The sequence below is a fragment of the Zingiber officinale genome, chromosome 7B, assembly GCF_018446385.1.
Source record: "Zingiber officinale cultivar Zhangliang chromosome 7B, Zo_v1.1, whole genome shotgun sequence".
NCBI lineage: Eukaryota > Viridiplantae > Streptophyta > Magnoliopsida > Zingiberales > Zingiberaceae > Zingiber > Zingiber officinale.
Genome location: NC_055999.1, coordinates 72,977,337 through 73,048,627, shown reverse-complemented (window position 1 = coordinate 73,048,627; position 71,291 = coordinate 72,977,337). Strand labels below are relative to the sequence as shown.

The window sequence follows — 71,291 nt, the reverse complement described above, 5'->3', positions numbered from 1 at the left end:
ATCGGAATCTTCTTCAGATTCGGGTTTGTTCTTCTTTTCTTTAGAGGAACCTGCGAATAAAGCTACACCTTTCTCGACCCCGGCGTTAGTTTGCTCATGAAGTTCTAATTCACAGAAGAGTTCATCCAATTTTAATTTAGATAAATTTTTTGAAATTTTGTAGGCATCTACAATTGATGCCCACAAATTATTTCGCGGAAAAGCATTTAACGCGTACCTTATTAAGTCTCGGTTCTCCATTTGGTGGCCTATCGCGTGGAGACCGTTGAGAAAATCTTTGACCCTCGCGTGGAGCTGACTTGTCGTTTCTCCTTCCTGCATTTTTATATTAAAAATTTTGTTTAACAGCAAATCTCTTTTTGTTACCTTCGCGTCGCTTGTTCCTTCGTGCAGCTCAATCAGTTTATCCCAAAGCTCCTTAGCGTTTTCATGCGGTCCGACCCGGTTCAGTTCTTCTCGTGTTAGTCCGCAGTGTAGAGTATTGATGGCTTTGTTTTCAATTGATGCCTTTTTCTTTAAATCATTTGTCCATTCTTCAGGGTCTACTATTTTCCCGGAGTTGTCTACTGGAATTTTGTAAGCCTTTGTGACGCTCATCCATTGGTCGTAGTCTGTCTTCATGTAGACCTCCATTCTCCTCTTCCAGTACGAAAAATCATCCCCGTTGAATAGGGGAGGACGTACTGTGCTGAAGCCTTCTTGTTGAGACATCTTATCCTGCATACACTAAATTAACTGGAAAAAAAAATCCCAAGACTTCGTCTTGGATTAGCAGTGCGGAAAAAATAGAAACTCTAAGTGTAACGAAAAAAATCTTCCAAAAAGATAATAATATCAGTTTGGAATTGAAAAATATTTCACCCCCTGTCTGATTGGTGGTTGCACCAAATCAGAGCGGTACCTGCTCTGATACCACTTGTAAGACCGTTGGATTCGATAGAGGGGGGGTGAATATCGATTCGATAAAGATGAGTATAAACGCAGCGGAAAACTAAAATAGACACAGGTGTTTTTTACTTCGTTCGGAGCCTGTGACGACTCCTACTCGAAGGCCCGTACTCCGTGAGTACTTTCGTTGGGCAATCACTATCAATTCGAATGAAGATTACAAATAAGTACAAGAATTGACAGAAATAAAATACCGACAAGAGAAGAAGAGTTAGACTTTAAGAAAGCGCTTTGTCGGAATAGCCTCGTGGCGTCGCAGGAGCGTAGAGCAGCAGAGCAAGCAGTAAGTTCTCAGTGAAGACTTGATATATTTGAAGCTCCTACCTGGGGCTTCTTTTATATGCTGTCCCGGGCGCCTGGATCCCTTCCGGGCGCCTGGAACGTGACGTAGCTGCACGAACCATGATGCTCCACGTGGCGACGACTCGGCTGGATGAAATTTGCCTTCCGGGCCGGATCCCCTCCGGGCGCCCGGACCACCTTGTTTCAGAAAGCTCCTTTTTCCTGCAAAACAGGGTTAGTCCGAGGCAAATATGTATCCTGTAAAACAGATTGTTAGCACAGTTAAAGTTCAATAGATGGATAAGAAAGAGTATGACTTAGATTCCGTCTTTCCGAGACCGGAATCTAGTCACGATCTCGACTTAGACATCCGAAATGGATCTAAGCCGGATCGACGCCTAATGTCCCCTTCCCGGGAACGCGTCCTCACAGTCACTCCCTTCCAGTGACTTACCTCACTTACCTGCCAGACGTCCGGTCAGCCCGTCGACCCGTCTGGACTTCTCGCCAAGCGTCCGGTCAGCCCGTCGACCCGCTTGGACTTCTCGCCAGCTATCCGGTCAGCCCGTCGACCTAACTGGACTTCTTGCCAAGCGTCCGGTCAGCCCGTCGACCCGCTTGGACTTCTCGCCAGCTATCCGGTCAGCCCGTCGACCTAGCTGGACTTTTCCTGCACACTTGATAAAAGTGTCAGACAGCAACAAACCTAACTTAACCTGATTTGTCATTCATCAAAACCTGAGTTAGACCGTTAGTGCTAACCGCACCAACAAAAGCAACTTCTCCAAGCGCTTTCTTGGTCATCATGTGTTGTTGTCCTTCCTTCCTTTTCACCTGTCATCCAGTAGACTAAGTCCTTTCTATTTTGTACATTACAAAATCTAAAGAAACTCGAGTTACATTCAAGTGTAGTCTAAAATTACAATAAGAATAAAAGGATGAAGGCACGACATGCATGTCGTATTATGAATTATAACATCACACACAATCACATAGGGGTTCAAGGGTCATAACCATGCACCATGTCATATATATTCACAATATCCTTATAACATAAATTTACTATGATTTCAACAATAAATTATGAGCCGCAACGCAACGGCTGAGACCTAGTTGGTTATATATTAACTATGTTTCGTTCTCAACAAAACACTAATTTCGATCAAAACTCAGAATTTGGCCGAGACTCACAATCTGGCTGAGACTCATAGTCTAGCCGAGACTCACAATCTAGCCAAGACTTATAGTCTGACCGAGACTCATAATTTTGTAAATCACAGTAAACCTATCATACAATTTCTATATCACATATAAAATTCTAAAACTTAGTATATCCCTTCGCAAGTGGCTCTGATACCACTGTAAGGAATTAGGGCGCTAAACACATGAAAGCGCAGTGGAAAACTTCTAGTTCCTCAAGGAGATCCATGCGAAATGGAAAGAAAATAACTTATACTAAGTTACATGATAGTGGTTATACCTTTGATGCATGCTCACGGACTCCAGACAGCTTGGATCTCAGCACGATCACACATTTGTGCCTCTACAGTATCCACACAAACAAGCCTTGCCTTCGTTTATCTCACAAACTCATAAGATAGAGATGGAAACCACCTAAGGTTGTGTTAGAAACCGCAAGGAGTTTCGGCCAAGAGAGGGAAGGAGGAAGAAAAAGAAGACTAAAGGTTTTTCACCTTATGAAAATATCATCCAAAATGATATATATATCCATCTCATGAATACCAAAGGGTTTTACCCTTTCATCTTCCAATCCAATGGCTCAAAATTGACCATTCAATCCAATGGTTCAATTTTGACCATTCAACTTCCTTGGTGAACTCAAGTTCACCCAATGAGTCTAACTCATTGATTCTCATGCAATTTCGAATTCAATGAATCATCATTCCAATCATTCGAATTGATTCAATGAGTCTAATTTGAATTGGACTTAATCCAATAATTAAATCCAATTGAGTCTTACTCAATAAGTCCAATTCAGATTAGACTTAATTCAATGATTCATTATATGAACTCATCTTCATATCTACTTGTTCTTTATGTGTGACCCAATAGGTTCTCGTAACGTTGGTAATGTACCCAAATCAACATTTAGATACATAATCAATGAGTGGCATCTAGCAAGGCATCATTGCTACCCAAGTGATGAGAAAGTCGAGTTCCAACCTAACCTGTCCATGGCTATTATCTTGTATGACTTAGTCCCTCGATCCTTGATATCTAGATTGATCAATGAGGCATAGACTGTGTCATCCTTTTATCAACCTTTGTATTTCTTGATCTCTAAGTAGACACACTCAATCAAATAAACTCAATATCTCATATTGACTTATTTACGCATGGCCATGCTTTCTTGTGTTCTATTAATCAAGGGGCCCATAGATATCGCTTTCGTCAAATGGAAGGGATAGATTCCATCTACATCTCTCACATTCTTCCACATAATTCATTACATACTCAATGATTGATTCTATTGTTCACCTTGTTACATGTGGCGTTTGTCGATACCAAAGTACACAACTCGTTATGTAGGGAACCGTAGTGACTTCAGGTCTAAGGATTGTTGGAACCCCAAGGTTGTTTTGGTATGATCAACAAGTTAAGTTAGCTCTTGTGTGTTTTTAACCTTGTGTCTAAGTGTGCAGGAGCTTAGGAGCACAGGTAGTCGAGCGAAAGAGGCATCTAGCGAGAAGAAAGACACGCGGTGCGTCCGAGGGATGAGGCGCTGCGGAAGAGTACACCGGAGGACGAGAAGGAAGTGTACGATGGTTCAGAGGGACGTTAAGCCGGAGCGGAAGACTGCTCGAGGAGCAAGAGACGTAGCTAGAGAAAAGGCGGCACGGGGTGCGACCAAGGGACGAAGACTGCGAATGAGTATGCTAGCGGACGAGAAGGAAGTACGCGGTGATTCCGAGGGATGAGAAGCCAGAGCGGAAGCCTGCTCGAGAAGACCGAAAGTTGGGTTCGGGTGAGCCCTATTCCGGATGGCAGAGATCACCCAAGCGAGCAGAAGACTCAGTCTGAGGCGAACAGAGCCGGAGGAGAAGACCCGGGCTGGAAAAAGTCAACGGGGTTGACTTTTCCCTCCGGGGTGCCCGGAACCCTTCCGGGCGCCCAGAGTTGACTTTTGACCAGAACGCGTCAGTCACAATCTGAACGTTGGGGGATAAAGTTTTATCCTCCCCCCCTCCCCGCAAGGGCACCCAGAACCCCTTCGGGGCGCCCCGACCAAGGCTATAAATACAGCCTTGGTCCAGAAGTTTTTAAACAACTCAAGCAATTCATTCTTTTTACACTTGTATGCTTTCTCTGTAGTTAAGCTTCTATTTTTTGCGCTTCATCATTGTAAGAAGCTTCTCCTCCTGAAGGAGTTTTTAGTATGATCATCTTCCTTGGATTAACAACCACCCCGGTTGTAACCAAGTCAAATCCGGTGCCTTGTCCTTGTTGGGATTTTCGAGCCGCAAAAACCGCTTTTGCGTTGCGGAAACCTCGAAATCCCATGCCACCGGATCCGTGTGAATATTAAAATTTTACATGTATAAGTTTTCTAATCCTAGATCTACATGTTTAGGAGTTTATACCTTTGATGCGAAGCCCTTCGCTTATCCCGCTCGTCCAAGGTTCTCAGGATCTCAAGGGTGTCAAGTGAACACCCCTCTATGTGTATCCACACGAACAAAAGGTGGAGAAGAAACCTTAGAGTGTGCTAGCACCCTTGAAGGTTTCGGCCAAGGTGGAGGAGAGGGAGAGAAGAAGAAACAAGGAGGAAGAAGATGGAGTTACAAAACAAAAATGAAACTCACAACCATTGAATAGTGGTCGGCCACTTCATGAGGAGTTTTAAACTCCATGGAATTCCAAGAGTCACAACTCTTGATTTCCCTCATGAGGTGGCACACACATAAATCAACCTTGATGATGTGGAACATCATTATTGGCCCACCTAATGCCAACTCACAAATGAGGTGGCAATGGTCAAGTCAAATTTGACTCTTCATCTTCCCTCTCAAGTCAAGTCAAACTTGACTTAAATTCTCCCATGGTTGATCAAATCCAACCTTTAATTTAAGTCAATTTAATTTATTGAATCTCTATCCATTAAATTAAATTAATTCAATGAGTCATAATCTAAATTAGACTCATTGGACACATGAATCAAATTGAGTCCAACTCAATTAGTCTAGTTTGGATTACTCTTAATCCAATTTGGTTCATCACATGAACCTAATCCTCTTGGTTCATCATATGAACCTATTGTCCATCTAATTACCCTTTGTGTGTGACCCTATAGGTTCTTGTAACATTGGTAATGCTCCAAAACTCATTTAGAAGCATAAGTAAAGAGCGGTATCTAGCAACACATTATTACAGCCCAAGTTACAAGAATGTTGAGATCCAACATCACCTTGTGACTACTAATTGTGACTCTTCACAATATATGACAATGTCCTTCTATCCTTGACATCTAGGTTGATCAATTTGAGGTATAGACAGTGTCATCCTCTGATCAATCTAAATCTTGAACTCCAAGTAGACTCACTATAATCAAATGAGCTCAATATCTCATATTGACTCATTTGGGCATGGCCATGCACTTCGTGGTCTCACTCTATCAAGAATATCGATGTCGCTCCCGTTATATAGGAGGGATAGATCCCATCTAAATCACTCACATCCCTCTGTATAATTCATTATATACCCAGTAATCGGCTTTGTAGTCCACCCAGTTACGGGTGACATTTGACTAAGCCAAAGTATGCAACTCCTTGTGTAGGGAACCATGGCGACTTCAGGTCCAAGGACTAATAGTCATACTAATAGTCACATGAGAAAGTATATGACACTCATATAACGATCCATGATACTTTCTCATGGCGGGTCATTCAGTATACATTCTCCAATGCATACCCATGTGTCAACTTGATATCTCTATATCCATGACTTGTGAGATCAAGTCATCGAGTTGACCTACATGCTAGTCTCATCACATTAACATTATCCCTGAATGTTAATACTTGACTAGGAATAATTAAGAGTAGTGTTCTCTATATCATCTCACTATCGATTCAACCAATCGATTGATATAGATAAGAACCTTCTACTCAAGGACGTTATTATACTTAATTATTTGGCACCAATACAAGTAAGTATAATAACCAAAACAAATATCTTTATATACATAGGAATATGATACAATGAGTCCATACAACAATCATCATATGATTGGCTCTAGGGCTATAACTAACAATCTCCCACTAGCACTAGTGTCAATCAGTGTAGGCTCTAAGGCCCAATGACCTAATGTGACCATCATGCTTTCTCTGTGCCAAAGCCTTGGTCAAGGGATCTGCGATGTTAGCCTCTGTGGGTACTCTGCAAATCTTTCACATCTCCTCTATCGATGATCTCTTGAATGAGATGGAAGCGTCGTAGTATGTGTTTGGTCCGCTGGTGTGAGCGAGGTTCCTTAGCCTGCGCAATTGCTCCATTGTTGTCACAATAGAGCTCTATCGGATCAGCTATGCTAGGAACCACCCCAATCTCAGTAATGAACTTGTGGATCCAAATTGCCTCCTTTGCTACTTCTGATGCAGCAATATACTCGGCCTCTGTTGTAGAATTAGCAACTGTGTCCTGCTTCGAACTCTTCCAGCTCACAGCACCACCATTCAAGCAAAACATGAACCCAGACTGTGATCTATAATCATCCTGGTCAGTTTGGAAGCTGACATCACTGTAACTCTTTATAGCTAGCTCATTATCACCTCCATATATTAAGAAATATTCTTTAGTCCTTCTCAAGTACTTAAGAATATTGTTGACTGCTATCGAGTGACTTTCACCTGGATCTGACTGGTATCTGCTCGTCATGCTCAAAGCATACGAAACATCAGGATGAGTACATAACATGGCGTACATGATAGATCCTATAGCTGAGGCATAAGGGATCGTATCCATGCGGTCAATCTCCTCTCTAGAAGAGGGACTTCAAGTCTTCGAAAGATTCACACCATGTGACATCGGCAGAAATTCCTTCTTAGAGTTCTGCATGGCAAACCGTAGTAATACCTTGTCAATATATGTACTCTAACTTAGGCCAAGCAATCTCTTAGATCTATCTCTATAGATCTGTATTCCTATAATACGGGTTGCTTCACCTAAGTCCTTCATTGAGAAACAATTCCCTAGCCAAGTCTTTACAGACTGCAGCAAAGGGATGTCGTTTCCAATGAGTAGTATGTCATCCACATACAATACAAGGAAAATAACTGTGTTCCCTACAACCTTCTTGTAGACACAGGGTTCATCTTCATTCTTGATGAAACCAAACTATTTGATCGCATCATCGAATCGAAGATTCCAGCTCCGAGAAGCTTGCTTTAGTCCATAAATGGACTTATGCAGCTTGCATACTCTGCAGTATGCTGTGGATCTACAAAACCCTCAGGTTGTGTCATGTACACATCCTCGAGCAGGTTTCCATTTAGAAACACGGTTTTGACGTCCATCTGCCAAATCTCATAATCATGGTATGTTACAATAACAAGCATGATCCGAATGGACTTAAACATCGCTATTGGAGAAAAGGTTTCATCATAGTCAATACCATGAATTTGTTTGAAACCTTTAGCTACCAGACGACCCTTATATATCAGTCCATCCATGTCAGTCTTTCTCTTAAAGACCCACTTACACCCAATGGGTTTTATCCCTTCAGGTGGATCAACCAAAGTCCATACTTGGTTGGTGTATATGGATTCCATTTTGGATCTCATGGCCTCTAGCCATTTCTCAGAATCTGGTCTCATCACAGCTTCCTGATAAGAGGTAGGCTCATTCTCAATGGGCATAGCGTCATCATGGTCAGACAAGAGAAATGAGTATCTCTCAGGCTCACGACGTACCCTATCAGACCTACGAAGAGGTATGTCTACATAAACTAGTTGTTGTTCCTCAACTCCTTGTGGAACAAACTCATCATCCACAACACTTTGTGGTTCCAGTTCAACTTCCATCAAGGCTTCAGTGCTATGGTCCATATCTTGAACTTCTTCAAGATTGAACATACTCCCACTAGTTTTTCTAGAAACAAAGTCCCTTTCTAGAAAACCCCAGTCTTAGCCACAACTACTTTATGCTGACTGGGAATGTAGAAGTAATATCCCTTCGTTTCCTTGGGATATCCTATAAAATAGCACTTATCAGATTTGGGTCCCAGTTTGTCCGAGACTTGACGTCGAACATAAGCCTCACAACCCTAAATCCTCATAAAAGACACATGGACATCTCTCCCAGTCCATATCCTATATGGTGTCTTTATCACAGCCTTGGATGGAACACGGTTAAGTATGAAGGCTGATGTGTCCAGAGCATAGCCCCAAAGAGATATAGGAAGATCTGTGTGACTCATCATAGATCGTACCATATCTAATAGGGTACGATTCCTCCTTTCAGATACATCATTCCACTGTGGTGTTCGAGGAGGAGTGAGTTGGGATAGAATCCCACACTCAGCTAGATAGTCACGAAACTCATGGCTAAGGTATTCTCCACCTCGATCTGATCGAAGTATCTTAATACTCTTGCCAAGCTGATTTTGTACTTCATTCTTGAATTCTTTGAACTTTTCAAAGGATTATGACTTATGTATCATCAAATACACATAACCATATCTATTGAAGTCATCAGTAAATGTAATGAAGTACTGATAACCACCTCTAGCAGCGACATTGAAAGGTCCACATACATCACTATGTATAAGTCCTAACAAGTCAGTCGCTCTCTCGCTGTGTCCGCTAAAGGGAGTCTTGGTCATCTTGCCCAGTAGGCATGACTCACATGTCTCATATGATTCAAAATCAAATGAGTCCAGCAAACCATCTTTATGGATCTGGGATAAGCGTTTGTCATTTATATGACCTAAGCGACAGTGCCAGAGATAGGTTTGGTTCATTTCATTTGATTTGAATCTTTTGATATTTATGTTATAGATGGGGTTCTCTAAGTCTAGAATATAGAGTCCGTTAATCAGAGGTGCACTACAATAGAACATATCATTTAAATAAACTGAACAACATTTATCCTTTATTATAAATTAAAAACTTTTCTTGTCCAAACAAGAAACTGAAATTATGTTCTTAGTAAGAGCAGGCACATAACAACATTCATCTAGTTCTAGTACAAGCCTAGAGGGCAGAGATAGATAGTAAGTCCCTACATCAACAGCAGCAACCCGTGCTCCATTGCCTACTCGTAGGTCCACCTCACCCTTCGTCAATGCCCTGCTATTTCTCAACGTCTGCACATTAGTATAAATGTGAGAAGCACATCCGGTATCTAATACTCATGATGAAGAAATAGAGAGATTAACTTCTATAACATATATACCTGAAGTAGAAGTCTCACTTCTCTTCTTCTTAAGATCTTCCAGGTAGACTTTACAGTTCCTCTTCCAATGCCCGGTCTGACCATAGTGGAAGCAGGTAGCATCCTTGGCGATCCCTCCTTTGGGTTTCAGTGTCTTGCCTTTACCCTTGGCTTGGGACTTTCCCTTACCTTTAGGCTTGCCCTTGCCTTTGCCCTTTTGCACCATCAAAATGGAGTTGGGCTTAACCTTCTTAAGGTTGATCTCAGCAGTTCTCAACATACTCAGAAGCTCAGGCAGTGGCTTCTCAATTTCATTCATGTTGTAGTTCATGACGAATTGACTGTAGCTCTCTGGCAAGGATTGCAAGACCAAATCAGTGGCCAGTTCTTGGCCAAGGGGGAATCCCAACCTCTGTAGGTTTTCTATATACCCAATCATCTTGAGTACATATGGACCTACGGGTGTCCTGTCTTGCATCTTGCACTGAAACAGTGCCTTAGAGATCTCGAATCTCTCGTGCCTAGCTTGTCCTTGATATAGTTGACGAAGATGTTCAACCATATCATAAGCACCCATCAACTCATGCTGCTTCTGAAGCTCAGAGTTCATGGTCGCGAGCATGAGACAGGACACATCTAATGCGTCATCTTGATGCTTCTTATAAGCATCACGGTCAGCTCGCATGGCAGTGGCAGGAGGTGCCTCAGGAATGGGCTGCTCCAGGACGTACAGTTTTCGTTCCTGTGTGAGAACAATTCTCAGGTTCCTGTACCAGTCCAGGAAGTTAGCTCCATTGAGCTTGTCCTTATCAAGGACAGAACGCAGGGAGAAGGTGTTCATGTTTGATGACATGGCAATCTACAACAGAAAATGAAGAAAATAAATAATCATATTCCACTAATCATTTAATTAGGCCTTTAACTAAATGATGCTCCCACTGAATTACAGAACTTTTATAGAATCAAGTCATGGATGTGGTCAAACCACACTTACTAGATTCTAACCAACTAGCTATAATTCTTGCGGGACAAGATCCATATCATACTACACCTTGAGTTAGCTTTGGCTAAATCGCCCAAGACTTAGTATGATCGGTAGGTAACTAATTACCAATTACATCTCTATGTAACTCTTGTTTATAGGATCAATATCTGCATGTATATTAAAACTTGAGTTAGCTTTGGCTAAATCGCCCAAGAGTTAATATAAATGTGATTTTGACCTATCTACCAACCATTGAAAAATGTCTATAGTTAAACCCGATCCAATTGAGTTTAATTAGTTTTATTCAATCTAATTGAGTTTGTACTCACCCATGCGTTGATAGGCGGGACCAAGATTGTCCCTCTGTACCCTACCAAGATAATATGCGTTGCTTTGCTTTGGTAGATTCAACAACAACATGTGATCGAGGTAGTGATGGGTATCACGGCATGGTAGCCATTTTGAGTTGACGTGATTTAGATCTAATCTAATCATTGATGTGTATCATATACTCAATTTAGATCTAATCTAATCGTGGTGCATCATATACGTGATTTAGATCTAATCTAATCGTTAAAACACTAATTAATTACTCTACTCTAGCATGCATCACATACACACACACAAGCAATTAATTAAATTGTGATTAGTCATGGCCCTACTACGATCTTCTCAAGCCAATGAGAAGATCGGATGGTCAATCTAGGGTCAACAGCTTCTCCAAGCTCCCCCCTTTGACCGCCATGTGTTGCTCGCACCCTCCTCGTAACTCCTCCTCGAGTGGACCTTCCACCGCTCCAATTTTGTACATTACAAATTTGAAACTCGAGTTACATTCGAGTCTAAACTATTTTTACAACAGGAAATAAAATAGAAAGGCATGACGCGCAGGTCGCGTATCACATATACAGCACGCACAATCACACAAAAATGGCGCGCAGGTCATATTATGAATTACAACACATGTAACCAATCCAATTGGGGTTTTTTGGGTCATGACCATCACAAATCATACATAATTCTAAATTATGTATTTATATAAATTTCTGTAATTTTATTACTGTTTTTGCGATTTTATGAGTCGCAACTTCCCAACGGTCCCGTTTAGCAATTTTCGGGCGCGATCGCAGGACAATGCCCCTTGCGGGGTTAGGGGCAGCACCCATTCTCACGAAATGAGTCTCACGAGTGTCCCACGATGATCTTACAGTGCCTTTAGCCGCTGTCCCAAAATATTTTGGGCGAGACCTTACCGTTACGGAAGGTGTTTCTCAGTAGTCGAAGCCTACAAGTGTTCAAACACTTATTGCTTCGCTTCTACGAGAAAAATATTCTTAAAAACCATAAAATTAACAAAATCACAGAAACTTACAGAACTTTAATTTTTCATAAAAATTAAAATAAAAACAAGTACATGTTCACACGTGGCTCTGATTCCACTGTTCGGATTTTCGAGCCACAAAAATCGCTTTTGCGTTACGGAAACCCCGAAATCCCATGCCACCGGATCCGTGCGAATATTAAAATTTTACATGTACAAGTTTTCTAATCTTAGATCTACTTTAGATCTACATGTTTAGGAGTTTATACCTTTGATGTGAAGCCCTTCGCTTATTCCGCTCGTCCAAGGTTTGCTGGATCTCAAGGGTGTCAAGTGAACACCCCTCTATGTTTATCCACACGAACAAAAGGTGGAGAAGAAACCTTAGAGTGTGCTAGCACCCTTGAAGGTTTTGGCCAAGGTGGAGGAGAGGGAGAGAAGAAGAAACAAGGAGGAAGAAGATGGAGTTACAAAACAAAAAATGAAACTCACAACCATTGAATAGTGGTCGGCCACTTCATGAGGAGTTTTAAACTCCATGGAATTCCAAGAGTCACAACTCTTGATTTCCCTCATGAGGTGGCACACACATAAACCAACCTTGATGATGTGGAACATCATTATCGGCCCACCTAATGCCAACTCACAAATGAGGTGGCAATGGTCAAGTCAAACTTGACCTTTCATCTTCCCTCTCAAGTCAAGTCAAACTTGACCACTTCTCTCCCATGGTTGATCAAATCTAACCATTTGATTCAAGTCAATTTTTAATTTAATGAATCTCTATTCATTGAATTAAATTGACTCAATGAATCCAAGTCCAAATTAGACTCATTGAACACATGAATCAAATTGAGTCCAACTCAATTAGTTTAATTTGGATTACTCTCAATCTAATTTGGTTCATCACATGAACCTAATCCTCTTGGTTCATCATATGAACCTATTGTCCATCTAATTACCTTTGTGTGTGACCCTATAGGTTCTTGTAACGTTGGTAATGCTCCAAAACTCATTTAGAAGTATAAGTAATGAGCGGTATCTAGCAACACATCATTACAACCCAAGTTACAAGAATGTTGAGATCCAACATCACCTTGTGACTACTAATTGTGACTCTTCACAATATATGACAATATCCTTCTATCCTTGACATCTAGGTTGATCAATTTGAGGTATAGACGGTGTCATCCTCTGATCAATCTAAATCTTGAACTCCAAGTAGACTCACTATAATCAAATGAGCTCAATATCTCATATTGACTCATTTGGGCATGGCCATGCACTTAGTGGTCTCACTCTATCAAGAATAACGATGTCACTCCCGTTATATAGGAGGGATAGATCACATCTACATCACTCACATCCCTCCGCATAATTTGTTACATACCCAGTAATCGCCTTTATAGTCCACCCAGTTACGGGTGACGTTTGACGAAGCCAAAGTATGCAACTCCTTATGTAGGGAACCATGGTGACTTCAGGTCCAAGGACTAATAGTCATATTAATAGTGGCATGAGAAAGTATATGACACTCATATAACGATCCATGATACTTTCTCATGGCGGGTCATTCAGTATACATTCTCCAATGCATACCCATGTGTCAACTTGATATCTCTATATCCATGACTTGTGAGATCAAGTCATCGAGTTGACCTACATGCTAGTCTCGTCGCATTAACATTGTCCTTGAATGTTAATACTTGACTAGGAATGATTAAGAGTAGTATTCTCTATATCATCTCACTATCGATTCAACCAATCGATTGATATAGATAAGAACCTTCTACTCAAGGACGCTATTATACTTAATTATTTGGCACCAATACAAGTAAGTATAATAACCAAAACAAATGCCTTTATATACATAGGAATATGATACAATGAGTCCATCCAACAATCATCATATGATTGGCTCTAGGGCTCTAACTAACAGTCCTTTCTGTTTTATTTAGTTACTTTTATATACAAGTGTTAGTTTAAGAAAGTTCGAGAAAGGTTTGGTTTTGTGTTTACAGGCTACTCAACCCCCCTTCTAGTCGGTCGCCGCGATCCAACAAGTGGTATTAGAGTCAAGGTGCTTCAGGAGGACTAATCGCCAATCGAAGCAAAGATTATGGTCGGACCAAGTATCTGCCCGCCGAAGTTCGAAGAGGAATTCGCTAGCTGGAAAAAGCGAATATAGGTATTCTTTAAAATTGATTTCGATTTAATGTTAATTATGGAATTCAGTTTTACAGCACTAGAAGGTAAGGAGAAACACCACTGGACAAAAAAGGAGCAGGCCGACTACGTGGCAAACTGCAAAGCTGAGTATCATCTACTAACCGTTCTTCCGCCACAAGAAGTCAACCAGATCGGCAACTACAACTCCGCGAAGGAACTTTGGGAGAAGTTCCTTGAGCTACACGAAGGAACGTCCGAAGCAAAGCTCGCAAAACGAGATCTACTCCGCAACCAGCTCACCAGCTTGCGACTTGGGAAAGATGAAACAGTTGCACATCTGCACTCAAGGACAAAGGAAATCATCACCGGACTTTCGAATCTCAGAGAGACGGTAAGTAACCGAGATTCGCTAAGGTACACGTTAAATTCTTTTCCGAGAAATTCAAAATGGGCGTCACTAGTAGATGCCTTTTACATTTCAAAAGATTTAGAGAAAATTACATTAGAAGAATTCTTTTCGACATTTGAAGTGCATGAGTCAAGATGTGCAGGTACGAAAGAGCCTAAGCACAACGTCGCCCTCAAAGCATCGAGAGACAAACCTGAGTCAGAGTCTTCTCTCGACGATGAGGAAATGGTAATGATGGTAAGACGATTTAAGAATTTTGTAAATCTAGGAAATCTAACCATCCGCAGGGGAAAAAGAAAAGGACCATCCGCTGCTACCACTGCGATGAAGAAGGGCACGTCAAGGACAACTACCCCAAGCTAAAGAACAAGAACAAGGATAAAGGTAAGAAGTCTGTCCAAAAGCGCAAAGCCTTAAAGGCGACGTGGGACGATACGTCGTCCGAATCGAAAGTCGAGGTGTTCTCCATGCTTGCACTAATGGCGACTTATCAAGACGACGACTGTGATTCAAGCTCTTCCGAAATGAGCATCGATGAAGGGGGAGCTACGTCGGAAGATAGCAATAGTTCACGGAAGACACGGACAACGAGATCAACAAGGTAAGTCAGGTACGATCTCTTCCTCCTGATAAATTGTTTAAATTCATTAAACTATTAACAAAAGATTACTGCAAATTAGAAAAAGAAAATACAAATTTAAAAGTAATATTAGCTAAATCTTGCCCTCTGGAAGATTTAGACAAATCAAAATTAGAAAATGAAAAATTGAAATCAAAAAATAATAATTTGAAAATGCAAATAGATAGTCTAAAAAATCATGCATGTTCAAATAAAACATATATTAGAAAATACAACAATTTAAATTGGTATTTTCGATATCATAAGGGACATATTAGAATTATTTCAAAGAAAAATGTCCCTAAGAAATTTCTAGTTAATCCAGTAGGTCGGAACCTATATTGGGTTCCTAAGTCTTGTTTAACTTAAATCTTTAATCGAATTTAGAGCTTTCAGCGAGAAAATTAAACATTAAAATTTCTTTATGAGGCTTTGTCTAAGGAAGTGGTTGTTGCTCCAATAACCAAGAAGGTCTAGTGCCTCGCCACGACCTGGAAGCCAAAATATTGAAATAAAAATATTTAATTAACTTTTTGATAAAAGAATTAAGGGGGAAACTTAATAATGCTTTTAAAAAAATTTTAAAATATTTTTTTAAAAAAAATTTAAAAATCTTAGAATTTTTTTTGCGTAAAACTTTTACATAAAAGTCAAAAAGTGTTCTGAAATTTATGCTTAAAATCTTTACGTAGAAAACTTTCAAAAAAAAAATTTGCAAAATTCCTTAAGTCAGAATTTATTTTCTCTTATTTAAAGCTTTACTTAGAATTTTTTTTTAAATTTTTCCTTAGAAAATTTTCTTACCAAAAATTTTTTTCTTATAAATTGTTTAACTTAGAATAATTTTTGCTGAAAATTATTAATTCTCTAACTTAGAATTTTCTAAAGAAAGTTAGAATTTTCTTTTAACCCTTAGATTTTCTTCGGAACCCTATTTTTTTATGTGATTAAAGGAGGAGAAGGGAAAGTATAAGTCTAGGGGAGGTAGACAATTTTCTATCTTTTTGCACTTAATTGCAAATTTAGTTAGTTTATTTTTTTGTCTATTTTTACCCTAGCTTAACTTGGGTTGCTTACATCAAAAAATGGGAGATTGTTGGAACCCCAAGGTTGTTTTGGTATGATCAACAAGTTAAGTTAGGTTATATGTGTTTTTAACCTTGTGTCTAAGTGTGCAGGAGCTTAGGAGCACAGGTAGTCGAGCGGAAGACGCAGCTAGCGAGAAGGACGACACGCGGTGCGTCCGAGGGACGAGGCACTGCGGAAGAGTACACTGGCGGACGAGAATGAAGCGTGCGGTGGTTCCGAGGGACGAGAAGCCGGAGCGGAAGACTGCTCGAGGAGCAAGAGACGCAACTAGCTAGAAGGTTGGCACGGGGTGCGACCGAGGGACAAAGACTGCGGATGAGTACGCTGGCGGACGAGAAGGAAGCATGCGGCGATTCTGAGGGGCGAGAAGTTGGAGCGAAAGTCTGCTCGAGAAGACCGAAAGTTGGGTTCGGGTGAGCCCTATTCCGGATGGCAGAGATCACCCAAGCGAGCGGAAGACTCTTTCTGAGGCGAACGGAGCGGAGCAAAAGACCCGGGCTGGAAAAAGTCAACGGGGTTGACTTTTCCCTCCGGGGCGCCCGGAGTTGACTTTTTGACCAGAATGCGTAAGTCGCGATCTGAACGTTGGGGGATAAATTTTTATCCGCCAAGGGCGTCCGGAACCCCTTCGAGGCGCCCCGACCAAGGCTATAAATACAGTCTTAGTCCTAAAGCTTTTAAACAACTCAAGCAATTCATTCTTTTTACACTTGTACGCTTTCTCTATAGTTAAGCTTCTACTTTCTACACTTCATCGTTGTAAGAGGCTTCTCCGCCTGAAAGAGTTTTTAGTATGATCATCTTCCTTGGATTAACAACCTCCCCGATTGTAACCAAGTCAAATCTGGTGCCTCGTCCTTTCTGTTTTATTTAGTTACTTTTTATATACAAGTGTAAGTTTAAGAAAGTTCGAGAAAGGTTTGGTTTTTGTGTTTACAGGTTATTCAACCCCCCTTCTAGCCGGCCGCTGTGATCCAACAAGGCCTATTCATACCAATAGTCACATGAGAATGTTTATGACACTCATATAACGATTCATGAAACATTCTCATGTCGGGTGATTTAGTATATATTCTCTAATATATACCCATGTGTCAACCTGATATCTTATATCCATGACTTATGAGATCAAGTCATCTGTTGACCTATATGCTAATCTCAACGCATTAATATTGTCCTTGTATATTAATTCTTGACTAGGAATAGTTAAGAGTAGTGTTCCATGTATATCTATAATGTCTCACTATCAATTCAACCAATTGATATGCTGTAAATAAGAACCTATTACCCAAGAACATTATTATACTTATTTAATCGGCACTGAACTGAAATAAATATAATAACCAACTTTGCCTTTTATTAATAATGAAATACGATACAAAATGAGTCATTTACAATCATCTCATAATTAGTGCTAGGGATAATACTAACAGTAGCGACTAAGGAAACAACCCTTTTGAGAGAGATGAAGTAAGAAGTGGTTGAGAGCAAGACCGAAGCTTATCTAAGTAGTGTGATCTTCCCAAAATAGTTTAAGTAAGAAGTGGTCAAGAGCTTGGTCCTTCCAAAAGAGTTATGTAGGAAGTGGCTAAGAGCTTGGCTAATTGGTGTGATCCTTCCAAAAGAGTTTAAGTAGGAAGTGGCTGAGAGCCTGGTTGAGAGCTTGGCTGAGTGGTATGATTCTTCTCTTTTTAACATGTTTTCATGGAAGAGTGTTGAGCAGTGAGTGACTCGACTGAGGGTCCCTAATATAGAAATGCCTAGCCCACCATGGGTGAGGTCCCTGACTTAGGATTAAGAGTTTCTACCTATGGTAGGGGTAAGTTGCTAGCTCAAGCCTAAGAATCCATACCTATTGTAAGGCTGAATCGCTAGTGCGAGACTAGGAGTTTTGAGTTTGTCGTAAGGCTGAGTCACTAGCATCAGGATAGAAATTCTAGGCTCATCATAAGGCTCCCATTTGTGTGACAATTATTACTGGAGATAGAAAAAAATTACTAAATTGAAATGACACAAAATCAATTGCAGATTTATCTTTTGAGATTACTTAAATTGATAATCTAAGATTTCCAAGCAAGGAAGGATGAGGCACTTGGGATAAATGTGTTTCCTAGAAGATTGGGTTGCATTGTATGGCTGAGTTGAGATGCTCTAAGTCGAGGCTTGAGTTTCCCGAGATCGAGCCTGTCATAAGTCTTAGTTGCTAGCACGAAGCTATAGGAGTTGTGGACTTGTCGTAAGATAGAACCGTTAGCTAAGTGCTAAGAGGGCAATGAGTCTCGGGCTTGTCGTAAGGCTAAGTCACTAAGGCGGAGCTAGAAGGTCCAAACCTCTCATAAGACAGAGCCATTAGTGTGAACCAATGAGTCTCGGGCTTATCATAAGGGTGAGTCACTAGTGTGAAACTAGGAGTTTCATACATGTCGCAAGGTGGAACCGTTAGTGTGGCTTTAAGAGGGCAATGAGTCTCGGGCCTATCTTAAGATGAGTCACTATCATGGAGATAAGAGTTCCAGACTTGTCATAAAGTGGAGCCATTAGCATGGGGATAAGAAGGCAATGAGTCTCTGACTTATCATAAGGGTGAGTCTTTGTCTTAAGATGGAGCCATTAGCATGGGAATAAGAGGGCAATGAGTCTCGGGTCTGTCGTAAGGTTGAGTTACTAGCTGTAACGACCCACCTTCTGGGTACTGGCTGTAAGGCCGGTCGTCACAATAATGCTAAACTATACTGTGCGGAAAGCTGGGCTAATTAAAATTTTACTCTACTAATGACGGATACAACTGATAAGAAAGGTCTAAAGACCTTCTTTGCTGGTGTACATATGCTAAGGAGGAGAAACTGAACATCCCAACTGAGCTAGGGGCTAGAAACTAACTTCCCAACTACTCACAGACTTGCCGATCGATCCACAGATCGATCAGAGCTGCGGTCGTTCTGTTCCCAACTGGATCGGTCGGCTGACCGATCCAGGCACCTGAAACTCTCCTGGAACGCTACTGTATCGTGCTGGATCGGTCGGCTGACCGATCCAGGAGGATACAGTAGCATACTGTATCTGTCTGGATCGGTCGGCTGACCGATCCAGTGGCACTACTCAGGCCCTGATCGGTCTGGAGACCGATCAGAGTTCTGATTTCAGCACTTTGGCGTGCCAAAACCTCACACAACAACTCTAAACCAATGCAAATCACACTAATATAAAACTACTAACATCCTAAACCTGGCATACTACATAGTGCATGGTTTACTATTTCATAACACTTAACAATCAAAACTGAATAATGAAAACTAAAAACGCAAAGTGCTAATACTGAAGTAAAACTGTTTAGATCCCAAAGATCTTTATTCCAACTCCTGCTCACACACATCTTGATAGCATTGCCCTCCATCCTCCGCTACTGATCCACTTTTCCTTTACCTTTATCTGCAGTATAAGAAAAGTAGTATCTATAAGCTAAAAAGCTTAGTAAGAAACCATCTACCTCACAAAAACATGCAACGATGCAAATATGATTTTAAATCATGCTGTTTAAAACATATGCTGGATATACTGAATAAACTAAGCATGGCATGGCATATAAGCATACAATCATGGCATATCTAAAGCTGAACATAAAGTCATCATGCATATTCACAGGGAAAATTAAGCTGATACTAAGAACTGAGCTACGCTAATACTGAGCTACTGCTAAAACTGTACTGAATTCATGAACTAATTTATGAAAGGTTGAAAACCATATACATATAGTAAGTGAAAATACTAAACATGCTGCTGAGGGCCCGGCAACTGTACGTGCTATGCGCGCATCTCTAACTAGACCCGGGGTTGCAAATCCCGAATTTAGTAGAGCTACTAGGTTATCTAAACCTAGGGACCGACTATGGGAGCCCAGCCCAATGGATATCTAATCCAGTACAGTGCCAACTGAAAAGTAAAATACTGAGTATAGCTAAACTATTCTAAATAGTTGTTTCTAGGTTATCTGAACCTAGAGCTAGGTTGTCTGAACCTAGAGGCGACTGTGGGAGCCCACCTATTGGACCGTAGTCCCATATAAGCTAGAATAAACTGATTTACTAATTTAGATGCTTCTAATGCATTCAACTGTGCTAATAAAAATGCCTAAGTTGCATTCTTTTCTAAGCTAGTTATTTAATCGAACACCTAGTGTGCTTTAACTCCCCTCTCTATTAGGGAGACTACCTTTAGGCACCCAACAACATCTAAACCTCCAACTGAAGGAGAAAAGACGTGTCCGGCCCATCTAAAGGTACTCACTAAATCCCTAAACCTGCGAGGAGGGTTAAATACACCCTATGTGTCGAAAACATACGCATATAACTAAACCGATGCACAGAAAATTAAACGGTAGCTATTATACTGCAGGTGAGGGGTTTCTTACCTCCTATTCGTAATTTCTTACGATTCTAATCGCTAGAGTTCCGGTGGAGATGACCTTCTCGACGATCCGCTCACGTCTTTGCGTTCCTCTCGCGGAGAAGAACCTTTTTCGTGTTGGAGTCGTCGCCGGAAGATGTTCCCTTGACCCTTAGCTTGGTGTGCCGAGAGGAGGAGGAGGGAAAAAGAGGTGGTCGGCGGAACTAGGTTGGGGAGGAGGAAAGGTCACGAACCCAAATAGAAAATAAACCAAACCCCACTTAAATTTTCTATTTATATTAAGTGGTAAAGTTCCGCCCAAATCCAACTTAAATAAAATTGTTTCCCTTTCCTTTCAGCACGGCCCTGCTGGGTTCAACTGGTAACTAGCATTATCCCTAAGCCATAGGTCTCGGGTTCAATTCCCGCTAAGGCCGTTTTCGTTTTCTAATTATTTTTGCTACTTCCGCTACTCGAAAAATTCCGGAAAAATATCTAAAAATTTCAGAAAATCACAGAATAATTCTAATGCAAGTTTGAGAATTTTCGGGTGTTACAATCCCTCATACCTTATAAAAAGTTCGTCCTCGAACTTATAACAATTCCGGGTACTTCTGTCTCATGCTGGCTTCTGTCTCCCAAGTTGCCTCTTCTGCTATGTGACTGTGCCAAATGACTTTGACTAATGGTACTTCCTTGTTCCGCAATTTCTTAACTGCTCGGTCTATTATCTGAATAGGCCGACTATCATAGCTGAGGTCTTCGCGGATCTGTACCGACTAGGGCTCAATCACCTTGGTGGCATCTGGGGTATGCTTCTTCAGTATAGAGACATGAAATACGTTGTGGACAGCTGACATTTCCTGGGGTAGCTCTAGTTCATATGCTACCTCGCCCACTCTTCTGCTGATAAGGTATGGTCCCACATATCTGGGACTTAGCTTGCCCTTTTTCCCAAAACGCATTACTCCCTTCATGGGATCCACTCTGAGGAACACTGAATCCCCGACTGAAAACTCTAAGGGTCTGCGCCGCGTATCCGCATAGCTCTTCTGGCGGCTCTGAGCTGTCTTTATCCTCTGGCGGATCTGTTGTATGGCTACTGTGGTATCTTCTACTAGATCTGTCTGAAGCTCTAGTTCCTTCTGTTCACCACTCTCATACCAGCAGATTGGAGATCTACACCTCCGCCCATAGAGAGCCTCGTAAGGTGTCATGCCGATAGTGGCCTGATAGCTGTTGTTGTATGCAAATTCTGCTAAGCTCAGATATTTGCACCAACTTCCCTTGAAGTCTAGGGCACACGCTCGGAGCATATCTTCGAGTACCTGGTTTACTCTCTCCGTCTGACCATCTGTCTGAGGATGAACTTAGTGCCCAACGCTGACTGTACACACTCCCAGAAGTGTGATGTGAATATGCTGTCTCTGTCTGAAATGATGGTTCGTGGGACTCCATGTAGTCTGACGATCTCCTGGAGATACAACTGAGCTAGCTTCTCCATAGAGTAAGATATCTTGATAGCTAAGAAGTGGGCTGATTTAGTCAACCTGTCTACTATTACCCAAATGGCGTCAAAACCATTCGTGGTTCTGGGCAGTCCCACTATGAAATCCATAGAGATATCCTCCCACTTCCACTCTGGAATCTGTATAGGCTGCAGAACTCCTCCTGGTCGCTGATGTTCTGCCTTGACCCTCTGACAGGTGAGGCAGATGTTAACATATCTGGCGATGTCTCGCTTCATCCCGGGCCACCAAAAATGGTTCTTCAGGTCTTGGTACATTTTGGTGGAACCTGGATGCATCGCATAGGGAGTCTTGTGAGCCTCATCTAAAATTTGTCTCCGTAGCTCCTCCTGATCTGGATCACAGAGTCTGTCACCAAAATACAACACCCCGCTATCGGACACTCTGAATTCTCTACTTTCTGATTCTGCTAGCCCTTGCTTGATTTTCCAGGGTCCTGCTCCTGAGCTGACTGAATATCACCAAGCAAGGTAGACTCTAAGGTCATAGTAGAGAGCTGTCCAACGATGAGTTCGAGACCGAAATCTACGATCTCCTTCTGTAGGGGTGGTGACATGGCCGTAAGAGATAACAAGGTAGCACTGGATTTTCTGCTAAGTGCATCGGCTACCTTATTGGCTTTCCCTGGATGGTAGAGGATGTCTATATCGTAGTCTTTGACCAGCTCAAGCCATCTGCGCTGTCGCATATTCAGATCCTTCTGAGTGAAGAAGTACTTCAAATTCTGATGATCTGTATACACTCTGCACTGAACTCCATATAAGTAATGTCTTCAAATTTTGAGAGCGAACACTACTGCTGCAAGCTCGAGGTCATGAGTAGGGTAATTCTTCTCATAATCCTTGAGTTGTCTGGAGGCATAAGCGATCACCTTGCCGTTTTGCATCAGTACTGCTCCTAGTCCCAACTTAGAGGCATCACTATAGATGTCAAAGCTGCTGGTGTTGTCTGGTAAAGCTAAAATGGGAGCACTGGTCAATCTCCTTTTTAGCTCGCTGAAGCTGTTCTCACAGTCCTTTGTCCACTGAAATTTCCTGTTCTTTCTGGTAAGAGCTGTCAGTGGGGAGGCTATCCTGGAGAAGTCCTCTACAAACTTTCTGTAGTATCCTGCTAATCCCAGAAAGCTCTTGATTTCGCTGGCGTTCTTAGGTCTCTTCCAGTTACTTACTGCTTCAATCTTGCTGGGATCTACCATAATACCATCCTTGGAGATGATGTGACCCAGGAAGGACACCTGATCTAACCAAAATTCACATTTCGTGAACTTGGCGTATAGCTGGTTCTGCTGAAGTGTCTGTAGTACTGTCTTCAGGTGCTCTGCATGTTCTTCCTGAGTTCCTGAGTAGATAAGAATGTCATCGATAAACACAATAACAAACTTATCTAAATACTCCCTGAATACTCTGTTCATGAGATCCATGAATGTAGCTGGAGCATTGGTCACGCCAAAGGGCATGACTACGAACTCGTAGTGTCCGTATCTGGTTCTGAATGCTGTCTTGGGTATATCCCCTTCTTTAACCTTGACCTGATGATAACCTGATCTGAGATCTATCTTGGAGAACACTGTTGCTCCCTTCAGCTGGTCGAACAGGTCATCGATTCTGGGAAGGGGATACCTGTTCTTGATGGTGACTTGGTTCAGTGATCTGTAGTCTACGCACAGTCGCATGCTTCCATCCTTCTTCTTCACGAACAACACAGGCGCTCCCCATGGTGAGTGACTAGGGCGTATGAAACCCTTGTCAAGCAGCTCCTGTAGTTGCTCCTGAAGTTCCTTCAGCTCTGCTGGAGCCATGCGATATGGCGCTTTGGAAATAGGATTGGTGCCGGGGAAGAGCTCTATCTCAAATTCAATCTCCCTGACTGGTGCTAGGCCTGGTAACTCCTCAGGGAAGACTGCTGGGTAGTCACATACAACTCGGACTCCTGCTAGCTGTTGGTCCTTGTCCTGGCTGGTATTGACTACATGTGCTAGGTACCCCGTACAACCCGAATCCATCAACTTCTGTGCCTTCATAGCTGAGAGAAATTTTCTGGCTTTTCTCTTTGGTTCCCCGATGTACTCGAACTGTGTTTCTGCTTCGGATTGGAATACGACCTTCTGTTTACGGCACTCTATGGAAGCACCGTATCTGATCAGGAAGTCCATTCCAAGGATGATGTCGTAGTCAGTCATTTCCAGCAGGATCAGATCACAAAAGAGTTCCCTGTCTGCTATAATGACCGGCACTGCTCTGAGCCAGTGCGTGGATGCCATGATCTCTCCCGAAGGTAGTGCCGTCAAAAACTAACCACTGAGTACCTCTGAGGGTATTTCTAATTTTTCGGAGAACACCCTGGCTATATATGAATGGGTTGCCCCAGTATCAAATAGAACAGTAGCACTATACTGAAAAATGCTAATCTGACCTGTGACAACTGTCGAGGCATTGGCTACGTCCTCTCTGGTGAGTGAGTAGATCCTCGCATTCGCCGTAGCTGGAGGGGCTTCTAACCTGCCCTGGCTGATAAGTGGACCTTCTAGAGCGGCCTGCATCTGATATAACTGAGCTGGTTGGCCTGCATACTGAATCTGCTGTGGCTGAGGAAGACCGGTCTTGTTCGGGCACTGCTTGGCCATGTGCCCTTCTTGTCCACATTCAAAGCATCCTCGTGTGCCCTTGCGACAAACCCCTGGGTGAAATTTTCCACAAGTAGCACACTTTGGATAACTGGGTCATTTGCTAGATGGTCCTCCTTTTGGGTCACTCCCTGATTTGCGCTTGCTGTTGGAGTTCCCTTTCGAGTTAGAGTTGTGGTCTTGCTGTTTTTGAGTGTGAGAGTTTCCTTGGCCTTTGGACTCTGGGGAGACTTGCTTCTGCTGCTTTATGCTGTTCTGGTAATGCTCTGTGGTCAAGGCACTGCTCACTAACTCCTCTGTGGTTTGTGGCCTATGTATGCCACCAGCCACGTTCACTGCTATCTCTGGCCTCAGCATCTTGATCATCAACCGGATTCGTTCCTTCTCTGTGCTGACTAGCTCTGGGCATAGACGAGCCAACCTGTTGAATTTCTTCACGGCTTCCTCCACTGAAAGGTTGCCCTGACGAAACTCAGTGAACTCGTCGTAGTGGCGGTTTGTGACCCGTATATGAAAGAACTCCTCGAAGAACTCCTTCTCGAAGTCAGCCCATAACATCTGGTTCACTGGGCGCTTCGTTCTGATCCTTTCCCACCACATGCGTGTGTCTCCTGTCAGGCAGAAGGAGGCACACTTCACCTTCTCGTGTTCTGGCCAGTCCAGAAGCTCCATCGTGCTCTCCAGTGTTTTGAACCAGGCTTGTGCATCCCATGGTTCACTAGTGCCTGAGAAGTTCTCTGGCTTGACTCGCTGCCACTGGATCAGATAGGCTTCCTTTCTTGGCTCAGCTGCTGGGGCTGCTGGTACTGGTGCTGGTGCTGTAGGCTGAGCTGGTGGAACCTCTAAGACTACCGGAGTCGTCAAATTCGGTTCCGGGGTGACTGTGGGGGTATTCTGCTGATTAGCCTTTAAGGTGGCTATTTCCTGTTGCTGTTCAGCTAGCTGCTGCTGTAAGGTCTGGAGGAGGCACTGAACTGCCTGCCTCTTGCTGGGGCTCAGTAGCTAGTGCCCTTCTAGCTGGGCGTCCTCGTGCCATTTCTAAAGACATAGAGAACATAACATAACTAATGTAATCGCAGTTATATAACTACTGATATCATGTTTAAAAACTAATACATACTAGCAAGCAGTAGGCATATGAACATGAACTGTAATAACAAAAACAAGGAGCATAAATTAAGTAGAGGTATTCTTACTTGGAAGCTGCAGGTACAATGCTGATGTGTGTGTAGGAAGTATGGAACACTGCTCTGATACCACTCTGTAACGACCCACCTTCTGGGTACTGGCTGTAAGGCCGATCGTCACAATAATGCTAAACTATACTGTGCGGAAAGCTGGGCTAATTAAAATTTTACTCTACTAATGACGGATACAACTGATAAGAAAGGTCTAAAGACCTTCTTTGCTGGTGTACATATGCTAAGGAGGAGAAACTGAACATCCCAACTGAGCTAGGGGCTAGAAACTAACTTCCCAACTACTCACAGACCTGCCGATCGATCCACAGATCGATCAGAGCTGCGGTCGTTCTGTTCCCAACTGGATCGGTCGGCTGACCGATCCAGGTGTGGCTGGATCGGTCGGCAGACCGATCCAGGTATGTCTGGATCGGTCGGCTGACCGATCCAGGCACCTGAAACTCTCCTGGAACGCTACTGTATCGTGCTGGATCGGTCGGCTGACCGATCCAGGAGGATACAGTAGCATACTGTATCTGTCTGGATCGGTCGGCTGACCGATCCAGTGGCACTGCTCAGGCCCTGATCGGTCTGGAGACCGATCAGAGTTCTGATTTCGCCCGGGAACTCTGATTTCAGCACTTTGGCGTGCCAAAACCTCACACAACAACTCTAAACCAATGCAAATCACACTAATATAAAACTATTAACATTCTAAACCTGGCATACTACATAGTGCATGGTTTACTATTTCATAACACTTAACAATCAAAACTGAATAATGAAAACTAAAAACGCAAAGTGCTAATACTGAAGTAAAACTGTTTAGATCCCAAAGATCTTTATTCCAACTCCTGCCCACACACATCTTGATAGCATTGCCCTCCAACCGCTACTGATCCACTTTTCCTTTACCTTTATCTGCAGTATAAGAAAAGTAGTATCTATAAGCTAAAAAGCTTAGTAAGAAACCATCTACCTCACAAAAACATGCAACGATGCAAATATGATTTTAAATCATGCTGTTTAAAACATATGCTGGATATACTGAATAAACTAAGCATGACATGACATATAAGCATACAATCATGGCATATCTAAAGCTGAACATAAAGTCATCATGCATATTCACAGGGAAAACTAAGCTGATACTAAGAACTGAGCTACGCTAATACTGAGCTACTGCTAAAACTGTACTGAATTCACGAACTAATTTGTGAAAGGTTGAAAACCATATACATATAGTAAGTGAAAATACTAAACATGCTGCTGAGGGCCCGGCAACTGTACGTGCTATGCGCACATCTCTAACTAGACCCGGGGTTACAAATCCCGAATTTAGTAGAGCTACTAGGTTATCTAAACCTAGGGACCGACTATGGGAGCTCAGCCCAATGGATATCTAATCCAGTACAGTGCCAACTGAAAAGTAAAATACTGAGTATAGCTAAACTGTTCTAAATAGCTGTTTCTAGGTTATCTGAACCTAGAGCTAGGTTGTCTGAACCTAGAGGCGACTGTGGGAGCCCACCCATTGGACCGTAGTCCCATATAAGCTAGAATAAACTGATTTACTAATTTAGATGCTTCTAATGCATTCAACTGTGCTAATAAAAATGCCTAAGTTGCATTCTTTTCTAAGCTAGTTATTTAATCGAACACCTAGTGTGCTTTAACTCCCCTCTCTATTAGGGAGACTACCTTTAGGCACCCAACAACATCTAAACCTCCAACTGAAGGAGAAAAGACGTGTCCGGCCCATCTAAAGGTACTCACTAAATCCCTAAACCTGCGAGGAGGGTTAAATACACCCTATGTGTCGAAAACATACGCATATAACTAAACCGATGCACAGAAAATCAAACGGTAGCTATTATACTGCAGGTGAGGGGTTTCTTACCTCCTATTCGTAATTTCTTACGATTCTAATCGCTAGAGTTCCGGTGGAGATGACCTTCTCGACGATCCGCTCACGTCTTTGCGTTCCTCTCGCGGAGAAGAACCTTTCTCGTGTTGGAGTCGTCGCCGGAAGATGTTCCCTTGACCCTTGGCTTGGTGTGTCGAGAGGAGGAGGAGGGAAAAAGAGGTGGTCGGCGGAACTAGGTTGGGGAGGAGGAAAGGTCACGAACCCAAATAGAAAATAAACCAAACCCCACTTAAATTTTCTATTTATATTAAGTGGTAAAGTTCCGCCCAAATCCAACTTAAATAAAATTGTTTCCCTTTCCTTTCAGCACGGCCCTGCTGGGTTCAACTGGTTACTAGCATTATCCCTAAGCCATAGGTCTCGGGTTCAATTCCCGCTAAGGCCGTTTTCGTTTTCTAATTATTTTTGCTACTTCCGCTACTCGGAAAATTCCGGAAAAATATCTAAAAATTCCAGAAAATCACAGAATAATTCTAATGCAAGTTTGAGAATTTTTGGGCGTTACACTAGCGTGGAGCTAGGATTTCTTGGCATGTTGTAAGGTGGAGCCATTAGTGTAGGGCTAAGAGGGCAATGAGTCTCGGGCCTATCGTAAAGCTGAGTCGCTAGCACGGAGATAGGAGTTATGGGTCTATCATAAGGCAGAGCCATTAGCATTGAGTTAAAAGGGCAATGAGTCTCGGGCATATCGTAAAATTGAGTCACTAGCGCAGGTTAGGAGTTCCAGATTTGTCGTAAGGAAGAGCCATTAGTATAGAGATAAGAGGGCAATGAGTCTTGGATCTGTCGTAAGGCTGTTGTGCAAGAAGAGACGGACAAACATAAGACTATGATTTTACTTGATAGAATGTGAATATTTACAAAGAAGAATGACAAGAAAGGAAAAAAAAAGATATGAAAAGGCCTTAAATGTGTTGCATTTCAAGGCCACTTGAGTTCTTTTCCTTCTCATGGATCGGTTGAGGGATGGACACTTCTAGTAAGGGGTGTACTTCTAATATCTAAGTCATTCTATTTCTTTATGCTTTCCTAAGGTCAGTTTTAACCATCTCTACGTAATATTTTCAATCAACACTCTAATGTCCACTGACTAGATCTGAGATTAGGAACTACAGCTTCTGATGAAAGGTACAGACCACCGTGTAGAATAAGTTGAGAGCCAATATTCCAAGGGTGACATTGTAAGAGGATGGAGTGTTGACTAATGTGAAGATGATGCTCCAGATTCATCTCAAATGTTTCTCACTTAGCAAGAGATGGAAGTTAATCTACCCCAACAGTTATAACTAATGACTTGTAAATCCAAACAAAGCAGTTGGCATTGGTTGTGTCTCCTTTCAGTCGATTTGCATTTGATCAAAAACATCTCTATACACCACATTCACTGAGCTTCCCATGTTCATGAACACTCTCACCACGTTGTAGTTAGCTATAGTAGAGCATATCACTAAGGCGTCATCATGCGGGGTGACAACTCCTTCTACATCTTGGGGCCCATAGTTTATAAGAGGGTTGTTCTCCCGACCTCTTCTGATACCGATGCTTTAATTCTCCAATCTTTGTATGTGAATCTTCTTGACTTGGTTGAAGTCTACATTAGTAGAACCACTTGAGATCGTGTTAATGTCGTATCGATGGGCAAAGTTATCCTGACAATCTCAGTGATGATCTCAACTATCCAGGGAGTGGAGCCGAGGCATTTTTGGCTCTCGTCTTTGGACTAAATCGGCTCTGTACAAATTATGTCAATCTCCCAAATCATCACGTCTAGTGTATCGACCAAGTGTATGCCTAATAGTAATGGGTGAAGTTCTCCCACCTTGGCACACCTCCTTTATAACCTGGTTGACTTCTTCAACAAGCTATTTCGAAACACTCTTAGGTGTCATGAGTATATGACTGACGATAAGTACAAAAACTGATCAACTTCCCTTAGGGAAGTGGGATCAACCCTTCTATACAAGTTGGGGCATTGATCGCTCCTCTTTACAAGTTGGGACATAGTTGAGGAATTGATGGAGGATATTATTCTTGGGTGGAGGTGGAAGAGGATTCTTATCTAGCCGAGGGGCCACGATAGCATCACCCTTGCATGCAAGTTGGACTTCTTCTAGGTGTATTTACTTCTTCTTTCATTACAACAGCCTTTCATAGTTCATTGGAGGCTTCTTCACCAAGGACCTAAAGAAATCTCCATCAACCAAACGCTAGAAGAAGGTGCTAGTTAAGATCTCTGAGAGAGTTGATGGGATGTTATATGTGTGTGTTTCTTATGTATTTTATAGCATTATTTTGCATATATTCTATGTCATTTCAGTAGCATATTTTGTATACATACAACTTCTTTCTATTGTTTTTATTACTTTTATTTTTTTTTAGTTTGGAGAACTGCTCTTTGAGTGTTTTCATTGATACAACACATTTTTGGAACAAAAATGAATTCATAAAATCCTTGGAACATGGAGCTAGAGAAAGGAGCATGTGTTGGTCGTGTCCCATGAAACAAGCATGTTCATATGACCAAAGTTAAATGAAGAATAGAGCGAAAACTAGACAAAAAAAACACTCAACACGGGCTAGCTGTGACTCCCAGGCATGACCCTGATCTATCTAGAAACCACAAAGTTATCCCAAGCTCAACATAGTCTGACTATGCCTCTCTGGCATAGTCGTGCTTCTCTCCTGAAAGCAACATGGGTTGGTTGTGCCTCTCAAGTATGGTCGTGCCCTGTCCAATTGCATCCAGAGCTTGACACACCTCGGGCATACTTCCCAAGCACGATCATGCTTCCCAGGAAGACCATCCTTCTCTCATAGAACCGGACACACCCCGGCCGTGCTTCCCGTGCATGACGGTGTAAATTTCTCCCACGATGGCCCAAGCAACAAAGCAAATTTTGAATGGACATAACTTTTAGTTTGAGTTGAATCATGGGGTCCACGACCTATCAAATTGAATATATTTTCAAAATCTATAAGTTTGGTTCAGGGTGGAACTATGAAAACCTAGTCTAAGGGATAAAAACCTTATTTTGACGGAGCCCATTGATTTAGATAGGGTCAACCTAATTTGGAAACTATAAAGAACACATAGGGCTATTTTCTAAGATATCTTATATTTTGGGTTATAATCAACAGTTTTCATGGAATTAATATTTTATTTTATTTTTGATGAGAACTGTATACTTATGGATTGTACATAACAACATTTCAAATGGCTTAATTGAATCGTTGAAGGTACTCTAGGAGGAATTCTTGATGCTTATGCTTTATAGTAAATAGGTTAAGAGATGTCTTTTGATACCTCTTACTACTGATGATTTGGTGCAGGAAAGCAACTGTGAATTCATCAAAAGAATTAATGGGAGAGGTTAGAGTCAACTGAATCACTGTTGAACTGAGCTTGACAAAGTAGTCAGGAAGACTTGACACTTAATGCAATACATATATTGATGCATCAGGGAAGCACTCTCAAAGTGATATAGATGATCCTCTGGGTCCAACGATCCTGTGTATTCGCCCAATTATGGCTATCAAAAATGGTGAGATAATTCTTGTTCAAGGACTTCTCTAGAGAAGGGTTTCCTTGGATACTTCCCTCGTTGAAGGTTAGCGCCTTTCCTTTACGATCACGAGGAGATGTCTCCCCTACTCGTGATTTATGTGAACCTTCAACTGGGAGAGTTGCTCCCCTATTGATTGAGATCATGGTCGCTGATACTCCCATAAAGGGTGGTAACATCTTACCCAGAAGAGAGGGTGCACCTACTAAGGGAGGAAGGGGCACGCTTACTAAGGGAGGAGGGGCTCCCACTAGTAGTGGTTGCATGAGTGGGTGGTGTTGCAGTGTTTCTTGTACTATCTTGAAGACCAGTTGATTGATGTCATCTTATGTCATGACCACTACTTCATCATGGCTTCTCTCTCTGATGGAGTCGTGGTTGTTAGTAGTTCTTCTACTATCAACCATCATAGCATCTTGGCTTAGGGTTTCCACAGACAATGTCAATTTATTTTGGGTAAATACCATAAATAGTCAATCCACCAGTCAACAAACAGACAAACGTGCAGCTCTCTGGAGATTATTGATGAAGAGGATGTAGAGGACTTGAAACACACTTCAACAAAGGGTTAGAGTGGTGTCGGGGAGAGATTTTGGCAAGCCACTCTGATGCTTAAGTTAAGGTTTGCTTGCGGTATGAAGCTCGTAGAGGAGCAAGAAGAAGAAAGTGTGAGAGTTTGATGTAATCGAACAGAGTGTGTGTCAAAGAGACTCCTTGCACTTACCTTATCTGAGGTTTATATAACTATCATAAGAGTATCTCCAAATTAGATGTTGCATTCTGCTTCATTGTTTTCTTATGAACCAGCGAGGGGACCGGATTTGATAGTCGTTAGTTATCTCTCCATCCACTATGTAATACCCACTAAACTTGTAAGATAAATATATGAATGTGGAATCTTGCCTTAGAAAAATAATAAGAAGTGTGTTGAAGCAAAAAGAAATAAAATGAAATAAAAAGAAGTGAAGGTCAAGGATTGAACCTTGAACCTCTTATATTATAATTCATAGAATTAATTAGTAGGAACCAATTGGGATAGAGAAAAGATATTGATAGCAAAGGAGGGAAACTCATGATAAAGGTAAGAGTAAAAGCTAGCCAAAAGAAAACAAGAAAAGAGCAAGAGAAAGGCAACTTGCCTTCCTCCCTTTCTCTCCCTCTTCCTCTTTGATTTTGCCGAAAACTTAAAGAGGAATTAAGGGGATTCATTCCCCCTTATTTTATCATGAATGGTGAGAATAAATAGAAAATAAAATAAATGTAAGAAAATAGAAAAAAAGGCTAAGGGAGAAGGAAAGCAAAAACCAAGTTTGCTACCTCTTTCCCCTTAACATAAAAGAGAATATGTGAAAGGAAAATTCTATTTTCCCTCATTTTTTTCATTCTCTCCTCTCCCTCACCGAGAACACCACAGTCCCCTCTCCTCCATCTTCAGCCCCAAAGCCAAGTTTTTCCCTAAGAAAGCTTAAGATACAAGGAGGACTAAGCAAGGGAATCAAGGGAAAAGGAACTAGAAGAAGAAGCTACTTCTTCTCCACCATACCTTAGATCCACAAGCGAAAAGAATGTAAGCTTCCCCTCACCTGTGGTACAAGGCTTTTATGTGATTTTCGGATTCTATAAGGATTAGAAAACCTAGGAAAGAATTTAAGAAAATTCGGCTAAAGAAAGGGTTTTCAAATCTAGGATGATTTAAACAAATCCTTATTTCATGATATTCTTTCTATGCTATGTAGGAAGGATTTTCTTCATGTTTTTATACTTAAATGATGCTTGATCAGAGGAGTACCTAACCCAAGAATTTCGGCCAAAAATATGTTAAGGAGGTTAGGGAAAAATATTGTTTAACTAAACTAGTACAAAATTTCTCCCATGAACTACTAAGGGTTTTTATTGGTTTTCTTGCTTGAAAGTTACTTGAAACCAAAGAAATCCATTTATATGTTTCGGCCAAGAAAAGGGCTTAGGGTTAGGAAGACCTTTAAATTTAAATAACCATGTTTGTATGATAGAATATAGAGTTCTCTTAAAAAATTGCATGTTGTACATTGCTAGAAATTCATGAACTCTTATTTTAGATTTTCGGCCATGATAAGATGGATAGTTTAGAAAAGCTTAAACAAAATTCTAATATGCTCAAGACCTCTGTGATATTATGATATGAAAGTTGTTTAATGCTCTTATGTTTAAATTGAGTATAGAAAATTAGTTACATGATATATGACATGTAAGATCACAAGGGTCCTAGCTTGTTTATGAACCAACTTTTTATATGATGTTCTTAGTAATTTTTGCCATGAAACTTACTTAGGTTTTCCATGCTTTAGGCCACTTAAAACTTAGTTTAGAGATTGGTAGGTTTCGGACATAAGGAGAAATAAAAGAAAAAGGGAAAGAAACCTAGGAAGCCTAAAACACAATTCACATGTATGTTTATTATGCTTGTCCTTACACATGCTATGAAACTTGTATAATTTCTCATGCTTTTAGGCTATTTGAAGCAAGTTTATATTCTGTGAGTTTCGGCCAAGTAGGGTTTAAAAGACCTAGAGGCCTTAGAAATGAAACCAAATGTGTTAAAAGTGCTTCTTATGAAAATATGATAAGGTGTTGATTGTGTCACATATTTGTATAATTTTTCCATGACCTAAATGGATCATTGTGTGTTTCGGCCATGAAGGAATAGATTCCCTAGAAACCCTAGAACATGAATTAAATATGCTTATGTCACTCTACATGAAATATGATAAGTAGAAAACCAAAGTTCTCATACTATATGTTGTTTAGTGACCTAAATGAGGCTAGGGTAAGTTTCGGCCATACCTATTGTATGATGTCTTGTTATGAATTTATACATGATGTTAGTTCAAGTTCACATGCTTGTATGTTTGTTTTTAGCCCTAATGAATACTTGTTAAAAGTTTGACCAAGATATACGTTAAGGGCTTGAAGGACTTAAGAACTAGCTCAATATGCTTACTATGCTATTTGAAAAAAAATTCTATAAATATGGTTTAAGGTTTCCATGCTTTCATGACATTTGGGACCTTGTTTATATACTGATAGGGTTCGGCCACATGAGTTTAAGGACTTGGAGAACTTAGAAACCAAGTTAATCATGCTTATAATGCTTCCTATGAAATTTATGTGATGATGATTTAGGTTTCACATGCTTGGAGGTTGTTTTTACCTAAATTGAGACCTAAGGGGGTTCGGATATGATAGGAACCCAAGGGTTTAGGAAGCTTAGAACCCACGTTAACTATGTTACCATGTTTCTTATGCTAGTATAATCACATGATACACCCTTATGCTTAACCATGTATGCTTGTGATTTATACCTTTTTATGATATGGTATGTGGATAGAGATATGCATATTTTAATGATATGTTATGTGCTTAGAAATATGCATGTTTTAATGATATGTTATGTGCTTAGAAATATGCATGCTTTAATGATATGCTATGTGCTTAGAATATGCATACTTTTATGATATGCTATGTGAGTAGAAATATGCATGCTTTAATGATATGCTATGTGCTTAGAATATGAATGTTTTTATGATATGCTATGTGGATAGAAATATGCATGCTTTAATGATATACTACATGTTTAAGTGATGCATACTTTCTATGATATGATGTATGCCTAAGTGATGCATACTTTCTTAAGACATGATGTATGCCTAAGTGATGCATACTTTTTATGATATGATGTATGCCTAAGTGATGCATACTTTTATGACATAATGTATGCCTAAGTGATGCATACTTTTATGCTATGCTATGTGACTAAATGATGCATTTTTATACATGCTACTTTACTTTGTAAGGCTTGTACCAAGGGTGGACTCCTAATCAGTCTATAAGCCTTGCTTTGTGATCTAGGCTAAGCCTTGCTTTGTGATCTAGGCTAATAAGGGATGGGCTCCTTAGTACACCCCTAGGCCTTGCTTTGTGATCTAGGCTAAGCCTTGCTTTGTGATCTAGGCTAATAAGGGATGGACTCTTCAAGTACGCCCCTAGGCCATGCTTTGTGATCTTGACCTAGTTCTTAGTATGATTCAAGATTTGCTACCTTGGATATACTTAGGACGCGCGCATCTATGTTATGTATGTATGGTACAAGCCGGGGCCCTAATTATGTTGATATTATGTTCAAGTATATATATGTAAGAAGAAAATGGTTTTAAAAGAGCATGAGACATACACATGTTTTTCGGATATATGTTTTTAAAATCATGTTGCATATGATCTATGATTATGTTGTGTTGAGGCTATGACTTAAGATATGCCATGATATGATTATGTTATGTTTCATGCTATGTTTTAAGAGATGATATGCCATGATATGATTATGTTATGTTTCATGCTATGTTTTAAGAGATAATATGTCATGATATGATTATGTTATGTTTCATGCTATGCTTTAAGAGATGATATGCCATGACTAGTTACAATGTTAGTTATGTTGCATGATAAGCTTAAAGAGTATGATATGTTATGCCATGACTAGTTGAGATCATGTTAAGTTGAGACATTATTTGATTATGTGTTGATTGTTGGTTTTAGTGAGTAGGAAAGGAACTTACTGAGCCATGAGTGCTCATAGCTTACTTTCCTTGTGCCACAGATAAAGGAAAAAGTTGGATGAGTTAAAGGAGCAGCAGGAGGGGCAACGAAGATGTGTGTGGCGGTGGCTAGGCAACTAATTAAGAACCTGCTTTAAAACCTTTAAGAACTATGCTTTGGTTTTGTGAAATGTAATATAATATGGGTGACTTGATGTTGAGTTTTTATTTATTTTGTTATCATGTTATGAAACCATGTTAGTGTAGTTCGGTTTTAATTAAGTTAAGAAAAATAATTTTAAGTCTTCCGCTGTAATACGTACGTAGAGTATCGTAGTCCCGTCCCTTAGGGTTAGCAGGGAGGGCGGGCGTTACACACTAAGCGTCATGTGTTTGAAGAAGGGCATTCAAGAGATCAGATCTGACAACCACATAACCGCTTCTCCAGTCACTTGATGCTATAAGTTTTGAATATTGACCATCGTTGTCCACATCTTCTGGAAAAGCCAGCCTTATCATTGAGGTAGTTATATTGATTCCACGTGTGCCCTACGCATTCAATGGACCAACATAAGGTGTGGCTCGTGTCCAAGGATGAGGAAATGAGGTCGATATTGAGTGATCTTGAGGATAGATGAAGGTGGTGACTGAACGAGATATGGAGGATGCCGAGATTTGAGGCCAAGATCGGAATGATGTCGGTGATTAAGGCTAAGAGAGGATGTTGACAGCTGAGGCCACAACATGAATGATGGTAGGATCTAAGATTGAGATGCAGAGGCTGTCAGCGACTAAAGCTGAGAGAGGATGTTTGCAACTGAGGCCGAGACATGGATGATGTTAGGATCTGAGACTGAGACACTGAGGATGTCGATGACTGAAGCTGAGAGAGGTGTGATGTCAAGAGCTGAGGCCTAGCATGGAGGGTGTCGACCAATACGACCGAAACATGGATGATGTCGGGATCTGAGGCTGAGGTAAAGAGGATGTCAAGGACTGAGATCGATACATGAATGATACTAGGATATGAGGCTGAGGGTGAGAGGATGTCATCGACTGAGGTTCAGACAGGGATGATGCTAGAATATCTAATGCTAAGGCAGAGAGGATGCTGATGACTGAGGCCGAGGTAGAAATGCCATGATTTGAAATTGAGTCAGGGGTGATATTGGGATTTGATGCTGAGGGAAGGAGGATGTTGATGATTGAGGGTGAGTCAGGGGAGATGTTGGGATCCAATGTTGAGATAAGGAGGATGTGAATGACTAAGGACGAGTGAGGGAGTGATGTTGGTGACCGAAGCCAAGTCTCTTAGTGGTTGCCTGTCTCTAGGCAAATTCTTGGGATTAATGTGTTGAGTAGGTTTGATCAAACCCTTTATCTCATATGTTCTAGGTTCAATTTCCTTTAGGTTACATTTTATCCATCTTGACCTTCACTGACAACTTAGAACGACCTATTGACCGTACGAGCGACATGGGTCTGCAAGATTCTACCACATCAAATGGACTTGGTACTTAGTTCTCTAGCATAGTACGATTTGAGATCATAAAGCACTTGGGATCGAAAACAAATAACACTTTGTGCCTAAGAATCAGGCTTGAAATCAGATGATGCTCAATATAGGATATTTGGGCTCGAGAAGGTTAAGAATAAGGAGGGCGAATATTTAATCGAACGATACATTATTTTAACAAGCGGCGGGCAATAAAGGTGATCAATGATGATGAACGTTAATCATTATAAAAGGAGATGATAGTGGGGGCTATTACTAAATGGATGAGCAATAATGGCGGTTGACGACCGTTGTAGGAGGGTCTTAATGTCATAATGGATGTCGTTACTCAATGAAGACTAAGAAAGAAAATGAATAATCAAAGGAAAGAGATAATACTTTTTCTCTTCTCGATTAATACTCTTTTTCATTCCATATAGCATCTCTATTTTGAAGTTTACTTAAGCATCTAAGGGACCATGAATGTGTTAATTTTGGAACGGAAAATTACCCTAGAAAAGGAAGGCTATGAGAAGTGCTTGACAACAAATATTAGTCCGCTCAGTGAACCATTCAAATTCAATCGCATCACTAACAAATCAAATAAGTTTAAAAATATAAAAAATTTAAACGTTTAAATAATCTTGAATTTAGAGTTCAATAACATGAATAACTATTTCAATGATTTACTTTATTTTAGATTCAGCTCAACAACAATATAAAACTTGACTCGATGATTCACTTATTCGATTTAATTGGTTTATCGCCTAAGGATGAGGAAAGGAGAGGCGAGCTTCAATACTATGATTTTAGGGTTTGAGACAGTACGATAATGATTTTGTTACTTGCATTTCTTTAACTAAGTTATTGTAGGACAATGTTAAAGATTATATTATGTCAATGTATTTGCATTTAGAAGCTCTTATTGCAATCATTTGATGGCTTTTAGTTGCATCTATAGAGTCATGTAGATCATATTGGAGTTCGAGGTTACAATATAGCAGTTATGTCTTCTAAATAGTTAATTAGACATTGAATCCCAACTGTAATTTACTGTAAGAATTTTTTTTCTAGTAAGATGACAATTTAAAAATAGTGACCGTTTAAATAGCCTACCTGAGTACTTTTTAATTTTATCTAATGACCAATCAAAAACTTCTATAAGTTAATATCCGGATTAGGTATACCATATTAAAAGCTGAGTGTTGAGTATTTATTATGGTAAGCACAAAATTTATATATTGGGGTAATAAACGAAGGCTTTAAATGTATTTTTTTTTATAAATAACTCTAGGTTTTCTTTTATACACAAACGTTGGAGACATTAAAATATTATATAAAGAATTATTACAAAATTATTATTTGGCATATTAGTATTATTTTCCCATATAGCATGACTAATACGAGGAAATTATTAACTTTTAAAATTCATTATTTATTTTTGAATAAATCAATTAATATCTATTGCAATATATGCTTGTGTGTTTTAATTACAACTTACCTACATACTAGGCCCAGGCCTCCCATGACATAACTTATTTCTTAATTAGTTTTGTCCAATTAATTTTGGAGGTTTGCTACTTTTGCCTTTTAATTCGTTTATCCAATAAATTTGAAGTGCAAATTATATACACTAGGCCCTCTAAAATATTTGTCCTTATTAAAATTCAAACTCTAGTCTATTTTTATTTTTCAAAAGTGTTTTACCACACCATCTATAAAAATATAATAAATTCATTACACTGATAAAATTCCATTAAAAATAGTTAAATGATGTCATTTATATCTTCTCATCATTTTATCCCACATTATATCCCAATTAATTTTGTCATATATATTTTTACCCCAATAAATATAAGATCCAAAACCTTTTTCTTAAATAATATTTTAAGATTTTTTTTAAAAAAAATAAATTATTTATATTTTTGAGTTTTATTTTATTAATAGTTAAACTTTTGGTTTGATAGTTAATTAATCTTTGTATTTTAAAAAAAAATAAATACAGCTGTATTTGGATCGGTCAGCCGGCACCGGCGATGCTCCGATTGGTCGGCCGCCACTGCCACCGCCCAAAGCACCGCCGATGATGCAATGGCCGCTAGATGATGGGCCTTATTAAAAAATATTAAATTATTTCCAAAAAATATTTTAAGTAATTAGGGATTTTAAATGGCCATTTGTTGAAGGAGGAACGAAATTATGAAAAAAAAAAAAGAAGGGGCTTAAGACTTAAAATCCACTCCCCAAAAAGAAAATTTTCCAAACTTTGGAGCAGAATGAACTCAAAAAAAGGCGGCGTCAAATAGATGGATGGATAGACGAAAGAGGAGAGCGGAGAGAGATGGGCAGCGAACCGGAGGTGATGAGGGATAAGGCGGCGATGCGGTTGTGGTCGCGGTCGCGTCGATCGCAGGGAAAGACGGTGGCTCTCGTGCCTACCATGGGCTTCCTTCATGACGGGCACCTCGCTCTCATCCGCACCGCCCACCCCCTCGCCGACCTCACCGTCGTGTCCATCTACGTCAACCCTGGCCAGTTCGCCCCCTCCGAGGACTTTTCCACCTACCCATCCGACCTCACCGGGGACCTGAAAAAACTCGCCGACCTTGGAATCGTCCACGCCGTCTTCTGTCCCTCCAACCTCTACGATTACGAGGGCGGATTTTCGGAGATGTCCACCGCCGATCGTGTCAGCTCTGCCGTTTCGTGCATCGAAGCGGAAGATGATGGGTCAGGACACGAGACCTGGATCAGGGTGGAGAAGCTAGAGCGGGGATTGTGCGGGAAGAGCAGGCCGGTCTTCTTTCGAGGAGTGGCGACCGTAGTGGCGAAGTTGTTCAACATAGTGGAGCCTGACGTCGCGATCTTTGGCAAGAAGGATTATCAGCAATGGCGCGTCATTTGTCGAATGGTATGCCTAAGATGTTAATCTCCTGCTCAAAATGCTTCCTTTATTATTTCTTCTTCTTCTTTTCAAAACAACGGATTATCAGAGACCGAAAAACGTTAACATATCAAATTCGGTAACCCTCTGTGGATCACTGATTAGATATACTGACATTTTCCCTCAGGATTATATGTGAAATTGATACTTCAGTATGACATCTGAGAATCACAGTTGAGAGGAATTACTTTGCTTTTGGAGGAATACATTTTTGAGGTGAATAATTAAAGACAAACTCAAAACAATCTTTTGAATGTTTACGTAACATATGGTTTTCTACATGGCAAAAGACCTGAAATGTTAGGAACTGGGTTAGTCAAAATAAAGGACATTGGATTAATCATCTTCTAGATTTTCAATGTGGGACTGTGTAAAAGATTAGATGGTTGAACAAATCTTTTTCATAGTTGTCAACTGTCATATATGATTACTGCTATTAGTTTTGTTTTAGGATAATATCGTGACCATAGAAATGCAGTCTTTGTTTCTCTTAGTTTATCGTTTACTCTCCTGTGTCTAACTGAATATGCCATCGTCTTACCCTGGTCATAAAAAGCAAAATTGTATGGACAGATGATATAGTGCATTGAGTGGAATGATAATGATAGTGGGCTTAGTTTAGCATTTAGCTTGCCATAATTTGGTCAGACTAGAGCACTTTGATTCTTTATTTTAGATTCATAGTTTTGTGAAGAACAGAGTTTGTTTTTCAAATATATGTGAATGCAACTCCTCATGTAGCTACAAGAAATGATCCAAGGAGGATTCTTTTTTATTATTATTAGGATTTTTTTATCTTATCTATGTTGTTTGCAGAAGGGGAGCTTTGGCACAACAATAAAGTTGCTACCGTGTGACTTGAACTTCATGGTTTGAGTTTCGAAAATAGTCTTTTGCAAAGCAGGGTAAAGGCTGCATACAATAAACCCTTCCCCGGGACCCGCATTGGTGGGAGCTTCGTGCACCGGACTACCCTTTTTATCTATGTTGTTTGCACCATTGCATTTGAAAGGTTAAATGAGGATGGATTTGTGCAATATATAGTACTCATGTGTTAGTTATGTTGTTTGCACCCTAATTTTGATGCTATATTTTCCCCTTTGGTTAGTTATCATCATCATTTGGCAACACAAACTGTGTTAGTGACTTTTTGGGTGTTTTTTGTTTGATGATCATTTTAGGTACGCGATCTTGATTATGCAATTAAAATAGTTGGATCAGAGATTGTACGTGAATCTGATGGTCTTGCTATGAGCTCTCGCAATGTGCGGCTCTCTCCTGAAGAGCGAGTGAAGGTCATTTTGACAACTATGATCTACTTCTTTATTATTATTATTATTATTATTATTAATTACTCCCCTGTACTGCTTTTGAAGTGTTTCAGTATCATACTATGAATGAAGTACATATTTGATTCCTTCTTTTTTTTCCCTCTAATTATTTGGAAATATTTAAGCTTTGTTGAAAGTATAAACATCTCTGGAAAACATCTCAATTGAGTGGTTTTGGTCGAATTTTTTGCACTAATGCTTGCATGAAAACATCACTTTTACTCTTTTATATTACTGAAGTGCTAAAAAGATCGCTAATGACCTTTGGAAGTCTATCTAGGGGTGGTTAGATTTTTATTCTATTTATGTGATAATGTGGATCCCTCTAGAGCTTTATTCTGTAGATTTACTGGAAGCTTGGCCATCAATGATTAGGGTAAACTTTTAGCTTTAGATTAATTTTCATTCAACAGTAGTATTGCTTGGATGGCAGGTGAAGTGCCTAGTTTTCATGTGATATAGTTGTGTATATTTGTGCCAATTTTTTGTGTCAATAATATAATTTATATTAAAACAATTGAAAAATCTTCTTACACTCTTGCGCTTTAATAGGCCTTGTCCATCTACAACTCCATGTCAAAAGCTAAGTACACTGCATTGCATGAGCAAACCACCTGCCAAGAAATTAAAGATATTGTCATTCAGATGGTTGACAAGGCTGGTGGAAGAATTGATTGTGTCGAGGTAACTGACAAAACACAATGATTTCATTCCTTCTGAATTCATATGTGATTTGTCATTAACAGAGCAGAAACTTTTCTATTCATTTTTAAGAAAGCAACTTTCTACTTTAGTGCGTACTCAACAAGCCCTATATATGTTGTCTAAGCTTGTTAGAAGGAAATTACACTTTAAAAGGAGATGAACTATTTGATTACTGGAACTGATAACCAAGTTAGTAACTCTGTCCTACATGGAATTTTTCTCCAACAAAATGTTGTTATCTATATGATTGTGGGCTGCTAGTGGTACACAATATGTGGGAATATGACCACCCAGGTCTTTGCTGTATAATTGTAGTCTTAGCTTGGTTGATTTTTATTAATTCATATGTAATGCTAATTTTTAAGTTTCAAGTAGCCATTGCAATCTCTTTAGATACTTTTGTCACACCCTAAATGAGCCTTTCCCATGTCTGGGAACATTTACTCTGACAGCATGGCAATTTAATGGGGGATAAGTAAACAAAGATGGTAATAAAATTGGCAAAAACACCTCACAAGATATCAGAACAAAAGGGTATGAAAAAGAAAAATAAGAAAGGGAAATGCAGATGCACAAGAATATACCAAGTCTATTTCATTACTATAAGCATGCAAGGTCCAACCCATACATCATCTATCCATGTTCAATGCAAGTGATTCATCATCATTAGAGAAGGTTGAAACACCCATATCGTCCCAAGGGGGTTTCTCTAGCATAAGGATACCACTAAGGTAATGTGATCCCCTAATTAAGCATTAGAAGGCTCAATTGCTACATGCCTTTCATATTTTTTTTATCCCTAATGTCATATGACAACCCAGATAGGCATTAGTCACTTACTTCGTTTAATGATCTACACTAAATGCTAAATCTTAGAACTACAAGTCCAAAAGAATGACATTAGTCCAAACCAACTGACTTAACTTTATTGTCAAACTATGAAAACCATGCAATGAGACTCAATCACAATGGAGGAACCAATATTCTCCAACAATATATTTTCTTTTTGCTCTTCTATTGTTTCTGTTTTTTGCTTCATATCTGATAACCTTATGAGTGAACTTGATCTTCAGATGGTAGTTCTTTTCTAGGATATCCTTGAATATATATGAGGACATGTAAAGTTGCTGACTTCAACTTACAAACTAGGAAAAGTATCAATGTGGATCAAAAATAAGCTACACCTCTTTTTTTTTATAGAAGTTGAGGTTAGTATGGAGCCTGTTGTGCACCATTTTGTACAGAATAGGCTCCGTTGTAAAAATACCAGCTTGAGTTGGATTGCCTTCCCTTGCTAACATGTCTATTAAAAGTTTCTAACACTTTTGTCGCTTATCAATTGTTCCGTGCGAGATTGCATCACCATTGTATGATGCAGAATTGATCAGATGAAGATGACACCTACTGTGCCTAGGCCAGAACCTCCTGCTTTCCATATTGTTGTGCTCACTTATTTCTTGATGTTTAATTTTCTGCAATTCTGTATCCCCTCTTCTGGATGTGTGCAGATTCTGGTATATTTTATCTTGAATTGTTCCTGGTGAGCAGTGTCAGTTTTCCAGATCAGATTTGCTGCACCTCCAGCATCAATTTTTTCCAGTTCTTCAGTACAATTCTGCTTCTGCAAAGAACAGATCCTGGCACCTCTTTTTCAGTTCTTGGTTTTGTTCAAGCCCACTACGGGTCTACTGATTCTTCAGCATCTGCCCCTTCCAGCATCAGTTTCCCTATTTGATTTTTCTCTGATCACTATGAAATTGCAGTTTGTGCAGGAATAACAAGCTGTTCATTGCAAAAATTAGAGTGATTCTTGAGAGATTCCAGTTCTTCATCTGCAGCAGCAGTGCAAGCTTGTCAAGCTGCTTCTAGTTGAAGCCTTGAGAAGTGCCTATTTTATGGATGAACAATCACTCCCTTTTCCCATTTAATTTTTTCATAAGCTAGTTGGTTATATTTCCTAATCTACCCGTCTTTCTTATTCTTTTACTAGATTATCACATATCCCAATATTTCCTTCTTCCTTTATCTCCTGCAAACCTAATTCTTTTCACAAATTTCCACAACCTTCACTTCTCTCCCTTCTCCTCTTTGTATTCTTTTCTTATATTTTCTCTCTCTCCATTCTTTTCCCTTTCTCTTCTCCTTTCTTATTGTTTTCTTCTTCTTTCCTGTGTCTTTGTTTTCTTTCTTTTCATAGCATTCTTTTCTTCAAACCCAAACCCTTCTTTCTTCTTTGCTCAGCACTAACACGCTCATATGACTATGAGAGATTAGCGTATTAGTGCAAATTAAAGGTTTTGAGTTTTTATCAAGATGCTAAGCGTGTTGGGATGGTAGCGTCTTGTCGTAGGTGACTATGTAAGATCAAGGAGCACGGAGGGATGAGAATAGCATTAATAATTCTTATTGGAACAAGATTGTCCAAGTACTGCATACTTGATTACCTTGGATCTTTTGGCTTTAGGTTGGTACAATATGGTTATATGAGTTTAAGACAAGACAACATATGAAGAGTGCAAGAAAACTCCCACAAATTAGCATAGATAACTCTTATGGGAACGAAAATGACCTAGAACAAATAATTTATCATCATAGAGCTCAATGGAGTGATAGTATTAATGTAGTCGATGGAGTGCATATACATTCAGTCAGCTACATGACTGTTATCTCAATTCCAAGTTTGTATGTACACAAGGGCGTAGCCAAGGCTGGGCTTTGCTGGGCTCCAGCCCAGTGCAGCCTAGCAATACCCAGTAATTTTAGGTCTCATCCAATAAGCAGCTCAATAATTTTAGGTCTCAATCTTACTATGTTGGGCTGGGTTTTACTGGGCTTAGTATTTTTAGCCCAGGATAATTATTCAACCTGGCTGAGTTTTACTGGGCTCAACATTTTTAGCCCAGGATAATTATTCATCCTGGCTATGCCATTATATGTACAAGTTCCACTACTTGGTAAATTATTACAATATTTGAACCGTATCAAATATATTAACAAACTAGCTCTTTGTTGATCTTCAAATGCAGGTAGTCGAACAAGAAAGTCTGGTAGCCGTGGAAGACATCCGCACTCCTGTTGTGATTTGCGTTGCAGCTTGGTTCGGCAAAGTTAGATTGATTGACAACATGGAAATCAACCCATGTGGCATATAATGATGCAATTGTTGGACTTGAATCTGTGATCAGTAGCTTGCCAGTAGTTATCGTCGTCCTTTAGGCTTCGACCTTCATAAACTGCAGCATCCAGAAGTTGTTGCGCACCTTTACTTTTGAATACAAGTATAAAAGATGCTTGTTGTGATTGGTCTTCTTCCTCGTGATACTTGTTGACATACATGAGAGTTGAAAAAATCCAGGCCAGATGTTGCCATTTCTGATGTCTGTAAAATCTTTTCCTTTCCGAATATCATTTTTTTTTTCATCTTAGTAGTATTTTTATCTTACTTTAAGGATACAAATGGCATTTTTCTCACTTAAGGGTAGATCTCTATCTATATATAGAAGTGAGGGAGACGATTTTATAGATTTGTTCCATATCTTCTTGAGATTGAGAGATTTTCATCCTCAAATGGAAACCTGTGTTTAACTACTAGCAATAACAAATGGAAGACAAAGTTAAACCCTTTCCTAAAATGTTATATAAATTTAATATTTTTAGCATATTGATAAAAAAAAAAACCTTCTAAATTTGTCTTCATGTTATTATTATATTTTATCATTATTAATTAAATTTTCTTTGTATATTTATCTGAGTCTCACAATATCTAATTAGAGTATTTATCGTTAGGGATATTTTCATCTTCTTGTTTTTGACCTTTTAAGATGATAGGTATATTTAAAAAATTATTTAATTGATGTTAGGGTATTAACTTTTATTTTGAATTAATTTATTTGGGTTAGATCTTTTATTATGTTCTTCAATATTTGAATCTCCGAATAATTGCTATTATGTCCTCCTGCGTCACACAGAATTAAACAACCCTAGCGGTCATGGTAAATCAACCAAAAGGGCAAACATTTTCCATGAAGCACGATAAAAGGACTGCCCTGCCGAGCTTCAGCTAGCCCTCCCTCTGCATGAACACTGCAGTGGACCTCCTCCCGTTGCTTACTGCCAACACGGCCACTGTCTGACGCTGCCAAACACGTAAAGAATCTAAAAAAGCAAGTCCAGCTCGAGACGATCAAATCAACGGCCGCTGGATCCACAACCCTTCAACAGTGAAAAGTACAATCAAACAGGAGCTGCAGCGAGCATCGGTTGCGCGTGTGATAAAACGATAAACAAACAACCAGAGCTTCAATATGATTGCCTCAAGAATCTCCTGACCGACCTCGACGCATCGCGCCCTGCATGCGGAGCCCTAGCACACGACTGCACTGCAACACTCACTTCAGCACAAGACATTGCTGATGAACACTGATTTTTTCTTTTTTTTAGTTTCTGAGGGAAACTGATCAGTATAGTTAAATGATCAAGAATTTAACAGTACTGCCAAACATCCCCCTTTTGAACGATCGTTTTGTTTTTCTGAAAACATCTCTAACAATGAGTGATGAGTCGATCGAGAAGTTATTTTACCTCTAGAAACACTAAATGAACTCTAGTTCACTGTAAAATTTTCCATCAGAATTCCGTCTCCACATAATCTGATCTCCCAGCTCACTAACTAAAGATCAAATCGCTGAAACTGAATGGAAGATCGATGTACACTGAACAGAAATCTCAAGTGGATGACAAGAATTCTCCATGAACTTACCAAAAGCTTGAAGTATTCAGGACTGCGTTCAGTTGCACCCTGCTAGCTAAATCGCCAAGCAGACGGTGACTTGGCCACTTGGGAGAGGATCGATCTACTCCCTCCGGGAGAGGCTCCGCCAGAACCCGCCGCCGTAGAAGTTGTCCCGCATCACATTCTCCAAGTCGTGCATCGCCTCTTCCGGAGACCTCGCTGGGCACGCCTCAGCCGGCTTGTCTTTCGACGCCCTGAGTTCCTTCCGTTCGGTCGCTTCTCTGTTCCGCGAGCACCGCGCCTTGCAGTGCCGCAGGGCGCACCGGACGAGCCCCTGGGGGAGTTTCACCGCCACGATCACGAGAAGCTTCACCACGCAGCAGGGGCAGCAGCAACAGATCGCCGCGCACTCCGCCGCCGTCTCCCCAGCCGCCTCCCCCAGCCGCCGCGCCCGTCTCTCCTCCTTCCCGACCCTCCTGACCGGCTCCGCCGAGGTCGTCGGGGCAGAATCTGATTCCGGAATCGCGCTCGTCCTCTTCCTCCCACCGTAGGCCATGACAAAGGTACTTTGAGCTTCTCCGTCTGGCGGCGAAGAAAAGAGCAGCGGAGGAGGAAGTTTTGTCGACGGAGAAAATAAGATGTTCCTCAGGAGCAAATTAAGACCACAATAATATCGGTTCCACTCACTACACGTGGACATTAATTTCGTGAATCAAATCTAATTTCGGCAACTAGTGCAGTTTGTGCCAGATAGCGGACCGAAAAAACAAAGTCAGAAAATAATGGGTACGTAGGTTCTATTGGGTGAGGGAGCTGGCAGCATTTCGAGCGGAGAGGCTTCTGGGTCCCGAATGACGAGCTGCGCTGTACACTAGACACGTCATCGCGATGCGACGAGCGACATGAGCGGTTTTGTCGGGGGTTACACGTCGTTAAGTTTTTGGAAGGTGTAGATTTGCACCAATTATCACCTTTGTTTATATATTCTTAAAAATATTAAATTAGTGTTATTTCTAAAAGCATTTAATGCATTATATTCTCACATTTTAAATTATTATTATTATTTATAAATTCTTATTAAATTTGATCTCCACGCGGGGTTTCCTTATGGTTGGGGCCGCCTCGAGATGGGCCCGGGCTAGGTGGATGCCACGTCACACGATAAATGATAGAGGAAGAGAGTCGGTTGGGCTCACCAAGTCATTGAACAAACAGTCGTCAAGCTTCCGTTTCCTAGTAATCAACGTTAGGCGGAGTCGACTTTTCGTTCTTCCCCAATCGATGCGAAATTGCCGGACAGGGAAACCCTAGATCCCTAATTTGACGACCGGCGAACCATCCGGATTTCCGATTGCTCCGACAAGAAACCGCCTCGACGGATGCCGGACGCCGTCGCCGTGAAGCAGGAGAAGGACCTTGCTTTGTCGCCGACGAGCTCCCGGTCGGTGACAGAGACTGTGAATGGGTCACACAAATTCGTGATCCAGGGCTACTCCCTCGCCAAGGGCATGGGTGTCGGCAAGCACATCGCCAGCGAGACCTTCACCATCGGGGGGTTCCAGTGGGCCATCTATTTCTACCCTGACGGGAAGAACCCGGAAGACAACTCCCTCTATGTGTCCGTGTTCATTGCCTTGGCCAGCGAGGGAACCGACGTGAGGGCTCTCTTCGAGCTTACCCTCCTCGATCAGAGCGGCAAGGGGAAGCACAAGGTCCATAGCCACTTCGACCGCTCGCTGGAGAGTGGCCCATATACGCTCAAATACCGTGGAAGCATGTGGTACTCGCATCAATTTATCATTGAATTTCCTTCCTTTGATTTGCAATACGTTATCTACTTTTCATTATGATTATTCTATTCTTTTTGAAGATGTTTTTACAGCCTAATCTAGTTTTTTTGGCTGAATAATTGTCATTTGATGAGAAATATTGTTATCATAATCTTCTACAGTGCTGCTATCTTCCTATTTCTCATGGTTTGATAATGTTTTTCAATGGCAATCCTGTGCTGGATTCTGTGTGCACATGGAACTATTTGCAACAATACGATGTGTATTGTCCTTTTTTGCAATAATATCATCATCCCATGTTGTCTTAGTTCTATTTTGAGGTCCATTATATAACAAGACTAGGTCTTCTTGTTTTCCTTAATTAATTTTTGTTTACAATAGCGAGAGCTTCACAATTATGTGCTTTACTTAAAATATATTCCAGGGTAACCCGACTCATTCATTGGCCAAGACTACAAATGTAAAGGATTTTATGCTGTTGACAACTATAGTGAATCTTCCAACTATGGAGAATATTTAATTTCCTTGTTTCGAATTTTTCTCTCTCTACGTTTCTCATGTTGCTATGTTGGTGTCTTGACATTTTTCTTCTTCTTATTTTGTATGTGATCTTGTGTTTATATGTTTTTTTTGCCTATGAAAATCGTCTAATTTTAATCTCTTATTTTTCATGGTATCATAGCCTCCCCTACTCCTTGACACCACCACACGGCGACTATTAACTAGATCCTCCTGCAACCCTTCCACTACCTACCAACCTCTTTGAATGTCGATGCTATCCATTTAACTTCTAAATGCCCTTATCTTCCCAAGTTTACAGTGGCAAGCGACTTTAGCCTCAGACTCTAGATTCATTTGCACTGCTGCTTCCCCCAGTCATTGTCTCAGCCACCCTTGCCTCTGCCACCTTCTGCGCTCTGCTTTCCTACGTGGATCACTTCGGTTGAACTTTTGACCATCAAGTAGGCTCTGTGTATCCTTGATGTTTACGTCAAATAAACTTTACTGAATGCTAATTTCATTGCTGAATCTAGTTGATACTGTCCCAGATGAACGCTTACACAAATTCCCAACCAATTGCACCAGATCTCAGACCTAGAGCTCAGTCTCAATTGCCAGGTTCCCAGACCTGATGCTTATGGGGATATTTGCCATAGTTGGCATCCACCCACAGAAGTCCTTGGTGTCCTAATTTTAAATCCTCCTAATGCATCGATCCATTCTTTAGATTTGCCCACAATGGTAATCCGGATGATGATCATCCATATGATAGAAGACCAAGAATAAGATAACAAAGAATAAAAATCTTAAAGTATATAAGGACTGATCACATCCGACTTATTTTGTGTTTATCAGTCCTGTGAATTGGCCCCCCTTGAGTCACCCTCTTGTCCACTGGACTCATATAGATTGTCAAAATAAAGAAAAAGCAGCTAAAGTTTGGAATGGTCTCTGGTTTTATGTGCATTGATCAAAATGAGCTTCAAGTTCCATACATGAATGTGTAGATGATTATCACATGTTGTGTACTTTGAAGAATAGTAGCTTGGTTTATCTTGATATCATTTTGTAATCCTTGGTTGTATGCACATTCCTTAGGGGCTATAAGCGGTTTTTCCGGCGGGTTGCTCTTGAAACATCGGACTACTTAAAGGACGATTGTTTGAAAATCAATTGCACTGTTGGTGTTGTGGTGTCTATAGTGGATGCACCTCGATTACACTACATACATGTACCAGATTCTGATATAGGAATTCATTTTGGCGCACTTCTTGATAATCAACAAGGTTCTGACGTTGTCTTTGATGTTTGTGGGGAAAAATTTCATGCACATAAACTGGTATTAGCTGCTCGGTCTCCAGTATTTCATGCTCAATTTTTTGATGACCCAGCTGGTCAGAGCGGTGATGTTGTTATTGCAGGCATGGAACCTAGGGTTTTCGAGGTAAGGTTTGTCAAACAATTTTTTCACTGTAGCTGATGCCCAAAATTCAACTCCAGTACTCTTCTAATATCCTTCGCCATTCATTGCCAGGCAATGCTACATTTTATCTACAGAGATATTTTAATACAGGATGATGCAATGACTACGTCAAGTTCACCTGAATATTCTGCATCGAACACACTCTGTTCGAAGTTGATAGCTGCAGCAGATAAGTATGGCTTGGAGAGACTTCGACTATTGTGTGAAGCTCATTTATGCAAGGATATATCTGTAGACTCAGTTGCCAGCATACTGTCATTGGCTGATAGTTATCATGCCAAGGAACTTAAATCAGCTTGTCTTAAATTTGCTGCAGAAAATCTTGGAGGTACTTGATTCTACCATTAAAATTGGGCAACAATTCCTTAGAAAGATGTTGAGTTAATTACTTTTTGTAGTACGTATCATTTTATTGCTATGCCTATCAAATCTTCACATGACTTGCACGCATTGACATTTGTGCGTATTTTTGACTTGATCATTAGCCAAACTAATTATTCTTCTGTTGAATTCTCTAATCACTGTTGAAAAATACAAATAAAAAAAAAGAAGCATTATGGCTCTTAAATTCTTAGCTTGAATGACCTAATGATACCACATGTGAATAATTTGAACTTTGCCAAACAAAATTTTCATTTTTTATAATTTAGAATCTGATTCATACCTGACTTACGATTTTTGAATTCTGTATTTTCTGATCAAGAAACTTAGCTTTTATTATTTTTTCCAGGTCATTTTGCTCGAATATCCAATTTGCAGGTTTCTTTGCTAAAACAGATGAATAACTCTTTTAAAATTCACATTAATTGTTTTGTATGCAAATAAGGCGGAGGTTGATCGTTACTTGTTCTGATCATTGTGATTAAAGTGCAATTTTTGTTAATTAGATAATTGAAAAGGATATAATCATTTTTTTTTCTGTATGGCTATAGTTTTTGAAAAACATAGCAAGAGGTTGATTTGTTTCCTGTACAAATCATACTGTTTGTTTGCTTATCAAACTAAACAAGATGGAGGCTTCCATTGAGATAGTGTCTTAGAATGTTTTCCAAATTGAGAAACACACTTTTCTGCCTAGAAAATGTAGTGTATTTTACAGTCTACACTTTTCTGCTTATCTTGCATGGATCATCTACTTTGATCAGTGGACCATATTATCCGCCCTTGCCAATTTGGACGATTGAATGCGATTGCATATCTGTTTCTTGCATTTCAAAGTTGATTCTTACAACCTTGTTACTGAATAAACATAGGGTTATCTTGCGTGTTGAAACTTGTTCAAACACTAGTTACATGGATATTTCTGTTACTGAAAAAGCATTGGCTATCATTTTTTAGCTCTTAATGTAGTTACATATGTGCAGCTGTGATGTGCTCAAATGGATTTGAGCATCTCAAAGAAAATTGCCCGTCATTGCAGTCGGAGCTCCTAAAGATAATCGCAGGCTGTGAAGAAGAATGCAGCAGCGGTGGAAAGAGCCGGAGTGTTTGGGCGCAACTCTCTGACGGCGGCGACGGCGACTCCAATGGTCGGAGAGTAAGGCCTCGCCTATGACACTTGCAAAATAAATGTCAAGCAGGTGAAAAGATTTGTACAAAATGCAGTGTGACCAGTGCTTGAGAATTGATTTCTTCAGCCGTGTATTGTCGCAGGCTTTTGGCACGCAACTACATTTAACTGTTTGTACAAAGACAAAGGCAACTTGCACTTCGAACGTTAGTAATGATGTCGTTTTGATGACAACAATGACTTGCAACATTTTGATTTCGAACTAATATTTGATTTGTCCTCTAGTGAAGCTTTGGATATCTTTCATTAAGAACAATGATATAGATAATGGCAGTGACTTGCAGTGGAGTTTGAAGCAAATTTAACTAGAAATCACATGGAATGAGGGCCTCCGTCCTTGATGTTCGTGACCTGAACAGCGAGCGGAGTCCTCACGCGATGGTACCCGTCCGACCACACGATCTCCCCGAAGTCGTACCTGCCTTGCGATCTCTTCGCCGGCGACATCGTCACGTAGTACGACGCCTCCTCCTGCCCCGAGAAGACTAGCAGCGGCGGCCACACCACCGTGCTGACCCCGTGGGGGCTGACGACGGCCGCGAAGTAGACCGCGTGCCTGTTCTGCCCTACGTTGCGCAGCGTCCGCTTCACCGTCACCGTCGCCCTCAGCTCCGACACGACGATCGCCGGGTAGTTCAGCTCCAGGTCGGAGTGCTTCCCTCCGGCGGCGCAGCTCACGTCGACGCTGGGCGACGGGAGAAGCATGCTCTTGATCTGGGCTTCCGAGTAGCCCAAGCTGCAGAGGTAGACGACGTAGTCTCTGGTCTGCATGTCGTAGACGAGACCCGGGTCTATTGCCCTCAGCGGATCCATGTGGCCGGCGCCGACGTCAAAGGCGTCGGCCGGCTTCGCCGCCCCGCCGGACAATATCCTGTCGGCGCTCGTATCGCTCGTGTACGCTGCAGAACAAAGATTATTATTCATGCATGAGAAATGGAGATGGAGAAGCAGCCTTCCATGCAAAAAAAAATGGCTGCTATTCCTTCCCAGACGATACCTGTGGTCATTAGAGCAGACTTGATCATGGCCGGAGACCAGTCCGGGTGGACCGATCTGATGAGGGCCACAACGCCGGAGACGTGGGGGCACGCCATGGAGGTGCCGGAGTTGAAGTTCCAGTTCACAGACCGTCTGTCGTATGGAAACAAGTACGTTGGGGTGGATTTAGGAGACCACGCTGCCAGTATGTTCACTCCGGGAGCAGCCACATCGGGCTACGTTTCAGAAATCAAAGCAAAGAAAAGATTCAACCGGAGTTTATCAAAATATTTCGCAGAAGTCGCCGGCGATGAGCTGATGATTAAACAAACCTTGAGAATGTCCGGAGACACAGAGCTGGGCCCTCTCGACGAGAAGTACGCAACGGAAGGAGCCGGTGAGCTTCCGATGGCGGTCCTGCTTGGCATGATTCGCGCCGTCGGATTCCTGCAGTTGATTCGATAAAAGGAAAAGAACAAAAAAAAACTAATCAGTCGATTGAATTGGGATGGAGAGGAGCTTCATGAATGCGTCACCGTGAGGATCGGATGTAGTGGAGGATCTGAGTGCCCCGGCGGAGGTCGACATGGACGGACGGTAGGAGGTCGTCGGTGGCGGTGGGGGTGCCTGTGGACTCGGCGAAGATGATGGCGGAGGCGTTGACGGCGATAAGAACTGACAGGGCGGCGAAGGCGCTGGAGGTATCGCCGATGGCGGCGAAGCAGAGGATGATGGCCCCGGGGGCCCGCCTGGTCCGGTTCCACCGCTCGATGTTGCAGGACCTTCGTGAACCGGAAGAATAACAACCATCAAAAGCGCAATTATCACGAATGCATAAATTAATTTTAAGAGATTAAAGAAAGGACTAGGGAAAGAGAAATCACCCATCAGTGAATAATTGGATGCTTTCTACTAGTTTTGCCTTCATCTCCTTTCTAATAAATCCTTCTCCCTATCAAAATTCAAGTATTTTGGATTAGTTTTGTAGGATAGTGAAAGCCTTTTTCATGTCGAATTTTGTGCTTATTAATTAGTGCAATTACTTCTATAACAATGATTAGAATGTAGATTTTCTTCCAAAAATGGAAATGATTTAAGGAGCAATTTGTTACCGTGAATGAGAGATTGTTGCCGAGCACGATCTGCGTTGGAAAGGTTCGATCGATGGTGGCCGCCGCCACGCAGATGCTCCACGGCGACACGTTCTGCACCAGCGACGGGAGCCGGTCGTCGTTGTTCCCCGCCGAGAACACCACCGGCGTGCCCAGCTGCGCCGCGTGGAACGCCCCGATGTCCGTGCTCGTCCTGAACAGCTCTATCAGCGGCGGCGGCGAGCCCAGCGAGACCGAGATCACCCCCACCCCGTCCCGGAGGGCCTCGTCGAACGCCGCCAGCACGTCCGCCTCCGAGCACGCCCCGTCCATCTCCCGGAACCAGCACACCTTGTACGCCGCGACTCGCGCACGCGGCGCGCCGCCGCGAGCAGCGCCCGAGCCGAACCCGAAGTAGCTCGCGCCGGCGGCCGCGGAGCCCGCGGCGGTCGACGCCGTGTGGCTGCCGTGCCCGATGCGGTCGCGCGGCGACCGGTACTCTGCCTCGCCGGTGGTGTTCAGCGCACCGTACTCCCGCTCGAACCCGGCGACGTAGTACTTGGCGCCGACGAGCTTGCGGTTGCAGGCCTTCTTGGGGTCAAAGCTCTCCCCTCTCACACAACCCCCGCGCCACGACGCCGGCACCGGCGGCATAAGCGGAGGCTCCTTGAAGCTGTCGGATTCCGGCCAAATGCCTCAAAACCAACAAACAAACAACAAAATTTCAGCAATAATAAGCTCAATCATCATCCAAGGACAGGCATATATACGATCAATTATTTATTTATTCTATTTATAGTAATCATGCATGAATCCAATAACACGACACTGAGTTGAGAATCCAACCAGAATCCAAGACGCCGACAATTATGTCGTGTCCATGGTCCAACTGCAAGGAGCTGCTGCTTCCTTGGCTCCCTAACCAGCCGAGTCCCATGAAATCCCAGCTCCGAGTCGTGTGCAGCTTCAGCGTCTTGCTCCGGAACACAGAGATCACCTCCTCGAAGCCTGCAAGTGCAAGTACCTGCGTCGAATTGAGCACGGCTGCGAACCCAGAGAAGCCATGCGTGTAGCTGTACACCATGGCCTCCTCTGCTTCTTCTCGCCCGGAGAAAACATTGCAGAGGAGTCTGACATGGCGTCTCGTGGTGAGAAGAGGATCGTCTCGGCCATGGCTGTGGCCCAGATAAACTATGTGAACCTGTGAGTGAGCAAAGTGAAGGCCATGGATGAGGAGAAGGCCCCAGAGCAGGCGAGCAGTGGTGGTGGCGGCCATGGCAGCTCCTCTTCTTGGAGTGGACGACTGGGACACTGAGATTTGGGGATTTTATACTTGGCGAATTAAGGCCATGCAAAGTCTTATCATTCCTCTGTGCTCTCTGAGACTGCTTCAGTCGCAAGCTTTCAAAAAGACAGAATGGCCTGTGACATGCATGATGTCTTTCTCTCCCATTTCACACCCATACTTCCCTCTCTTCCTAGGTTTGATTGTCTTAATTAGGTAAGTAAAGCTTGAAGGAATGCTTCATGTAATTGCAATACGATTAATTGATTCGATGTTATGAAAATCTTGATTACTAAATTAAATTGAGAAGCACATATAGATTTTGACAAAAAATCTAATATCATAAATAGACAATTTGATCTATATTTCATCCATCAAATAAATTCAGAAAAACACAACAATTAATAATGTGACACCCCAGCTTCACGATAGTTCAATCGCTGTAGATGTATTCTACGTGAGAATTGAACCTTGGTTAGTTAGAAAATACATCTTGTCTCTTACCACCGTACCAAGCCTAGGTTCATCATTGAAGTAAAAGATGATATCGCTCACTTCAAGTAGATCAGTATCATCGGCCCTATGGCTAAATACAGACAAATAAATCATAGGAATTTTTTGTCCTAGTACAATAACCTTTTGTACGAGAGAGATCAGACACCTAATAAAATATTTTGCATCCATTAAAAATAAAAATTGACCTAAGACCTATTATAATAAGCACACATGACCAACTGGACCAATCTGGGCCATCATTAATCTTTAATGTAGTTGTTTTCATTTACACCCGTGCAAATCCACCATCTATGCAAAAAATCTTGTTTAGGGTATTAAAAAGGCAAAATTGTATGTGTATGAACTCGTTGCGTGTGGTGACTCTCATGACTGCCACTAGAGTGGTAGCGTACAGATGCTAAGCATAGTTGTTTATCCACCATAAAAATTGAGATAGGTTGGTGTGCATGATCACTATCTACTTGTTTATATACCTCTTGTAGATGTTCATTGACTACGTAGCAGGCCTGTAGGAGTCATTGAACAGCTCGAATCTTCGAGTTGAATGCCTCTGTCGAATTGAATTGGATTCTCATGTCAGGTATTTCAGGCGTGTTGTTGTTCTAATCTTTGGTGAAGCTTAGAGGTTGAGTCAGCCGATCAGATTAGATAGACTAATTGTGTTTGAGTGGATTGTAATTGAGTCGATTAGGTATAAGCTAGCCAGGTTGGGTGCGCTAGATAGGCGGCGGGTGCTCCAATCAAACCAATTGAGCAATCGGGCTAGGGGACTAGTTGAGTTAGTAAGGCGGATTAGATGTGCAAATCATTGCATTTGGTCAAATTTAATGGGCTCGTTAAGTCAGTCATCAATCGAGCCAGCCAGTTTGATCGTATTGGATAGGATGGTTGAGCTAGCCAAGACGAGCAAGCTAGATGAACCAAGGTAAGAGGATTGGACGATCAAGGTTGCTGGCTAGGCTAATCAGATGTGCTGATTGGGTTAGACCAACTAAACAAATCAATTAAGTTGTCAAACATAAAAAAGACAAGTCACATGAGCTAGTTGGGTTAGACCGATTGAACAGACTAATTGAGCTATCGAGCAAGTTGAGGGAACTGGGAGAGTCAATTGGGTGGGTTAAGCTAAATAGACCATCGAGTTGTGGGTCAGGCCAAGCAGACTAGGTGAACTACTTGAGCTAGACTAACTTTGCAAACTAATTGAGCTAGTCAGGACAATTACGCTAGTAAGATTGGACAAACCTACTGAGCCTGTCAACATAGCTGGTTGGTCAAACCAAACAAATTATTTATATAGAAACTTCGGTAATTGACTAAAGGGTGCTAATAAAATTATATACTTCTTAAAAGGTATACTTAATTTTGAGATTTTACACATTCACTTTCTATTTTACCCATTCCGTCAACTACTATAGTGTTGTATTCAAAGAACAAAATCATGTGATGTAAGATTTCTAAAAATATCATCATCATAATGTTGCATAAAAATCAGCATCACTATGGTGTTGTATTTTGAAAATAGCATCGCAGTGATATTGATTTTTGAAATATAGCACCAAAGTGGTCCTGTTTTTTTTTAAATTCAGTATTATTATAGTGTTGTTTTTTGAATGTAACACGACAATAGCTGATGGAAGGGATAAATAAAAACAAGTGTTCCATTTGAAAATTTTAAAAGTTAGGTATACTTGTGTGTATATATATATATACATATATAAAATATCCAAACTATTCATTCTTTGTTTGTTCTCTTCTTTAGGAAAAGTGCATTATACTATCTGAACCCACCAACATCAAAAACTTTATCTAAATTCAGAAACACAATACAATCTGAGATTGTCCATCTGTTAACCATCATTAACAAATGAGCAATTTCCCTCCTTTACATTTGGACACATCAGCAGTTTTTCTTTTTTCTTCTTCATTTCCTCCTCTTCAGGCACAGTCTTGGTGTAGTTAATTAGAGCCCTCCTCCAATTGTTGATCTTCTTACTCCAGTTGCCATTCTCTTCTCAGTTTCTCTATTGTTTGTGTGCAAGCCATCCACAGACTTAGCCTCAAATTCACAGACAAGAACAAAACTAAATAGGTTGTATGCTGTCTTTCCTCTTACTGACATGAACTTTGGTAGAGTGACTGTGAAACAGTGAGAGTGAGTGAGTACAACTACAAGGGGAGGTGTAGCTTTGCAAACACACTTCACTTTGTGGCATGAGTTCACATCATCATACTTGTTTGTTTGTTAAACCGTAGGATACCTATTAGCACGCTTACAGACATTTCACAATCTTCCTTAAAGCAATGTAAGCATGCATCATAATCTACTTGTCTTGTAGTGTATCAAGTGCTATACTTAGCTTGCTCAAAGAAAGTAGCTGCTGCCTAGTATTCGTCTTCCTTGCGGTTTGAATGTGTGTCTCCTTCCCTTCATTACTTAGCCAACCGAATCATTTCAGTCGTCTTGTTCTGAGACATGTCGAATGCGAGAATGTTCTAATGTTCATGGAAACTTTGCTATGACAAGAACTTGCGGCATTGGTCTAAAACATGTTCTTCATTCGAGTGTGTCTAAAACTGTTTTGAAGATTCTTTTACTTGATAAAAAGTTGATTACTAGATCTATCACGAGGTATTCTTATCTTAATTACTATTTTCTTATGATTTCATCGAACGATTGGGGTATATTGAGACCTTGTACATGGATAGACAGATAATCCACTGCAGCCTATTTAATTAGGCAAATTAAAACATCACAAAAGCATCGCCACTTAGTGTTAATTATAGTTGCAACTCTAGTTAGTTATTGGAGTTCTTTACCGACTAATCTTGAAATATATGCCACGAGTAAGTTCAATCTTGTGAAATTCATCTAGTAACTTAGCATCGACCAAGTCAATCATCTATGATCCCTTCTAAGATCCATATATATATTTTGTAGAGTTAAACATTACCGAGCAAGCTACGAGAGAGTATCCTTACTCCTTAAGGGAATCCAAACCCTTTAAATCTACTTAATACTTCATTTTTTTTTTTACTAACAAATTAGTTTGAAAGAAAGAGTAGAGAAGATTGAGTAACAAGAAGCAATTTAGTAATAGCTTAGTTATAAGAAACACTAAAATATATGAATCGTTGTTCAGTCTAAAGTGGTGTACAAACACCCCGTCGAGAAGACTGGTGCCTCGAAAACCAACTAACAATTCAACACTAAAATGCTAGTGCCTTCCTTTGCCCTTTTGCATTTATTCTTCCCCTCTTCTTTCTTGTAGCCTATGGAATTGGCATTTAAAAAAAAGAATAGTCCGGTGTGAAATATTTCCTAAAAATAGAATCATTCTTCGTACATGAATCCGACTAGGAACAATTCTAAATAGGAACTTATGGTTGATATATATAGCAATTTAACCAAAAAAAACAAAGAAAGAAACAACGAATAAGTGTAAATCGAACTTGAATTAGAGTCATTGTCATTGTTTCGCTGGAACAATCTGAAGATCAAAAGCAAACACTTTTACGGTAGGATGAGATTCTGAAGGAGAGAGGGCGACTGTTGTCAAAATTTTCTTTCAGATGGAGTGAGAAGAAGTTTGGTTACCTTAACCCTTCAAAGACCTGGCCCTTTATATAGGACCTTAGGCCCACATACAAAAGCCATATCTTTTATTGGACTTAAATCTTAATGGCAACACTGAGTGTTACCTACCAAATGGAGAAATAAATACCAGCACGAAGCTTTTACCAATATAGGATCCCGAGGATGGATCTACTGCACCCTCAAAATACCAAGATATGTATCCTTCTCCTGCTGTGTAACTATAATGATCATAATTATAATGTTTTTCTGTCATTAATCACTATTTGTGTTGTAACATAAACTCGCAGAGAAGAACAATCCTGATATGTGCAATTCCAGTGTTTATGAGTTTCTGTCTCAATTGTTCACCTTCCATGAAACTGACAATAGTTTTTTTTCTCTGTATATGATGATGCTTCTTTAGGCTTCTCTGTGAAAATTAAAGCACCTTTACACCTTTTTAATCTAACACCACAAGTCCAAAATCTTACAAGAACCGATTGATATTTTCTGAGTAGATGATACAGTAGTATCTGATAAATAATTGGCAACTGATGTGTTACAAGTATCAAAAAACTAACCAATATTCCAATAGAAGAGATAAGCAAGAAAACAACATGAAGCTTGGTACTTGCATCTGGATGTTCTTCTTCAGACAGCCATCATCATTCTTGAAAACTCCTCGAAATTCACTTGCCCATCGCCGTCAGTGTCGGCCTCCTTGATCATCTGAAGCACCTCTTCGTCTGTCATCTTCTCTCCCAGATTGATCATCACATTCCTCAGCTGTAATATGACAACATTTCATAACATGAATTATGAACAAGTATCCATTTTGATGAAGAAAAACTTACCTCAGTGGCTGAGATGTATCCATTTTGATCTTTGTCAAAGACCTTAAAGGCTTCTCGGAGTTCTTCCTCAGCATCTGTCTCCTTTTTTAATCGTAGGAGCAAAAACAAAACAAAACAAAACAAAACAAAACAAACATGATTTATAGCCAAACAAAATAAACACTTTTGGAACTCAAATTTTGCGTGTAATATATATACCTTCATCTTCCTTGCCATTAAGTTCAAGAACTCAACGAATTCTATGGTGCCATTTCCATTGATGTCGACCTCCTTGATCATATCTCTTAGATCTTCTTCAGAAGGGTCTTGGCCCAACGACCGAATTACAGTCGCCAGTTCTTCCAGAGTAATACAACCTATCACAACATCAAACAGAGAAAATCAAAATATATATACACAAAAAAAAAAAAAAGAATTGCAAGAGCACCAATGACTAAACAAACCATCTCCATCTTTGTCAAAGAGGCAGAAGGCCTCTTGGAACTCAGAAATCTGCTCATCTGACAATCGCTCCATGCCTGACAGCCTTAAAATCTAAGCAAGAAACAGCAAGGAAGAAGGACCAACGAGATAAGGAAGGAAGCAAGGAAGAAGGATCCTCACCTATATATATATATATATATATCTCCCTATCCTTTGCCCAGTCAAATGTGCCTTTTACTAACGCAAATATCGAGAAGAATACTTCCTTCCTTGCTTCACAATCCAACTATTGACTGTTTGCTTCTTTTCTTTTTTATTTTCTTTGCCCTTTTTGCTTTTGCTTTGCTGATGATCTGTAGCGACCTAACAGCGATTTAAGAAGCGATAGTGGTGGTTATTAAATTCAGGCGTGATTCAGTAGCAGTTGCAGGGAGAGTTTAAGTATCAATCGAATCTGCAGTTCTTTTCTTTTTCTGAAGATTTCCTACAGCCAGGCACACAGCTGGAGGTGGGATCTCGCAGTCGATGCGTGCATGGTGATGGTGCAGTGTGGTGTTGACTTATTTCTAGATCGCCATGATTTGAAACCACGTATCTCTGTTTCTGTGTTCTTCGCAATTATTTGAGCATTTTTATGCAAAATATGAAGAAATCAAACTGTGTTCTTCGCCAGATCTCCTGTTTTCTTGCTCTATCGGTTTTAGAGGATCCTACACGGTGCCGACACGTGGTCGACTCATTTTTGTACCGGTGTTTCTACTGGAAGCAGCCGCGTGGTCAGGTGGGGCCCGAGTGAAGGGTATCGGTGCTGCCGATCGACGCGACCTGCCACGCGCTTAGACTTTGACTTTTAAACGATGACTCGTTGGTTTTCCCGCCTTTTGGTTCTGATGCCTATGACGCGTCTAGATGGACAGTTTGACCGACAATTTATAATCAACACGCTTACATTTTTTAAATATTTAAATTATGTACTCCTATTTTTTAAATTATGCATGAATTTTTCATAGAGAAATTTTGACAATTTAAAGTTAATATTATTTTTGGTCGAAATTGTTAGATGAGATTTTGACATTCAAGAAGCACGAACAAAGAGCATAGAATGATTCTATGGACTGAAAGAAAGACTATAGAGATTTTATCTTAAGAATTTGAAAATTTTAAGTTTATCTAGAGAAAAAAAATGAGAGTAGAATAACTCCATAAGTTACATAGAATTCGAATCTAATATCATAGAGATCAGATTCTAAATATGCCTAAATCGTATTTCAAATTTATTAGATGGACAAATCAAGATAAATATTGTCTATTTCCCGGATAAATTAGGTAAATTAAAAAAAAATCATAACATAGGTGATATTTTGAAAATTTATATACACAAGTAGCATAAAAAGATCATATATATATATATATATATATATATATATATATATATATATATATATATGCGCATAGGACGAGTGCTCAGCTTGCATTAAATGAGTTAGGATTTTCGCTCGTAATTAATTTACTGCTTATCATCTCTCTGCTCTCTTTTTTCTACTCGTGTTTTAGAATCCATGTTCCATATCGACTTTATGAACTCCAATTGTTGCCCCCAAGGCGTAGCGCAGACGGTGGGCGCATGATATCTCTGTCGTAATGGCCAGGGGTCGATTCTCAGGAACTGACGACCTGGGGTTTACCCCGCTATGCGCCTATGGCCTGTGTACCTGCATGAACCTCCCTCCATATCCGTGGGGCCGACACTAGGGGGGCCGCTAAGGTAGCGGATCTACCTTTTTTTTATGAACTCCAATTGTTGATTTTAAGATTTCAGTACAAACATTGAGCTAATTTTCATTCAAAACTAGCACCAATATGGTAGTTTTGAAAGACTAGCACAAACGCTGAGCTACTTTTCTTTCAAGACCAGCACCAACGTGATGGTTTTGAAAGACCAGCACCACTTTGAGAAAGAGCTAAGAGATAAATAAAAGGGTGTCAATGTCAAAACACAGATTGAATTATTTGCCTCTAATAAAGAGAAGAATTCAGGTTTTTTTTATTACAATATTGATTCAAATAACAAATTTGATAGGTATTTTTGAGTGAATCATGTATCAAGGAGGGTATATAGTGTATTTTGTGATGTAGTTGTATTTGATACGACATATAATACCAATAAATATGAGTTGATTTTTACACCATTTGTAGGAATTAATCATTATCATTACATAATTATTTTTGATTGCAGATTTCTAAGTGATGAGAAAATAGAGTCTTTTGTTTGGTTGATTAAGAAGTGTATAGAAGCCATGCTTAAAGCTGCACTAAATAAGACCGATATCAGATTTGTCACATTGTTAGTCATACTGGATATATATGCCCTAAAAGACTTTATTGGTCTCGGGTAAAATATAAATTTTTTCTCGGAAATGAACATTTTGATATTCAATGTCCTAGTACATTTGACTCAAATTTCATTGGTGGTCCTACAACCTCAAGACAACCATCTATTTCACAAGTATATCTTAAAGTCCTCTCATCTGTGCATACTTGTGGTAAAATTCCAGAGTTTTCATCTACTGATTAGTATAGTGACACTGGAGCAACTCATCATATCACATCAGATTATAATATCCTTACAGACTTAATGTCATATTATGACTCAGATACGGTTCAAGTAGGAGATGGTTCAGGTTTGTAAATTGCTAATCTTAGAAACACATATGTTCATTTATCTAATCGAACTTTTCATATGTGCAATGTCTTTCATGTTCCATCTATCACTAAAAATTTACTTTCTATATGTCAGTTTTGTCTTGATAACAATGTCAGTTTTTAGTTTCATCATAATGATTATCTTATAAAGGATAGAGGAACAAATGTTATTATGTTTTATGGGAGAATCAAAAATGGCCTCTATTATCTTCAGAGTTCTTCAATCAAAGTTTTTGTTAGTGAACACACAAATAAACCAGCTTGGTATGCTCGACTTGGTCATCCTTCCCTTCGTATTGTTCAGTCAATCATCAATAGGTATGGTTTACCTACTTCCATTACCTCCTCTCCATCTTATTCATGTAGGGCCTGCATGGAATCTAAAAGTCCTAAACTACCTTTCTCTTCATCTGATCATGTTTCTAATTTTCCACTTGAAATAATCCATTCTGATGTTTGGGGGCATGCACCTATTTTGTCTAATCAAGGTTTCCAATATTATGTACCTTCATTTATCATTTTAGTAAATATACTTGGCTCTATCCTATGAGAAAGAAATCTGATTTATTTGATATATTCTGTAATTTTCAAATTCAAGTTGAACAATATTTTAATCGTAAAATACTTGTTGGATCGAAAAGAATTTAGATATCTCCATAATGGTATGATATTGGAGACTTTGAGCCTAAGCCCTCATGGTTTTACTCTTGAGCTCTCTTCAAAAGGCCTCATACCAATGGAGATATCTTTCTCTTATAAACCCATGATCTTTCCCATGTGTTTTCAATGTGGGACTATGTTTGCAACCTTGCAACCCCAACAATACTTTCTTTTCATTCTGATTGGGGAGGCGAATATCAAACTCTCCATCATCATCTTGTCTCTAGTGTAATTGTTCATTGAGTTTCTTGTCCTCACACTCCAAAATAAAATGGCTCTGTTGAGAGAAAACATAAACATATAGTTGAAACTACCTTAGCTCTTCTTCATCATGCATCGGTTCTGTGTAAATTTTGGGATGAAGTTGTTAGCACTATAGTATATCTCATAAATTGACTTCCTACTCCATTGCTCAATCATATGCGTCCTTTTGAAAAACTTTATAATCAAACCCCTGATTACACTTTCCTTTGAATTTTTGGTTATGCGTGTTATCCATAGTTACACCCCTATTCTAAACACAAACTTGACTCTCGTTCACTAGAATGCGTTTTTACTTGGTTATAGCAATTTGCACTATGGTTATCGTTGCTTGCATATACCAATAGGACGAATTTATATTTCACGACATGTTAGGGGGTGTTTGGTTCTTTCCTAGGAATAGGAATCGGAATGGGAATTATTGTATTGTGGAATGAGAATGGGTATGAGCATGGATATCACTCTTAAAAGCAATGTTTGGTTAGTTGCATATTTTCTATCGGAATAAATCAAAATTTCCTTTTTTACCCTTAAAGGAAAATAAGAGAAAAAATTAGATGTGAGAGAAAGATGAATGTGAGAGAAAAATATGATGAAAGAGAATGATGAGACAGAAAGTATGATGAGAGAGAAATGTGATGATAAAGAATGAAGAGAGAGAAAGTGTGATGAGAGAAAATGAGAAAAGAAAGTGTGATAGGAGAGAGCATGATGAGAGAAGATAAGAGAGAAAATATGATGTGAGAGAAAGTATGATGGGAGAGGATGAAGAGAGAGAAAATATAATGAGAAAAAATGAGGGAAAAGAGTGTGATGAGAGAGATTGAGGAGAGAGAAAGTATGATGAGAAAAAAAGAGAACAATGAGTGTGATGGGAGAGATTGAGGAGAGAGAAACTATGATGAGAGAGAAAGTGTGTTGAGGAAAAAAAGGAGAGAGTGTGACAAGAGAGATTGCGGAGAGAGAAAGTGTGATGAAAGTGAAAGTGTGATGAGAAAAAAAAAGAGAAAAGAGAGTGTGATGGGAGAGATTGAGGAGAGAGAAAGTATGATGAAAAAAAGAAAGAAGAGAGTGCGATGGAAGAGATTGAGGAGAGAAAAAGTATAATGAGAGAGAAAGTGTAATGAGAAAAAAGAGGAAAGAGAGTGTGATAAGAGAGATTAAGGAGAGAGAAAGTGTGTGATAAAATGATGAGAGAGAACAAGGAAAGAGAAGTGATATGAAATAAAAAATAAATAAATATATTTTAATATTCGATATTAAGGGAGAAAATTTTAATTTTAGGTCAAGGGTATTTTTGAAATAAGGAAATATTTTGATTGATGAAAATAGGGTAATGACTCATTAAAGGGGAGGCACATGGGAATGAGTTAAGGATTCATTCCCTTATTTGTATTCCTATTCCTATGATCCAAACATTAACAATGACAATCAATGATTCTCATTCCCATTCCCCACTCATATTCCCCTAAACCAAACGTCCCCTTACTTTTGATGAGTCTCTATTCCCTTTTTTGATAGCTTCTTTAATCTCTCCTCCAGATACAAGAAGCACCTTCTTGATGCCACCTAATATTGTCAGAAGTGATGGCATCCTAAGTCCTACTCCGAAACTCTCTAATAACTCTCCTATACCATCAGAATCACCTCAGGTTACTGCTCCAATCTTGGAAGCCTCGCCAGTCGAAGATAATATGCTCTCTAGTTCTGGATCCTCAGATAATGCCAGTCCATCATCTACATCACCATGTCAGCATACTTCCTGGTCGCCATTAATAAGTGATTCAGATGATAATGCTTCTCATCGCATGCTTCCCATTAGTGACATTTATAAGCGTTGTCCACCAAATACAACTCTAATGGTCTCTTCAAAATCTATTGAACCAACTTATTTTACACAAGAAAGCAAGGATCCAAACTGGCGTAGTGCAATGACTACAGAATTTGATGCATTTCTTCGAAATGGAACATGGAGTCTAGTTCCACGCACTCCCTCAATGAATGTTGTGGGCTCTAAATGGGTATTCCATCTTAAGCATCGAGCTGATGATTCTCTTGAACGGCACAAAGCTCGACTTATAGCTAAAGGATTTAGTCAACAACCAGGTGTTGGTTGCTACTCGGAATATCATACTGGTTCCACTGTACAAAAATTTTGTACAAGTGACAACCCTTTCCTAACAGCATATTGTGTTCTTTAGAAATTAAACTTGGAATCGCAAACAAAACTTAACATTATTGATTCCAATTTCAACTTATCTGTTCTTAGAGGTTTAGACTTGGATCGCAAACGATGCTTAACATTATTAATCCAAATCCTCTCATGTTACAAAGTTGATTAAATATTTATTTCAAAGATCGACTTCCAGGTTAAACATGACGAGACACTAGACTTTCTTGGGTATGAGATCATCCACCACTTCCTAAACAAAGCCTTTCAATGAAATTCAATATTTAATCTCCTTATAGTAACCCTAGGTTTAACCACTAAGAACAATCAAATCACAAGATCGAAAAATAAAAGAAACACAAAATCGAAACATAAAATCGATTGCATAAAATCGATAGCCTCTTGTGTTTGGTATTTCAAAATCCATACAAAGAAAACTAGTATAATGCGGAATAAGACAACTAGTTATATCTTTCTTTGTAGCTAAAGACCTCTTGATCTTCTGTTGTATTCCTTACCTTCTCTTGGATGTCGTGTGGGCGACGATCTACCAAGATGAATTCCACCGGGACCACTTCTTCTTCTCCAAGACTCTTGAGCCATCAAGGGATGCCAAAATAGGAAATTTCCTTCTTCTTCTTCTCCTTCAAGCAACCGACCACCAAGTGCTTCTCCTATTCTTCTTCTTCCTCTCCAAGCAACCGGCCACAAGGATATAGCAACCCTCGATGTCGTCGGCCCTAAGGAAGCAAAAGAGGTGACAAGATGAAGGTGGTGCCGCCGGCTACAAGAAAGAAGAAAGGAAGGGAGCATGGCCGGCTACCAAGGAAATAGAGAGGGAATAAGAATAGGCTGTCTTTTTCATGAGGCACCCTCTCCCCCTCTTTAGTAATCCTTGGTCTTGGTAAAAAAGGAAAGTTTAATTAAAACTCCCTTTTAATCTTCTTATGGCCGGCCACATCATATCATGGTATACTAAAAAGGAAAAATTTGTACAAAAAAAATTAAAGCTTCCTTTTAAACCATGATGTTTACAAAAGGGAAAGTTTTAAATTTAATTAAAACTTCCTTATTTGTGGCCTCCCTCTAAAAGAGGAAATTTTAATAAAAATCTCTCTTTTTAAATTTCCTATTGTACATGGCAATAAAGGAAAGTTTTAAAAATTAATCTCTCTCTTTTAAAATATGTAGACAACTACAAAAAAATGAAAGATTAATTAAAACTTCTCTTTTTTAAATCATGGTTACATAAAAGGAAAGTTTTATAAAAAATTAAAATCTTTCTTTTAAACATTATAGACAACTACAAATAAGGAAAGATTTTAATAAAATTAAAATATCTCTTTAATCCTTTTTAGATAGCTATAAAAGGAAAGATTTTAAAAACTAAAACTCTTTTTTTTAAAACCATGAGGATGACTATAAAAGGAAATTTTAAAAATAAAATTTCTCTTTTAAATCCCTTTCATGAATGGCTATAAAAGGAAAATTTTTAACAAAAATTAAAATCTCCTTTAATCCTATGTGGTCGGCCCCATGCTTGGACACCAAGCATGATTTGGCCGGCCACTTCTTGGGCTCCAAGCCTATACTTGGTCGGCCCCCTTGCTCCAAGCAAGGTTGTGTCCGATCCATTACTTGGATAAGAAGTAGACTATGTGGATATAAGGTTTTATAGAGGCTACAATAGGGACCGAGAGGAGAAATTGGTTTTGGTCTCCCGATGAGCTTGAGCTTCCTGTGTTCGCCCCGAACACCCAACTCAAGTTCATCAACAATAACTTGTACCACTAAAGAGTTATTATTGAACTACCGCACCAATCCCAAATTACATTATGAGCTCATTCTTATTATAAGTGCATTAATCTCCCTGTGTTTAATATATTGAATGTCCACTAATTAAATGAGTCACTGACAACTCACTTAATTAATATCTAACTCCAAGAGTAGTACCACTCAACTTTATTGTCATGCCGGACTATGCCCACCTGCAGGATTTACATGACAGTCCTTATGAGCTCCTCAAGGGAGCATCATCAACCTAGATTATTAGGGCACAGTTTCATTCTATAATCAACAACACACAATATAAATAATATCATTTCCCAACTTATTGAGCCTATTGATTTAACGAGCTAAATCACACCCTTTGATAAATTAAAGAAATAAATATTAAGTATACGTGTTTGTCATTATATCATGATTAAGAGTACGCACTTCCATAATAACAGAAATTTTTGTTCTTTTATGTAGTCAGTATAAAAGAAACTACCTCAAATGGTCCTGCTCAATACACTCATAGTGTACTAGTGTAATTTTATAGTCAAGATAAACTAATACCAAATTACACTACAACCACTCAAATGGTTTACCTTATTCCATCTTGGTTGTGAGCTACTATTTATAATTTATAAGGAACTGATAACATGATCTTCTGTGTGTCTCCTCACACCATGTTATCTTTAATATAAATTAAACGAACAACTACACTTAGCAAAAATGTAGACATTTGACCAATGTGATTCTTATAAATGATTATACAAAAGTTAGGCTTTTAGTATACATCCTAACAATCTCCCACTTATACTAAAAGACTATGCTGCCATATATGCTGTCATACATCTGATTCACATCCCCTCAACATGCCCATTAAAAGCTCTTGCCTTAAGGGTCTTGTGAAAAGATCCAGGTTATCTGCTGATGCAATCTAGGCGACAACAACTTCTCCTCGTTATACGATGTCTCGTATTGAGTGGTACTTGCGCTCTATGTGCTTACTTGCCTTATGGGCTCGTGCTTCCTTCGAATTTGCTACTGCACCACTTATTATCACAATACACTGTAATAATTTTGGACAAACCAGGAATCACATCTAAGTCCATCATGAAGTTTCTGAGCCATATAGCTTCTATGGCTGCCTCAGAGGCTGTCACATATTCAGCTTCCATGGTGGGGTCTGAAATGCATACCTCCATTGTTATGGCTCTACTTCCTAAAGTAAACATAAAACCCCGAGGTTGACTTACTATTTTCCCTATCTGATTGGAAATCCGAATCCGTTTAACCCATAGGGAGTAAGTTATCTACTTGGTAAACCAGCATATAATCTTTAGTCATTCTCAGGTACTTTTATATGCTTTACGGTAGTCCAACGTCCTTGTCTTGGGTTACTTTGATATCTACTAACCATGCCCACGACAAAACAGATATCTGGTCTTGTATATAGTCTCGCATACATTAGGCTTCCTACAGTATAAGGAGCTGCCTTCATTTCCTCTATCTCTTTTGATGTCTTAGGAGACATCTCTTTAGATAAAGATACTCCATGCTTAAAAAGTAGAAAACCTTTCTTGGAGTTTTGCATGCTAAAATGAGCTAGGATAGTATCAATATATGAAGCTTGGGATAAGCATAATATTCTTTTCTTACGATCTCTTATTACTTTGATCCCAAGAATATGCCCGCATTCTCCCAAGTCTTTCATATCAAATTGCTTGGACAACCATACCCTTACTTCTGACAACACTTTGATATTGTTGCCAACTAACTGTAACACCCACGAAAATATAAGATAAGTATATGGGTGTTATTTGCTTTAGAGCATAAAAGTAAGAAGAATCAAAAGAAAAAGAAATAAGAGAAATAAAAAGAGAGGTGAAGGTTTGAACCTTGGACCTCTCACAAAGGATAGAAATAAAATTGTATGATAACCACCAGGATAATGAATAACATATGAATGGAAAATGATGGGAATTGTAGTTAAAAGTGAGGATATAATTAAGTAAGGGAATAAGAGAAAATCAAGTAGCTTTCTTCCTCTTGTTTACCTCTTGGTTAAGAAAAGGAATAAGCAAAAGACAAGTTGTCTTTTTTTTTTTTCCTTTTCTCTCTATTTTTCGTGGGAATTAAGAGAGTGAGGATGAGAAGAATTAAGGGAGATGAATGGGGACATATTCTCATTAGGAAAGGATATAAATGAATTAAAGAGAAAGGGAAGCAAAGTTCATCTTTGTTTCTTTCACCTACTTAGCATAAAAAGGAAAGAGAGGAAAGGATTTCATTTTCTTCCTTCTTCCTCACCATTGCCGAAACTAGAGCTCTCCTCCCTCATCTCCAAAAGCCAAGTTTAGGTTTTCTCTCTAAGAGAAAACTAAATTTCAAGAAGGAGCCTTCAAGGTGTACCCTTCCAAGCAAGAGAAATCAAAAGGAGTGCTAGAAGAAGAAGCTCTCTTCTT

General features: G+C 40.1%; 5 protein-coding genes across 6 annotated transcripts; 2 read left to right on the top strand and 3 right to left on the bottom strand.

Moving 5' to 3' along the window:
* Positions 1–39,756: 39,756 nt before the first annotated feature.
* LOC122006015 (pantoate--beta-alanine ligase-like) lies at positions 39,757–45,904 on the top strand. The gene is made up of 4 exons (XM_042561311.1): positions 39,757–40,393; positions 41,608–41,721; positions 42,310–42,441; positions 45,489–45,904. The coding sequence occupies exons 1-4, from the start codon at positions 39,824–39,826 to the stop codon at positions 45,612–45,614; spliced, it is 942 nt and encodes a 313-aa protein (XP_042417245.1). The 5' UTR covers positions 39,757–39,823; the 3' UTR covers positions 45,615–45,904.
* A 1,146-nt stretch (positions 45,905–47,050) lies between these two features.
* LOC122006016 lies at positions 47,051–47,778 on the bottom strand. The gene has a single exon (XM_042561312.1). The coding sequence runs from the start codon at positions 47,748–47,750 to the stop codon at positions 47,316–47,318; it is 435 nt and encodes a 144-aa protein (XP_042417246.1). The 5' UTR covers positions 47,751–47,778; the 3' UTR covers positions 47,051–47,315.
* A 616-nt stretch (positions 47,779–48,394) lies between these two features.
* On the top strand, positions 48,395–52,715 carry LOC122006014 (BTB/POZ and MATH domain-containing protein 4-like). Its single transcript, XM_042561310.1, has 4 exons — positions 48,395–48,974; positions 50,584–50,929; positions 51,020–51,296; positions 52,333–52,715. The coding sequence occupies exons 1-4, from the start codon at positions 48,574–48,576 to the stop codon at positions 52,521–52,523; spliced, it is 1,215 nt and encodes a 404-aa protein (XP_042417244.1). The 5' UTR covers positions 48,395–48,573; the 3' UTR covers positions 52,524–52,715.
* Positions 52,716–52,828: 113 nt separating this feature from the next.
* On the bottom strand, positions 52,829–55,902 carry LOC122006013 (subtilisin-like protease SBT3.18). Its single transcript, XM_042561309.1, has 7 exons — positions 55,454–55,902; positions 54,629–55,302; positions 54,401–54,468; positions 54,053–54,298; positions 53,849–53,963; positions 53,536–53,752; positions 52,829–53,437 (listed from the first exon to the last, which is right to left on the bottom strand). Exons 1-7 carry the CDS (start codon positions 55,881–55,883, stop codon positions 52,851–52,853), a joined length of 2,337 nt encoding a protein of 778 aa, XP_042417243.1. The 5' UTR covers positions 55,884–55,902; the 3' UTR covers positions 52,829–52,850.
* A 4,570-nt stretch (positions 55,903–60,472) lies between these two features.
* LOC122006010 (calmodulin-like protein 11) lies at positions 60,473–61,884 on the bottom strand. Of its 2 annotated transcripts, XM_042561308.1 has the most exons (5): positions 61,443–61,884; positions 61,283–61,357; positions 61,038–61,195; positions 60,840–60,920; positions 60,473–60,771 (listed from the first exon to the last, which is right to left on the bottom strand). In XM_042561308.1, exons 2-5 carry the CDS (start codon positions 61,353–61,355, stop codon positions 60,637–60,639), a joined length of 447 nt encoding a protein of 148 aa, XP_042417242.1. In that variant the 5' UTR covers positions 61,356–61,357; positions 61,443–61,884; the 3' UTR covers positions 60,473–60,636. The 2 variants fall into 2 exon arrangements, with proteins under 2 accessions (XP_042417242.1, XP_042417241.1); XM_042561307.1 differs by lacking the exon at positions 61,443–61,884 and having other exon boundaries at positions 61,283–61,436.
* Between the last annotated feature and the right edge of the window lie 9,407 nt (positions 61,885–71,291).

What these genes read in the sequence shown, in the direction of transcription:
- LOC122006010 (XM_042561308.1), bottom strand. Translation starts at nt 61,355, where the DNA reads ATGGAGCGATTGTCAGATGAGCAGATTTCTGAGTTCCAAGAGGCCTTC. An exon ending in CTTTGACAAAGATGGAGATG is followed by an intron (nt 61,196 to 61,282) that starts GTTTGTTTAGTC and finishes ATGTTGTGATAG; the next exon opens with GTTGTATTACTCTGGAAGAA. An exon ending in GATACATCTCAGCCACTGAG is followed by an intron (nt 60,772 to 60,839) that starts GTAAGTTTTTCT and finishes GTCATATTACAG; the next exon opens with CTGAGGAATGTGATGATCAA.
- LOC122006014 (XM_042561310.1), top strand. Translation starts at nt 48,574, where the DNA reads ATGCCGGACGCCGTCGCCGTGAAGCAGGAGAAGGACCTTGCTTTGTCG. An exon ending in TGGAACCTAGGGTTTTCGAG is followed by an intron (nt 50,930 to 51,019) that starts GTAAGGTTTGTC and finishes ATTCATTGCCAG; the next exon opens with GCAATGCTACATTTTATCTA. An exon ending in TGCTGCAGAAAATCTTGGAG is followed by an intron (nt 51,297 to 52,332) that starts GTACTTGATTCT and finishes ACATATGTGCAG; the next exon opens with CTGTGATGTGCTCAAATGGA.
- LOC122006015 (XM_042561311.1), top strand. Translation starts at nt 39,824, where the DNA reads ATGGGCAGCGAACCGGAGGTGATGAGGGATAAGGCGGCGATGCGGTTG. An exon ending in CTCCTGAAGAGCGAGTGAAG is followed by an intron (nt 41,722 to 42,309) that starts GTCATTTTGACA and finishes GCGCTTTAATAG; the next exon opens with GCCTTGTCCATCTACAACTC. An exon ending in GAAGAATTGATTGTGTCGAG is followed by an intron (nt 42,442 to 45,488) that starts GTAACTGACAAA and finishes CTTCAAATGCAG; the next exon opens with GTAGTCGAACAAGAAAGTCT.
- LOC122006016 (XM_042561312.1), bottom strand. Translation starts at nt 47,750, where the DNA reads ATGGCCTACGGTGGGAGGAAGAGGACGAGCGCGATTCCGGAATCAGAT.
- LOC122006013 (XM_042561309.1), bottom strand. Translation starts at nt 55,883, where the DNA reads ATGGCCGCCACCACCACTGCTCGCCTGCTCTGGGGCCTTCTCCTCATC. An exon ending in CACTACATCCGATCCTCACG is followed by an intron (nt 53,964 to 54,052) that starts GTGACGCATTCA and finishes AATCAACTGCAG; the next exon opens with GAATCCGACGGCGCGAATCA. An exon ending in GTCTGCTCTAATGACCACAG is followed by an intron (nt 53,438 to 53,535) that starts GTATCGTCTGGG and finishes TTTGTTCTGCAG; the next exon opens with CGTACACGAGCGATACGAGC.